Genomic DNA, 72,089 nt, shown 5'->3' with positions numbered 1-72,089 from the left:
GGCAACACTGGTGCGCACGTTCGTCCCAAGTTGTCCCGGGGTCTGGCAAACCCTGTGTGATGTCTCGTCCTTCACGGTTCGATTACATCGGCTCTTCAGCGTCATCATCCTCAATGACTGCCACGATCGTGTCACCTTCATCTTCTTCAGCGCGTCCTCACTCACGACTACTCTACAGCGCCCCAAGCACGCCTTGCGGCTCGGCTACCTCGACATCAGCTTCCCCACTTCGGCTACATCGACCACGGCTACTCTACGCACGGCTTCATCGACCACGGCTCCCTCGCATCCTTCGCTTCAGCTACATCGGCAACAGAAAAAAGGGCTATCCAAGTGTCCGCATTGCTCACGCTTGGGCTAGGGGGGGGGAGGGGTTGTTAGAGTACATAGATAAGATCGTATTATATCCGATTTGATATGGTAGGATAGGATTAGTTTCCATCTCTATCTCTCTAAGTTTACTTAAGATCCAATTCATGTACTCCTATATATATCGGCCCTTGGGGCTCAATGCAATGTGTCAATATTTGCCGCATTCCTCTCTCCCTATACTATCCAACACTGCCTCCAACATGGATGTTTCCTATTTATTTTAATTTGGAAACATTTATTGGATAGTATTTTTCTTTGTCTAGATTAAATATTTTCGAAGTCTATTTGTGTGACCGATTTCTGAGGTCTATTCTCTCTCTTTCATACAAATTTTGGTTCAGTCCATTCCCTCCTAAATGTATCTAAAGTCGACAAATATATCCTGTCATAGTGTTCTTTGGGTTTTATATCTATTTTCCTTTGTACTTTCCATTTATTTGTTTTTGTTTCATTGTATGTATGTTTGTGCTTCAGAGCTTCACGAAGCAGATTTTGTTCATGGATTTGAGGAGGCTAGTTGGGCTTACTTTTATGTAGCGCATACTTTTTGTTCAAATTATTTCGTACTTATAAAACTAGATATCCATATGATTTTAGATCACTTATTTATTGGTTATACCCTGAATCATGGTAACCATTGGTTCATCTATCATGATCACGTCTGATCAACATGGGCTAGGTGAGAGTAGCTCGTCCTGTTGAATCATATCTCATGAATGATGAAGTAGATTCTCATGTCAAGAAGTACTAGTATATGTTACCAGCATTATATTTCTGAAAGGTTTGATCACGATTTGCAGGAGAAACAGACTGGAACAAATGAACAGGAATGGGCCAAGGGAATTTTGTCACGCCCAGAAATTCACGAACGAGAATTTCAAGCAGAATGTGTAATAAAAACCCCTGTCTAGGACCAGCCAGGGTACACAATTGACAAAGTTGATACACATATCCACGTCTTACAAAAATATGAATAAATCTTACATATGCAATGGAATTTAAATAATCGAGCTAACTAGCCAATTGAGCTCTCAGGTAAGCGTAGCAACTCGAAATCCACAACATCCTCGATGACAGCAACATACCTACCCCTCCAAGTAATCACCATCCGTATAATACTCTGCTTCTGAGGATTAGGGGAAATAAAGCAAGACTGAGTACTACCTGTTTACACCCAAATTTGGCACTTAGGGATAAAATAGGGGAAATAAAGTTTGGAAGTCTGCCGATTTTCCTCTGTGGGGCCGGTCTGACCGCCGCGTGTGGGCCGGTCAGACTGGCTGTATGTGGCCGGTCTGACCGGCAGAGTCCGAATCCAGGTCTGTTTCGCCGGGTCTCGAAGTTTCCTTACTCGGGAAGGCATGTTTTGGGTTTCCTTTGGATTCTATCCCGAGTTGGACGTGAAGAGGGCCTGTAGAGGGCAAGACCAACCCCTATATAAGGGACATGGCCGGTTCAATTGTAACTAACCAATCTACAATCAATCAATCGAATCGTTTTTCATATTGCTTTTAGTTTTCTCTTAGTTTGTCCATCTTTGTCGATTTGCGCCGTAAATCATCCACTGTCGCTACGAGAGTGCGATACCTCTTTGTAGGTTGTCCTGAAAACCTTCCGTTTTACCCACGAGACGGGTAGTTATTTAGAATCGGCTCCGCTAGCCAGTTTATTTATCAAAAACCATCTTGGTTTAGCTTTTGCTAGATCGAGGTGGTTGGCGACTCTAGGATCATCGCAAGGCGTTAGGTGCTGCGATCGTGCTTGTCAACTTGTCACAAAAAGTTGCCAACACGATTTTTGGTGACTCTACTAGGGAAATCTGCTCAACGTCATCTCAATTTCGACTTCGCCATGACGAAGCCCCCGTCATCCAATGCAGAGGTGGAACCGTCCAATGTGATACCGTCCAATGTGATACCAATTACATTGGAGGAGCTCGATAGGGAAGCGCGCAAGTCCATGGAGGAGTACCTTAAGGAGGTCACACATGAGGCGTTGATGAGGGCGTGCACTAGGACTCGTCAAAGTGTGATCGTCAAGCCTCGCGCATTAAGCCTAATTTCAATGTGGTAAGTTCTCAAGAGGTATCACAATCTATCTAACAACAAATTGCATCTACAATAGATTCATCTATAGCTACATTGAATACTAAGTTAAATGCATCTATTGAGAATCATGTTGAAGGATTTTTGAGGACTAAATTCGGCCCTCTCATGGCCGATTTTATGTTCAAAGATAAAGCCTCTACCAGTGCTAGCCAAGCCCCTATAGATCAAATAAGTAGTAAAACCGATGGGGCGAAGACACAACAAACCGGTGAGGGGTGGACAGCGCATACAGCCGGTCTGATCGGGCCAGATGGCCGGTCAGACCGCGACTTCGCCGCCGGTCAGACTGGCCAGATGGCCGGTCAGACCGGGTATTACCCCAGCGGTCAGACCGGTCCTCATATTGGTCTGACCGTGCCTCTGGACGCCGGTCAGACCGGCGCAATCATCCCAATACAGGGGGTAGATCCAATGACAAACAATGCGTATTTGTATCATCTTAGAACATTTGATCCCCCTGTATCTAAAGGCACTACTAGTTCCCAAATCCCCTCCCCACATGTTCCCAATGCTTACAATGATGTTTCCAGGGGGTATCCTCCCGATACTAGGCAAGGCCAGTATAATTATATTGTGCCGCAACCGCAACCTATTAGGCCACCAAATCCACCACCAAACCAACATAGGCCTGATAATATGGAGGAATTGATTAGTGGGATCATTAGGGATAAATTTGGGATTGAAGCTAGGAATCGTGCTAAGGTTTACCAAAAGCCATATCCTGACCACCATATCCTCGTGGTTATAGAGTTCCCGGATTTACCAAATTTAGTGGTGAGGATAGTAGGACCACATGGGAGCATGTAGGTCAATTCTTAGTGCAATGTGGAGAGGCTAGTAGTTCCAATACTTTTAAATTGCGCTTGTTTTCTTTATCTTTGTCCGGTACTGCTTTTACATGGTTTACTTCTTTACCGGCAAATTCTATTCATACTTCGGCTCAATTAGAACAAAGATTTCATGATTAGTTCTATACTGGTGAAACTGAGCTTAGGTCATCTGATTTAACATCAGTTAAGCAAAAGTATAATGAATCTGTCATTGATTATGTTAAGAGATTTAGGGATGTTAGAAACCGATGTTATAGCTTGAATATAACTGATAGAGATTTGGCTGATCTTGCTTTTAATGGTTTAATTGCTCCTATTAAAGAAAGATTAGATGGCCAACAATTTCTTGATGTTAGTCAACTCATGCAAAAGGCTCTAGCTCAGGAAAGCCAGGTTAAGGATAGTAAAAAATTTGTTAGACCATATGAGAAGAAGCCTAATGTTAATTCAATTGATTACCATGAGGCTAGTGATAGTGATGGTGAGGGTGATCATGATATGTATGTTGCTGAGTGTTCATGGACAAACAAAAATAAGCCTTTTGTTTGTTCTAATTTAATGCCGACTCCTCGGAAATATCGGCAAAGTGAGGTTAAGTGTAGTTTTGATGTGGCCAAATGTAACAACATTTTTGACTATCTTTTGCAAGGAAAACAAATTACATTACCTAAAGGCCATGTCATACCATCTCAAGAAGAATTGAAGCGTCGAGCTTATTGTAAATGGCATGATTCTCATTCTCACTCTACTAATGATTGCAATGTGTTTCGACGACAGGTTCAATCGACCATAGATGAAGGACGATTGAAGTTTACCGATGGTTCCAAGATGAAGCTTAATCATGATCCTTTTCCGGTGAACACAATTAATTTTGATGATAAGAAGGTATTGATTCGGCCGGCTGGAGCAAGCCGAATCTGCTATGGGGAAAGGAGTGATCATTGGAGAGCCTAGGCCAAAGATGATGGTGCTAAAGAATCCGGAGGTTGGTGTCTGGAAGGAGAATAGGAGTGAAGCTTCTAGTTCTAAAGTTCCTAAAAAGACTAAGGTGACCTTCGATATGCTTTTGGATAAACATGAGAAGTAAGGTGGTGAGAAGGCTTGCAATAAAGGAAAAAGACCAAGATCATCTCCTAGGGAACGATTTGGTCATTCACCAAGATGGTTGGAATCATCTACATATCATCGTCCTCAAGACATGTCATGGGGGCCTTACCCAATGCCGCCGTCGGGTTATCATTATCCTTACTACATGCCATGGGGCAACATTGCCAATGTTCAATCACATGCCTCCAATGCAATACAGCCAAGGATGGAGAGGACCAAGGAGGCTAGTTCATGAGCGTTTGTCTTCACCAAACAATGGCCAGTTTTATGGTAAGAACCGGGCCAATGAAGAAAAGAGGAAAGGAAAGCGCGTCAAAGTGGAGACTAGGACTTCGGAGGTGATTACCATCAAAGTGGGGTCTCATGATGCGCCAATACCTTCTGGAGATGAAGTTGGAGAGTCTTCAAGCAACAAATCCGAAGCCGGGACCAGCTCATCACAGTCGGCCAGTCTGACCAGGCCCTTTGGCCGGTCTGACCGCAGCCCTACAGCCGGTCTGACCGGGCCATCAGGCCGGTCTGACCGTCGGCCTAACATCGGTCTGACCGGTCCATCTGGCCGGTCTGACCGACGACCCAATGTCGGTGTGACCGGCGCTTCTGGCCGGTTTGACCAATGGTCTAAGTCCGGTCTGACTGGGCTCCAACGCCGGTTCGACAGGAGATTTGCAAAGAGTTGTGCGGGGGCTTCATCGTCTTCGAGTAGACTCAACAGGGGGCATTATTTACCTCCTGGAACAGAGCCGAAACCGAGGTAGATGCCTAAGGATTTAACGGCTACTCAAAAGAGGAGGTTGCAACGTCTTCGGGCCCAAGAATTAAGAGAAAGAGAGGTCAAAGAGCAAAGGGATAGAAGGTTTAATGAGTTGCAACCACCGCCTACAAAGTTGTGGAGGCGTAAGTCCATAGACATTGAAGAATCGGTTGTTGTAGAGGAGAAGGAAAGAGGTCAAAGAGCAAAGGGATAGAAGGTTCAATGAGTTGCGACCACCGCCTACAAAGTTGTGGAGGCGTAAGTCCATAGACATTGAAGAATCGGTTGTTGTAGAGGAGAAGGAAGAACAATCAGTTGTTAAAGATGAGTCATCTCCAAAGGAAGACATGGATATCAACATGGTATGTATGTTACCTATGGAGTTTTGCGCTATGGATGAAGCCGAAGTTGCTCAATTTTCACTAGGTACTAAAGATGTGGTTTTTGAGAAGCCCGATAAGTCAAACCGTCATATGAAGCCTCTATATCTCAAAGGTCATATTGATGGGAAGCCGGTCTCTAGGATGCTAGTGGATGGAGGTGCCGCCATGAATTTGATGCCATACTCGTTGTTCGAGAAGTTGGGGCGTGGAGATGATGAGTTGAAGAAGATCAATATGATTCTCAATGGCTTCAATGGTGAACCAACGGAAGCGAAGGGTATCTTTTCGGTGGAGCTTACCGTGGGAAACAAGGCGCTACCAACCGCTTTCTTCATCGTCGATGTGCAAGGTAACTACAATGTTATTTTGGGTCATTATTGGATCCATGCCAATTGTTGTGTGCCTTATACCTTGCATCAATGTTTAATTCAATGGGATGGCGATGATGTTGAAATTGTTCAAGCGGATACATCGGCTGAAGTTGCAATGGCCGATGCTACTTTTGAGTGGCGTCATGGGAATATTCAATGCTTGTCGGGGATGGATCTTTCTAGCTATGATTTCATTAGTATCTCCAATGGCAACTTTGTACCTATTTCTGTAAAGCCGGCTAGTTTAGCACGGCTAGGCCATATAAATTTATGTAATGAGTAAAGAAGCTAATTTAGAGTGGAGGGTGCAAGAATATCGATCTACAGAGAACGATATTGGTGAAGCTATTGAAGATTTTGATGAAGTAGAGAAGCTTGGTCAAGGGTTTACATCGGCTGATCCGTTGGAAGAAGTTGGCATAGGTGATGGAACTAAGCCAAGGCCGACTTTTGTAAACAAAAATATGAGAGCCGTTTATAAGGTGAAAATAATCGAGCTACTTAAGGAGTATGTGGATTGCTTCGCATGGGAGTATCATGAGATGCCGGGTCTTAGCCGTGAGCTTGTTGAGCATCGGCTTCCAATTAAGCCGGGTTTTAGGCCTTATAAACAACCACCTCGTCGTTTAACTCCTTTGCTATATGACCGAGTCAAAGAGGAGATTGATCGGTTATTGAAGGCGGGGTTTATTATGCCATGTCGTTATGTGGAGTGGGTGTCTAGTATAGTCCCGGTGGAGAAGAAGGGGGGTGGGAAGATTAGAGTTTGCATAGACTTTAAAGATTTGAATAAAGCTACTCCCAAAGATGAATATCCTATGCCTATAGCCAACATGATGATCAATGATGCATTAGGTCATTATTTCTGATATTAGAAGAGCCGGTGCTTGATTTTAAATCTTTGTGCGAAATTGGCAAAATTGCAGACCAGGGGCGGTCTGACCGTGATTGTGCGGCCGGTCTGACCGGTGACCAGGGGCGGTCCGACCGGCCACATGCCGCCGGTCTGACCGGCCGTGCACGGCCGGTCTGACCGGTTCTGGACAGAGCGCTGGGGGGCACGCCGCAATTGATTCAAAGGCTAAATTAATTGTAAATTCGGACATTTGTGCCCAAGAAACAGAAGAAGATTGGAGGATTCCTTTGATTAGATATTTGAAAGACACTACACTTAAGGTTGATTGAAGAATTCGGCGGCAAGCGTTCAAATATACATTGCTTGATGGAGATTTATATCACTGAAATATAGATGGAGTTCTATTGAAGTGTTTAGATGATGATCAATCTAAAATGGCTATGGGAGTTCTATTGAAGTGTTTGGATGATGATCAATCTAAAGTGGCTATGGGAGAGGTGGATGAAGGAATTTGTGGAACTCATCAATCAGTCCATAAGATGAATTGGTTGCTTAGGAGAGCAGGGTTCTATTGGTCGAGGATGATTGAAGATTGTTTCAAATACTATATGGGATGCAAAGCTTGTCAATGGTTCGGCAATGTTCAATTGGCGCCCGCCACCGTGTTCAATCCTATTATCAAACCATGGCCGTTCCGAGGATGGGCTTTGGACTTCATTGGTCAAATTTATCCTTCGTCATCAAAGGGGCATAGGTTCGTGCTAGTTGCTACGGATTACTTCACCAAGTGGGCCGAAGCCGTGCCGCTCAAGAATATGACTCATACGGAGGTAATTGACTTTATTTTGAAGCATATTATCCATAGATTCGGTATTCCGCAAACATTAACTACGGATCAAGGGGCTTCTTTTATGTCTAAAGAAGTGAAGAGTTTTGCCGAATCTTATGGTGTTAAATTGTTGAGTTCTTCTCCTTACTACGCTTAGGCTAATGGACAAGCCGAGTCGAGTAATAAGACATTGTTGAAGCTAGTAAAGAAGAAGATCGAGGAACACCCTAAGAAGTGGCATGATGTGCTTTCTGAAGCATTGTGGGCGCATAGGATATCTAAACATGGTGCCACTAAAGTCACTCCTTTTGAGTTAGTATATGGTTTAGCTTTTGTTAGATCGAGGTGGTTGGCGACTCTAGGATCACCGCTAGGCGTTTAGGTACTGCAATCGTGCTTGTCAATTGGTGATCCTAGAGTCGCCAACCACCTCGATCTAGCAAAAGCTAAACCAAGATGGGTTTTGATAAATAAACCGGCTAGCGGAACCGATTCTAGATAACTACCCGTCTTGTGGGTAAAACAGAAGGTTTTCAGGACAAACCTACAAAGAGGTGTCGCACTCTCGCAGCGGCGGCGGACGATTTACGACGCAAATCAACAAATATGGACAAACTAAGAGAAAACTAAAAGCAATATGAAAAACAATTTGATTGATTGATTGTAGATTGGTTAGTTACAATTGAAAAGGCATGTCCCTTATATAGGGGTTGGCCTTGCCCTCTATAGGCCCTCTTCCACGTCCAACTCGGGATAGAATCCAAAGAAAACCCAAAACATGCCTTCCTGAGTAAGGAAACTTCGAGACCCGGCGAAACAGACCTGGACTCGGACTCTACCGGTCAAGCCGGCCACATACCGCCGGTCTGACCCGACCCTCAACCGGTGGTCTGACCAGCCCACACACGGCGGTCAGACCGGCCCCACAGAGGAAAACCGGCAGACTTCCAAACTTTGGCAATTTCTCCTATTTTAAATAATCGAGCTAACTAGCCAACAGAGCTCTTAGATAAGCATAGCATCTCGAAATCCACAACATCCTTGATGACAGCAACATACCTACCCCTCCATGTAATCACCATCTGTATAATACTCTGCTTCTGAGGATTAGGGGAAATAAAGCAAGACTGAGTACTACCCACTGTACTCAACAAGTCATACCAAAAGGAAGGCATGATGCAGTATAACTCCGAAGGAAGCTATGGGTTATTTGCATAAAACAACATTTAGAAATCACAATTTGAGTGTAGTAAAACAATAATTATAAACTAAACAAGGCAAATTTTGCAACAGTACACCATGACTTAGTGGCTTTAGCTGTAGGACACCGAACAAAGTGACTTTTGGAGGAAAACACTCCCAAAAGTTGGATATTTGCTGGTGGACACCGCACACATTAAAGTAATAATTTCCGGTTGAAGAGGAGAGAGAAACCGCGTGAAATATCAAAAATGCCCCTGGGCCCACATGTCAGCTCTCGTATCTCTCTTCTCTCTCTATCCCAAATGTCAGCGACGACAGTGGGCAGGCGAGGTCCGGCGGCAGCGGCGGGAGGGCGAGGGCAAAATAGACGTGACTAGTAGCGTGTAGAGGAGCGCTGGCGCTAGCCGGACAACAGGCGAGGTTCGGCGCTGGCAGCTGCGTATGGAGGAGCGGTGGCGCGACTCAACGGCGACAGCTCCAGCGCATGGAGTGAGGAGGGAGGGGCGTCGTCAGTGGCTGGCACTGCTGTCTAGGCACCCAGCTGGCTGGAGCCGTCGCCATCCTGTCGCTGTAGCCGCTTTGCCCTCGCCCTCCCGCTGCCGGACCTCGCCTGCCCATCACCGTCACTGACATGTGGCATAGAGAGAGAAGAGAATAGAGAGAAGTGGGGGGATCGAGAGAGATAGGAGAGTTGACATGTGGGCCCAAGGGTATTTCTGAAATTTCACGTAATTTTTTTCTCCTCTTCAACTGGAAATTATTACTTTAATGCGTATGGTGTCGACCAGCAAATATCCAACTTTTGGGAGTGTTTTCCTCCAAAAGTGACTTCGTGCGCTGTCCTAAAGCTAAAACCGTGAAGTCACGGTGTCATGTAACAAAATTTGCCTAAACAATGTTAAATATCACTACCCAACGCTAAACCACATTGAAACAGGCCCAACCAAACCACCTAAACTAAACAAGTTCATTAAGCCATATTAACATTGTGAGACTAATCACAGTTAATCTGGTTGATTGCCCATAACCGCAGGCATGGCTATTCGAATAGTTTTACTCTGATCAGAGGTGTACAATTGTACCCACAAGACACAATCTCACAATACGTTACCGTGCGCCAACATGCCACCACGACATACTGGAAAGAAACTGTGAGAGGGCCCTTCGCATAACCCTCCATAACCAATTGCAGCACACCTTAGGTTTCGCCCCCTCCTTAAACCAAGTCGGGCAGCCCCCTCTCGTGCCTAGGTGAATCAGGAAGTAGCATAGACCATTCCAGGGCCCATCCTAACACCATCACGCCCACCCTTGCCCGGGTACGTCAGCTAGGAAAAGCTACACTACAAGTCTAGCCGTTGCCCACGCTGGCTTGTGGTAAGTACGATAATTCTTCCAAGTTTTGCCGCGAACTGGTCCTTAATTGCCATGGGTGCATCTAGAAAAACCATACACCGATAGCCCACCATTCATATTTTAGTACCATGGTGGTATATAATCATTACTCTCAGAAATAAACAAGGTCTACAATTAATGTGAATTCCCATAGTGTGCTAATTGAACTAAGCATGGCTAAGCATCACCTAAACCAATCGGCTAGTCATATTATACCCCAAGCTATCAATGATATAGGATAACTAAAGGCTGAGTACAATAGGTTTCCATCCACCATGACATTATAAAACAATGCAGTTTAAATGGAAAGCGGAGAATTTGTAAAATAAGTACAATATGTTCAAGGAATATGTATGACTTTCCTTGCTCCGGCGCTGAAGGAATCTCTGCTACCACTTCGTAGTAAATGGGAACATCGGAATTGCTGGTTTCTATACAACAAACAAAGCACACAAGCAAAACCTACTATAAGTCTACTGAAACAGGAAACAAAACCATTTTTAATGGATTCTAGACATTTTTAGATATGAATTTAATTCTAGACATTTTCTAGAAATTAATTCTCAAATGAATTAGATATGAATTTTAGAAGTTTTACTAACATTTTTAGAAGTTAATCGATTTATTGCGCAACAAAGGAGAGCGTTGACGTCAGCAAGACCGGCGGGACTAACCCGTCAGTGACTCAAGAGGGTTCGGCACATGGTGGACCAAGTCCACGGGACCGGGGCGGGTGTACCATGTGGCACACACGTGGCACCGACAAGGCGGCCACGTGGCGTACACGCGGCGGCGCGCGAGCGGCCCCGATCTGTCAAGGGGCGGATCGGACGGCGGGTTGCGACGTCGGCTGCAGCCATCCCAACTGGGAGGCGGCGGCCATCTGGCGTGGCAGCGATACGGCAACACGGTGGCGACACAGTGGCACGGTGGCGGCGACGCAACGGCACGCAGGAAAGAGGAGGAGGGTATCACCGATGGCGACGACAACGGCGCGGAGGAGGCGACAACTGCGGCGAGGGGCCGACAGGTTCTAGCGATCCCAAAGGGAGAGGAAGAGGTAGATTAGAAAGATAGAGAGGAAGAGGGACAACCGGGAGAGGTGGCCGGAGTTGGCCATCAATGGCGGCTCACCGGCAAGCGGAGGGCGGTGACAAACCAGCGGACGGCACGACTCTCGACCTCACGAATCCGACGGTGGCGACGGCGTGGCGAGGCGCGGTGGACGGAAGGGTGGAAGCGGCGGCGGTGTCTAGGGCGATGGCGTGGTGGCGACCTAGGGCTTGGGAGTGTTGACGGTCGTTAGCGATCAGTTTCGATCGTCAATATTATCAAAATAGAGGAGAACTTGTTATGCTTGCAATGCATATACATGTTAGAATAATAATATTCCACTAGTATTAGGTTCACTAACCTTTTGCAGAGAATAACCATAAAGTGGAGGAGAATCGACATCAACTTAGACGATAAATCAATCGGACGATGTCGAGAATCAGACTTATGCATGAATGGGCCAAGAACTCAGTATTGACACGATGAATTGGGCCAAAATTCACAAGTCTACGAAGTGAAGCAACGGAGGAGGCCACTAGCCGAAATGTGGGCTGGTTGGGTCGGCCCTGGTTCGGCCGAACCTCCCGTAGCGCCAATGGATGCTGGGTTTGGATGGATAGCTGGGATTGATCCCCAATGATGGTTGGAGGGTATTACCGACCATTCCAGCCGTCACAACCGTCATTACCTGCCTATAAAAAGGAGCTCCTCTTCTCACTTTACTCGGACACCTCAAGCAAGAGCTCTCTCATATTCCCTTAAGTTAGTTTAGTGTTATCTAGCTGGTGGAATAGAAATAGAGTAGAAATTAGGAGTCTGGAAGTCTCCAGAAGAGTTCGGGTATGGCTCTAGCAGCTTTCCTTTCCTCTTTTGTAAGCTTTGTACTTTATTTAGAATACTCTTCTTTATACATTTATGGTATTGAAATACTTTCCGAGTATATGAATGCCTACTTTACATTATGTTCATGTTATACTGAATATGCTGCTAGCTTATCTAGGAGATGCTTTCGTGCGGGTATAGTGTTTGCTTATGCAAATACTCTATGTCATGACGATGATATTAGAGTAGTATCTGGTAGTTTAGACGTGGGCGGCGAGTGAGCAAAATGGAAGAGGGGACCCATGGGCAGAAACTAGTCCTGATGAGACACTAAACAAACTTCTTAAAGATAAAAGGAAAAACATAAAGTCATCATCGGACATGACTCAAACTTTCCTAAATACAATACTTGCCTGATTAATAGATAAATTAAGCTGCTATGCCGTCGTCTCCATGATTCCTTCTTAAACTCGGACTCTTCTGGATAAGCATGCCATCGATTGATTGTGCTCTTTCTTTAATCGAATTCACTAAAGAATCTTACCAAATTTTGGCGTTAATAGCATCAGATGGACAGGCCCACTTACACATATCACTTCACTTAAATTTTCATCTTCACTTCATGTAAAAGGGTTAACCCGGAAATAATATGGTTAGAGGGACATACCCTTATAAATTGGTTCCACTCTTGCTAAACTAGCTAGCAAGGTGATACTAAACATACACACATAGCTGTCATGTGCTACACAATCCAACTTCTGATTAGGCCAGGATGTTGCAAGGTGCAAATTTGGCCCATCAATAGAACCTACTTTATTTTCTCTTTTTTTTTTTAGAAGAAATCTACTTAGGGCATGTTTGGCATATCTCTAGCCCAACTCCACCTTTCGTTGAGTTGGAGCCCAACTAAACGGTTTCAACTCCACTAAAAATGGGAGTGGAACTAAATGGAGTGATCTCATAAAATGAATTAGAAAGGTGGAGCTGGGTAAGGTTTAGTTAGCTCCACAACTCCGCTCTAGACCTAACTCATAGAGTTAAATTTAGGAGTTGAAACTTCACCAAATATGCCCTTAATTAGATAGATACATAGTGGAGCTATTTCGCGCAGTTGTGCTGATACCACACATGCACGTCTTTTTTTAGTGCTGTTTAAATTTGATTAAAAAATTGAAATAGATACTTTTTCAACAGAGATTTATTTCAAAATTTAAAAAGTATAGTAAACTTTCACTAAACTCAATTTTTAAAACTTTCAATTCAATTTTTAATCTTTTAGCTCAAACCTGAAACTTTCAACTCATTTTAAAACCTTCAACTCAAAGTTTTTAACACTCTCATATTTATTATTTTAATGTAAAGAACTTAACACCAATCGCTATTAGCGTGTTTATGACCTTTGCAAGTAACAGACTGACAGATTAATACACGATTAATTAAGTATTAATTTAAAAACTTGAAAAATGGCTTAATATGATTTTTACAATAATTTTTCTATAGAAAAATTTGCAAAATAAACTCAGTTTAATAGTTCGGAAAAACGTGTGCATGAAAAATAAGAGCAAAGGAATGGAAAATTCAGGTCCTGTTTAGTTTCCATGCAAAAAAAAACTTTTCACTTTGTCACATCGAATATTTGGACACATGCATATAGTATTAAATACAGACAAAAAAACTAATTACACAGATTGCGTGTAAATTGCGAGACGAATCTTTTAAGTCTAATTGCTCCATGATTTGACAATATGGTGCTACAGTAAACTTTTGCTAATGACATATTAATTAAGTTAATAAATTTGTCTCGCAGTTTACAGGTGAAATCTGTAATTTGTTTTATTATTAATCTACATTTAATATTTTAAATATGTGTCCATATATCTAATGTAACGCGACAAAATTTTTCACCCCTAACGTAAACACAGCCCTCAATCCTCAATAGTAGCGTTGCTGCCTGCATTTGGAGCCCCCTAGATACACACAGGAACAAACAGCTAGCATAGACCACTCATCAGCTGGAGACGAGTCAATTCGTCGGGAACACCGCAGCTTACCGTAGCTTGAAGCTGCAACCACCAAGGTTATACCACAACCCAACGAAAACGACAGCAGCCATGCAGTACAAGCCAAGGCAGGGCCTGTATGCCCGCCAATGTTGCCCTGTTTGGTGCCACCCTATTGCCGTGCGGTCTTAACTCTTAACTAGGGCTATATTTTTATCTCCTTTGAGTGGCACTGCACGGTGAAAGTACGGTCATCGACTTGTATCCGTTTCATAGCGGCCTATGCATGTTATGGTTATTTTATAGTGATATGTGCTGTTTTCTCTATATAAGAGTAGTAACTCTTAGTTATAAATCTAGACATACACGTACTTGTGCAGATTCGTAGCTAATTTATAACTAACTTAGGAGTCCTATATTTTGGGACTAGGGAGTATATGATTCGTGTCTGTCAAATGCACTGATCAAAAATATACTAAATTCAATAAATGATTAATGCAAATAACCCTATTAATTAATTAGTATATGAATGCTGGCGATCGATTGGAAGTCGACCTATTAGTTGATCGTAGTACTAGATTCGTGGCTAGTAAAGTGAGAGAAATAATTTATCAAACGGCCAAGAGAGAGGTTAATTCAAGCCCACGATAAGGATCATGTATTGACCAGCATATGTGATGTGTTTACAGGAGTGATAAGAATGAGGATGGAGCCTTTTTTGGGCAATGTAACTACCAAGAAAAATGTTCACTTTAACTTCTCAAACTGTTTTGTTAGACCAATTTTGTTTAGACCACTTAATTTTCCTACTTTATTTTGGGTGACTTGTAAAATTAACAGTATTCAGTTTACTCTCTTAATGACATTTGATATTTCTTTGTTGGAATTTTGTGGTAGAGACACATAACATTGCGCCTTGCATCCTGACTTATCTTCGAATTTGCAATCACTGTTTCCTAGGTTGGTTATATAACTACTTGAGTCTAATTTAAACATTGAGATTCAAAACTACATGCAAACTACTTCGAAATTTTTTAAAATAGTTTATGTTGTCGAATGGACAACTATGCCACGTCGAAAGGCATGGTTCTCCCAACACTAGTTGAAATGTAAAAGTAATTGTATTGATTCGTAAAATTTTTTGGGATCCCCTATTACATGGCCCTAGAGTTCTATTTATAGCCTTAGCACAAGCTTGCACCTTCTAGGGTTTAGGGTTACAGGGGATTTTACATGGTTGCCCTTATGAAAGGGACATTTACATGGCTAGTTTAGGGTTACAGGGGATTTTACATGGTTGCCCTTATGAAAGGGATATTTACATGGGTACGCAGTGTCATTTGCACATATGGGCCTTTAATGGGCTGATAGGCTGGGCCTGGTCTATAGCGAACGGGCCTAAAAGACCGGGGGTGTCCTGTTGGGCCTCCTTGATGCCGAACTTGTCATGGCGAAGTCTTTGTAGTTCGCCCAAGATGCCTTTACTTTCGGAGTACCGACGCGGCTTTCCAGCCTTCGCCATCTTCGCTTATGGCTTTCGCCATAGGGCTTCGCCTGAATGGTCTTGACGTCTTTAGCTTGAATCCTTGCTGGTACTACGGTTTCGGCAGGTCCGGCCGAAGGGCTTCATGGCATGCCTCCAACAGTTTACAACATAGGTGTATGTTATCTGTCCATATACAAAAATAAAACTTCAAATGTGACTTGTATTGAGAAAAAAAATGAAAATAATATTAGGAGTACAGTGAGTGGTTTTAGGGTGGTGGTGGTGGGGTTGGGGTGGTGGGGGAGTTGTTAAAATGAGCGAAAAGATTCTTTTAAGGAATTAAATGCTACTCCCTTCGTTTCAACAATATAAGTATTTCTGCATTGATTCCCATATTCTAATGATTGCAACGATTCTGAAGCCAATAAGATTGTTGAGAAGAGAATATATAAGCAATTCAAAATTTAAAAATTAACAACTGAACTGACTAAAATAGAATCTTTTGACCGAATCTTAGTATTTTCTACTCTTTCCATCGCAAATATATAAATCCTTATATTTTAAAATAGATGGAGCATATAGCAAATAGTTCAAGAACGTAAAATGGATTCTTTTCCTACTCTAATTAATATGTTTTCCATGTTGAAATATTGTGTCACCAAAATTTTCCAAGATATTTAACTATTTGCCACTTTTACAGGTGATAATTAAGGATTTACCACTAAACCCAAATATCATAAAGTGCGAGTGGCAAATCCTTATTCTCACGTCTTAAAAGTGGCAAATAGTTAAATGCCAATTTTCCACTCCAAATACACCGCCATATATATATGCACACACATATACAAACGCATGTCTGTATATATGCCAAGGAAATTATGGCAATGCATGTACACCGCCTTAGACTATAAAAAGGAGGGGTCTTAGCACTAGGAGGGAGACTAGTTAAATGCCAATTTTCCACTCCAAATACACCGCCATATATATATATGCACACACATATACAAACGCATGTCTGTATATATGCCAAGGAAATTATGGCAATGCATGTACACCGCCTTAGACTATAAAAAGGAGGGGTCTTAGCACTAGGAGGGAGACTTTTCGAAATCCGGAAAACCCTAGTTCAGCTCTCAATTCACCTTTGTAACCCTCTTACGAGCGATGTGAATCTGTATACTTTGTTGTTGTTTTCGTGCTGTAGGAATTGTAATTTTGCACAATAATTGTGCGAGCTATTGTATGTGCTACGTCCAAAATGGCACAATTGGCCATTATCTAAACATCATGTGACCAGACGCACACTCTCCAAGCTAATGGTGTTTTGTTTGAGGTGTCATTACATGCTTGGCTTTGCATTGCATGGAAAGAAGTTCCATAGGTGATTAGGGAAAAGAAAGGTGATTAGTGCCCTAATAATATAATCTAGGTGATTGTGTCATGGGGAACTGTGCCCTGGTCGCTTTCATCCTCGGTTACCACACCATTGGTGGCAGATAGCTAATAGCAGATATAATACCAGGCTATAAACCAACTATAAACATATTTTAAAGGGATAAAAGGAAGAAAGAGAAAAGCAACGAGCTATGGATCTATAACCAGCTGCAGCACGGACTCCAAAACATAATGTGTATATGACAGGTGGGACCAGATATTAATAATATAGTAAGCAATTATTGTATGAATTGGTTATTACATTGGCTATAGATGATTTATAGCTAGTAGTTGGCTATACTATTAAACTTGCTCTAAAAGGATGCCGAGCGTGGGGCTACCTTCAGCTGCCGATTAATTTGTGCTATTTGCTTAGAGCAAGTTTAATAGTATAGCCAACTGCTAGCTTCAATTGTCCATAGCTAATCTAATAGCTTATTTATACAATAATTAATATATAGTCCCATTTATCATACACACATAACGCATTATAGTTAATATATGGTCCCACTTCTCATACACACAACAAATTAGAGTTTGTGCTGTAGCTAGCTATAAATCTGTAGTCCGCTTTCCTTCTCTCTTCTCTTCTCCATATATGCTTACAGCTGACTTGTAGCATACTACTTCTCTTCTCCATATGTGCTTACAGCTGACTTATAGCATGCTATTGTACTCGCTCTTATAAAAGATTAGCTGCACCCAACCAAAGCTTACAAGCACGGCCGGTCACATGAACTAAAAAAGTTTTACTCCCTCCATCCTAATATTAGTGTATCTAGGATTAAATGTGACACTTAATACAACGAGTCTAAACACATATAAAATGTCATATCCAATTCTAAAGTACACGGATGGAGTATCTAACAATAAATTCTGAAGTGCACTTATATTGGAACGGACGGAGTATCTAACAATAATTCAGTATAAGCCTCGGTTTGTCGATACTTGTATACAAAAGATTGCATTTATGAGCAAATAAATATAAGCCCAATATCTTTTAGTGTATGTTTTGCCATTGAACTTGTAGCAGTATAACGACGGCAATCTAGTCTCACACTCTCATGTCATTATATTATCAAAATGCCATGAAAAGCTACGTACTGAAGCAGGCATTTATCACCGCTAAGGTGTATTCTGTTAATAACAGTACATCAACAAATATAATTTTAAGAGCTCACATGGAAATCATATTTGGTGTGGTGGTGGCGCGTCTGTTTTTATGTAATTGAAAAAGAAATACAAGGGCTTACATATTTAAAAAATGAAACAATTCTAAAACATTTCAGCTCAGGCAAAAAACTCAAGTACACGGTTCCACATTATAATTGATAAGATGTTTGTCTCTCCGTCCCTCACTAACATCTATTAAATTTAAACACATATATATAAAGGGACATACATAGATCATGTATGAATCTATTCAAAACAAAACATCTTATAATAAGATAGATGAAGTACGTGGAGTATAGGACAAAGCACATATTCGGCCATTCGGGTGTACACGTATTACTGTCAATGCCAAAAGCAAAACAGGGTCAGATTTACCAGACCACCGCATGTGAGCTCCTACACTTCTTTGCGGTTCCTTTTTGGGCAACAAGGCCTCTGGTATACTGGGCTACTGGCATCTCTCCCGTGGAAAGGCATTTGCAGAACCTTGGAATTTGGGAGCTTCATTCTCTTGCCTTGACGCCTTGACCCAACATGAACCATCAGCAGTCCAACACTTCTCTGGTCCCAACTCCCAAGCGGTTACTAGGGCCAAACTATTGTTTCATTTCACCGGAGGGCATCTTCTCATCTTCTAGCTGCTGTGTAAATAATTACATCCCATAATTCTCCTTTTACCTGATCCGATTCTTGAAAAGAAATTTCACATCGCCAGTAGCTGATTGCCTCTTTGCAGTAATTTGCATTACAGCACCATCAGCTAGCATACGCTGAACAACCCTTGCTATATTTTTTGCATCATCTATACCGAGATGATGGCTTCCGACGATTGGCATTTGTAGCTCCCTCATCATTGTCATCATTCCGGTAGCCTAGCAAAACACAATAAATATTAAATATTCATGGATGCACATTGACTCTCATCATGAACAAAATGAACAACAAATCTGAATTCCAACAGAACAATATGTAATGGGCTAATGGGTTGAGTTTAGCTACCCTTCTGTTATAGAAGTTGAGATAGATATCCTTCAAATTGATCCACTCCATAAAGTAAGAAGGTAACTTAATTTTTGAAACCCTGCACTGTTCAGGTACCTTTGTCTTCAGATCCCAATTCCCACTGCAATATTTATGAACACACGAGGATTACACTGATAGTAATATATAGAATCTAAAGCATCACTGTTAACTCGAATTCCAGCCATGAATTAAGGAGATATGTACTAGATGCAACACAAAACCCACCAAGAAAATTTGTGAAACAAAGTTTGACATACTTTTCAATCAACTCTAACCTCCAAAATTTTCCAAAGTTCCTGTTCCACCAGGATCCTAAACCTAAAAGAATGCAGACACTATCAAACTACAAGTACAAATAACTACATCTTTTTTGCACAAGTGCAATGGCATAACTGAGAATATATCAGTACTTCCCTAAAATTTATAACATTAGCAGCAATAAATTACCAAGTGATGAATGCTGCACTGTTGAGTGCTCCTCCTTGCTCCTTTTTCCAAAATTTGTGATGTTCGATCCAGTCTTCAAACTCTTGAAGTACTTCCATGAAAGGTATAGCAGTATCATGCCATACACTACATATTACACAACAAATTAGTACATATTACTTCCACATATCTAGAGTTAACAAATGCACGTCAAGAATTCTAGATCATAGAAATATTTTAGGATGACAATGGAATAACAGACTGCAAACACAAAGTGATAATATGCATAAAATACAGGTGACTAATGAAGATGGGTTGATGACAAAACACAGTTTTACCAAAAGGATAGTGGTATACAAAACTCAATCCATAAGAAGGAATGCAATCAAGAAATAAAATATATAGAACATTTTATACAAGAAATAAAGCAAACCAAACTAGATTAAACCTAGACCAGTGGATACAGTTTAGAACATCACAAACTGAAGTTACAAACTCATAAAGAAAATGATAAATAAGACAACTGAAGAATCTAGAAATTTTACAAGCTAAAGGGTTTGATTCGCCTCTAGATGTATCCATATAACCAGCCAATTCATGGGTTACATTCATGATAAGACTAACTGAACCTATGTTAAGGAAAAAAAAAAGACTCCCGCTTTAACAGCAAAATAGTTAATGATGTATAGCTACTGAAAATTACGATCAAATCATCAAACAAGTTATTCTGCAGTGAGAAACAGAGTTAAATAGTGCTACAAATACCGGTCAACTCCAAATTTCCCATATTTCCCTTCAATATATTCTCTTATTCTTTGCTCACTCATCGCAGTAGGGTGTACAAACCTACAAGCAACACACGAGGGGATAGAGATAGTAACTGATATTACTGAAAAGGCAAGAAAATACAGAAAGGATTAACATCTACAATTGTTACAAACGAATAAAACAATATGAAATATTGCATATACTAAGTTATACAATGTTACAGTGTCACATTTTTCTCACTTATTTAAAATATTTAGATGTCTATTCAAACTTACAGCATCACACAAGAAAGAAACAGCTGATATAATTTGTCTGACTGTAACAAATGCTACACTATCATGCGAGTATTATTCACACACCATGTATTGGGCTGTCCAGTGGGTCGCCTCTAAGCCCAATGCCCATGACACCAGCTAAAATGGCATGTCTTTAGAGGATATTTTCTGCATGTGTGGTATATATGGGCTGTTTGGATGGTTCCATAACAATATATTTGGCGTGTGGCATGCCGCACATTGTGTGGCCAAGAATTTGTTGGCCACAATTGTGACAAGTTGTGGCAAAAAATTCACTCTATGACAAGTGGACCAGCTAACAGAAAGTGCGGCATAACTCACTTGTGGCATGAACCAAATGCTAGCCTTAGTTGGTCAAACTTGGTTGCCACAAGTTTAGCAAAGGTTGGCACTCAACCAAACATGCATTGCCCATATTCATGATATTGATATCCTATGGTTTTTAGATTTTGCAAAGAACAAACAGCATGTAAATTCAGGACCTTGATTCTTTCTTTTAGAAAGTAGAAATTCAAAAGGATATTTTTGGGAGGAAATTAAGAACTTGAGTCATGCAGAACCATTGGATAAGAACAGAAAAGTAAAACCAGGAAAAATATTTTTGGTTCTGTTGTTTGTCCATGAATCCCTAGACACACTCTAGCTGCAGTATAGCTGTTGCAAAATTTCCAATTGTAGCGGTTTATGTGCATCCATCTAGTCATAAAATGTACTTCCTCCGTTTCATATTATAAGACTTTATAGCATTGCCCACATTCATATATATGTTAATGAATCTAGACATATATATGTGTTTAGATTCATTAACATCTATATGAATATGGGCAATGCTAGAAAGTCTTATAATATGAAACGGAGGGAATACCTTCCTAAAAATTTAATTTGTATTCAGTTATATACTTATATGTTTTAATTCACTCAATTATTACACATCTCAACCAGCATGGGCTCTCCTGTATGAAACAGAACAATATACTGAAATTTTAATTTTGCCATTCATTGCGAGTTTTAAGACTATATTATGTTTTCTACCATCCCTGTTCAGTCAACAGTAAACCTCTCCTTGCCCCTCTTCCGTTACTAAACCACTAAATCTCTCCTTTTTGGCATCCATGCTCAGTCAACACTGGTTACAACCAAATTTACTTTTAAGAATAATGCCGTTATGAAGTTAACTTAATAAAAAATCGAAAAAGAATACAAAAATCCTGAAAAAGATCATGGATTACCCTGAAACAAATCTTTATAATTTCACAAATAAAAATACCCTAGAGAACTTTTTTAGGTTCACCGCATGAAAATTGAAATGATTGAGGCGCTTTCGAATAGTATAGTTACATCAAATTTTCCTCAAATATATATGTTGAAATAATGAAAAATTTTCAATATTCCTCAATTGTGTTGTAAAAAGTTCTTACAGGAATTTATGATTTCTCTTAAGTGCCCCTTTTTTGTTGAAAGCTTTGAAAACTATAAATTTGCATAAGTTTTCAAGAATTTTCTCCGTAAGAGATGGTCTTGTGGGAAGTTTGATGATCAACTAGCCTTGAGTAGAGTGACAGGAAAAGAGAAAAACACTCTAACAAACGAGTTGCAAAAGAGAGGCAGGATCCTTAGATGGTTGAGGGAAGTATAATATCGGTAAGTCAGAATGAGTGAACATATTTTCAAAAAAAAAAAAAATCGAAGTAAAAAAGACAACATATTCCACAAAAGGGATTCAAATATTGCATCTTAAATCTTAATCTCATAGTTCTTCGATTAAATTTCTCACTAATCTTGATAATAGTTCTTGGTGCTCAACTGAGTGAAATGAGAACCATACAAAGCTAAACCTTCTGTATTTAAACTAATAAAGAACTATATTACCACCAAAGAATATTCACAAGAAATTAGAGAAATAAAAGTTGCAAAACTCATCTATGTTTGGGGGCGAGTTTGGTAATCATTCAAATAGTCTTATGTATTGAGAAGAATATTTCAATAACTATTAATGTACAGATGGGCTATACCTGTGAAATGAATCGACGAACTCCATGCTTTGGGCATCAATCATTACAACTGGGAATTCAAGAATTTCAACCTTACCTTCCAAATCAAGGACCAAAAAGTAATCCAATTTCTGAGATTTCACTTTATCTGCAGCTGAATAATTCACTGGAAGGTCCGTTGACAGATTGTGATTGAATTTCTCAAGATGCAAAGTATCATTCAACTGAAGAAGTATAAATCTCAATTACAACAGTGCTTCCAATAAATAGACAATTCTCAATTGCAAGCTAGTATGTAAAAGAGTTCCAAATATGTCTGGAAAACATTCAAACAGAATGATCTATAACAAATATAGAAAAAAAACCTCAGCCCATAGAGAAGTCATGCTACTGGCAGCCTAATCTGTATTAATCTTAATTCAAGTTATACAGCAAATCTAGTTTATGATGAAATAAACGTAACACTATTTGGGCCTCTAGGAAAGAATTCATAGAAGTTTAAAGTAGCTATGCATTTTCCTTACTTCTTTTGGATGATATTCTTAGCAGAACTGCAGAAGATTCATTGATCCCCTTTAACCATTAGAGTTTACAAACACAAAGTTATTTTTAACTTTTTAGGAAATTAGTGTCGAGGGTTCTAAAGAGCCCAGACTTAAATTTGTATATCTATTCTTTTGTATAGGATATCTCAACAATTCTGTCCAACACTTTCAACTAATATATTAAATCCTATTTTCTTTAGGGGGTATAAATCCTAATATTAAGAATGTTTTCAAGAAATCTATCTGGTAATCTATATCTATATTACTTCAAAACAACGTAGTGGTGGCGGTGAATCCAACCCTGACAGACACGCGTAATATTAACCGTACAATCGCGAGATCCAGCACTCTTGATCGATCCATCTAGCTGCGCTCCCAGATTGATCCCTCCACGCTCCTTTCCCTCCACCCGTGCCCCATCTCTCCCGCGACGGTTCCCACCACCAACGCCCCATCCCTTCGGCATCCCTCCTCCCCTGCCGATGGCTCCTCCACCGCGCCACCACTGTCGCCGTCACCGTCGCCGGATCGAAGGGACCTCATGTCCCTCGCACTGTCTCCTCTCCCTCCTTAGCCTCCACGCCGGGTCACTAGGGCCTCCCTTCCCTCGCGCTGCCTCCACCCTGTCGCCCCAACCGCTGATGGCAAAAAGAAAAACCCACCGTCAACGTCCTCCCTGTGCTGTTGTTGCTGTTGCTGCCATCACCTTGCTCTTGCCGATTTGTTGTGGATTTGCTTCCGCTCTGCGCTGACCTCCTGCCAATGTATGTGCTGCCGTGTGCTGCTGCTATGGCCAGAGAATAGAAGGATGCAGAGAGAACAAGGAAGAGGAGGAAAACATTAGACGTTTTTGGTGCTCATGAACTGCTCGATGAAATGTCTTGAGGTACTACTAAAGTCTGAGTACGTTTCTGTGAATTATCCTTGTAGGTTTACATGCAGAACCTCCTTCCTTGGATTTGTTATTATGTTTCCAGTGGAAAGTAATTTAGATTTAACAAATATTTCAGTGAATCATCAATGTCAATCAACTATCAACAAGAACATGCTTAGTTTATTCCCAGTAGGGGGTTGTATAAAAAGTAAGAAAACAGAACAGAAATTTGGTGCTTGTAATTACATGATTTGTCTTTTATTGTGCTCCTAAGCAAGTCTCTGAGCTTGTTTTGCCTGTGGACATATTGCAGGGGCTCATCACAAATATCTGTATGATCTCTTCTATTGATTCACATGTGGTGATTTAGTACCTTTCTCGGGATTGCACACACATGATCTCTATGCCAGGTTAGTCAAGGTTGTTAGTTTTGTTAAGACTATCCTGAATGCATAGTCATCCTTATTCTAACCTCTCTCTGCATGAGGAATGAGCTGCAATAATCACTGATTGGTGCTACTCGCATTTTTATAAACAACATTTTAGTTTGCTGGGATGGGAATTTAGAGACACTGTTTCCAAATGTTTTTTATGGGGTCAACAAGAAGCCTGCGATAATAACAGCCTTATGCCAATGTTTCATCTAGGATGATTTTAGCAGGATGTTTACTAGGCAGACATGATTCAGGTAGTGCACTATGAAGGCACTTGTGTTGATATTCATGTAGTGCATTATGGATGTTTTCTAGGCATACATGACTCAGGTAGTGAGGGATCATTTGTAGAAGCACGTTATCTGAAACAATACAAGCAATTGACAGAGTGATTTGTGGGTTAGGGCACTACGCAACGCTTTGATGAGTGAGCCGTAGCCACTATGCTGATCATGGAGCAGCAGAGCAGAAGCCGCAGGTTAAGGTGATGTCCTCTCTTCCTAAATCCTCAAATAATAAAGGTTTGAATTGCAACGTGTGATTATGGGCTCCATGCATACTGAGCCAGCACAACCGTTTGCTTTGCTGCTTCTCCCTGTGATCCTATGGTTGGGTTTCCACATCAAGAACTGGTAAGAAAACATAAGATGCAATTTTGGTTCAATTTAATTATATTGTGCTCCCATAGCAGTGCATTTCAATGATGATCCGGAAGATGCCCCATCTACCCGCACAACAAGTTTCTTGATGGTATGCTTACTTGATACCCATGCCAAGTTCAGAATAGATTATGAAATGGCATTTCTCATATGTTGTTTGGATAGTCTATGCCTGTTACCTTTAGAGATTATTTGTTAATGGTGTTTTTCAGATGCTCCATCGTGTTTTTTTGCTGCTTTTTGAAAACTATTTTAAAATTCCATTTTTTGTAATGTTTACAACTTTACACTGGTTTTATTGTCTCTTCCTCCTAGATAGAAACATAATATTACTTATCAAATGATTGATACGATGGTAACAATAATTAGCATCGTCAGTAGTAGATTCTCACGTTTAAGAACTATATATGTTCAATCTTATAAAATATGCAGTGTCCTCTCAAGTTGCATGTGGGGGTTCATTACCAAAAAAGGGGTTCTAATACATGTCAACAACATTTTAGTCATTGTATGTGGTTGAAAACTACGGTTACTGCAATAATTATTTCCTATTGGGTTTAGGTTACTTAATATCCTGATTCTGTACATATTCACGAATTTAAGAAACCTATGTGCTGTAACTAAAATTCAATTAAGTTGTCATAAGGCAATCAAAAGTTGCCAAATACCCATTATTACCTCTTACTCCCTCCATTTCAAAATATAAAGCGCATTTTGTTTTCTTCAGACAACTTTGACCAACAATTACTCTATTATAATATAATTTTTGTGAGGCAAAATTGATGTTATTAGAATCGTCTTCAAAAGTACTTTCTTATGGTTATACTTTTGTGTCACATAAAGAATATATTAGGAAAGAAGTTAGTCAAAGCCTTGTCCTAATAAGACAAAATACGCCCTATATTTTGAAATGGAGGGAGTACATTTTAGAGAGCATGGGAGGTGACAAATAAAATATTTGACTCTAGGAAAAGGGTAGGGAAAATTTCCCCTCACCTTAAAAAAGACCATTAAATACCATGCTAATGGTTTTACAGAACTGGAAGGCTAAAGTTGTTCTAGTTAGGTGGAATCTGATGAAGACATAAGCATCAAACCACCCTTTCTAACAAATGCGCACATTTTCATTTGCAGCTTTGCTTTTGGCGTATCCATGTCATGTTAGGGCATGATTAATGATGTCGTGCTGCACAAAGATGAAGCTAATTGTTTGGCTGCTTGTACATGAAGAAGATAGAACACAAAAAAGTCTTAAAACATAATCTCTGACCGTTTGAGCTACGGCTCATAAGACATGGAGAAATAAAAGAAGCAACTGGAAATAATTGCTGTGTAAAACTTTGATATCTGTGTTATTAGTGGTTTAAAAGCCAATGCTGGAAAATAGACCAGGTTCTAAAAACCCCAAAATCAACTCCAAAATTAAGTTTCAAAATTCAAATTTTGGCTGTGGCTAATAAGCTAACAAGAAGATGATGAGAGGCTTGATGCAACATATAGTGTCTTTCTGAAAAATAACATAAAAACGGATTAAATCAGCATGAGAGCAACAGTTGCATCCTAAAATGTGTATTGCTTCCCAGAATTAAAAAAAAATACTAATTAAAACTTACTTTGTAGACAGCATTTGAGAGATTGTAGCCATGGCCTGTGAGCTAGGTTCAGTGTGCAAGAGTCAAGGCAATATAGCACAGATAGAAAATGTTTAGCCTCAGATTTTTTTTATTCAGCAAAATTAAGAGCCAACAAACTACAGACAAGGCTACAAAGAATAAAAGGTAGTATTAATCATTGGAGCAATACGACAACCAACAGTTTACAATTGTAGGAAGCAATGAAGATTGAAGGAAGGACAGTAGAGTCATAAATACTGTTCAGCCAAGCAGCTTGTATTGCACTAAGGTTGTGGTTTGAAAGTCAGATTCAAATGGGTTACATATCCTTGCTAAGCAATAAAATATGGTGCTTATGTATATACAAATTATGCCAATTAAGTACTCCACTTTTATAAAAGTTTACAAATTAAGGGAAGTTTGACAATAGTAAGTGAGACGAATTTGCACTAATCTGAGAAGATCAAATCTTTAACGCAATCCAAACTTATACCCCCCAACTGTGCAGCTATATGTAATCTACAATTTGATTTATTTTATATGCTGAGACAGATTGATCATTCGTCTCACCTGATATTACCACAGTGCTTCAAGATTAGTAAACTATTGAACTTTTCTGAATGAGCATCAAAGGAAGCACTTCTAGCAGACAACAGACAACATAGCAACCGTGGATATTATTTGATGATACTAAGGTAACATTCCATGCAGAATTGCAGATTCTCCTTCCTTCTATGCTTTGTTCATATCAGAAACTGACCATGGGATGGGAGGTATCCATTGTCAGCCAACTGCTCTACCATGTAGGAGATTAGCAAAGCTAGAATCCTAAATTTGTTCCTCTTTCACAAACATTGCAAGTGTCCCACTTAATTGTTTTGGCCCATGATTGGGTACACTAACTAGACTGCCTTTTATTTTTTCCAGACAAATATATGCTTTGCCATTCTATGGCTACTTAACTAGTCGTGTCTACTCTGACAAATGTTTTTCTCAGTTACAAAAACCTCAAGTTAGGCCCATTTTTATGTAAGAAACAAGGCTCAAACAAAATGTTTTGCCCATCTACAGCCTCAAACAAAATTGCTAGCCACAAATTCAAAGCAATATGCAGTGCAGATTAAGAAACTACAGCTTTCATTGCAGCGTCCGCAAACATGGTTTCTAAAAAAAGAAATGGGGAAAAAAACCAGCCCATAGAGCAACTTTAGCGACAAATACAATTTTAAGAATGGTCATACGACAAATTCAGTACAGCAGGCAGTAGCATGTCTCACTCAAAGCTAGCACACTGGATGATTAATTGGCACACCCAAATTCATGAGGTAGAATAGCTGGTTCACTGCAGGAAATCCAGTAGTGCATGGCTTAAAAAGGTAATTAAGCAAGCGGAGGATACAGGCATTGTTATAATTTGACGCTCCTACAAGGCTAAGGTTTTACTAATCAATACTATTATACTTCTCCACAAAATAACAACAACTCCACAAGAGATTATCTTCTCCCAGCATCAAGTTCAAACTCACATCCTCATATTTAATTATTAACTCATGCACTGAATCTAACCTAATTGATACGGTACCCACCCACCTGAACCTGAATCTAACCTATTGATACGGTATCCAACCCACCTGAACCGCAGGTCACAAGGGGCAACAGAAAATTACATTAACCAAACGACAGTGAATCGCGAGAAAGGGAAGGAAAATCCCACCATGGTGCATTTCCCCTGGGTGTAGTACAGGCACGTGGGCTTCCATGGGCGCCTGGAGCTCGGCCGCGGCGGCGCCTCCATCACCGCCCCATCCCCGTCCGCAGAGGGAAGCGGAGAGGCCTGAGATAAGGCGGCGGCGATGGCGAAGCCTCGGTGGTGGGGGACGCGAGTCACGCGAGGGCGCAAGACGGAGGAGGGCGAAGAGAAGGGGCGCAGTAAGGAATGGATCAGGAAGGGGGAGGAGAACGCGGGGGGAGAAACCCTAGCGAGCGCCATCTAAGGCGAAGCTACCCTACAGTTCGCTATGGCCGCAGCAGACTGATGGGGTTTTGCGGGTAGAGAAAGGGAAAGGGGTTTCGAAAGGTTTGTTTGGAGAGGGCTACGCAGTCGGACGTCCGATGCCGCGATGCCGGAGGGAAAAATCGTCCGCTGTGCAAAACTACTTTTAAACTGATTTTTTTAAATTACTTATCTAAATCATGATCTGATTACACCATTAAATTTATTGTAATTAAATCTTCAAAACAAGACCATACATGGATATTTTCCGATGAAAAAAAATTAGCTTATTATTGAATTATTTTTAAATATTGCACGATGTTCCACCAGATATATCGGAACTGTTCACTAAGTAGGTCGAAAATGTTTCACTCATTTAAATCTGGTATTGTTTCACCTTATATAAAAACAATGTTTCAGCAAATAGCGAAAGAATGTTTCAGTTCACTGCAACATTAGATCTATACATAGTGAAACATTATACTGAAACATTATAAGTACGCTAGGTGGAACATTTTTCGGTGAAACAAAAAATAAAACGAATTCCCTTACTAGGAGGTTTCCAAAATATGTGGGTTTTTGTTGCAATGAAATATTTCAGTTCACTACAACATTAGATCTATACATAGTGGAACATTGTGAGTGCACTAGGTGAAACATTTTTTGTGGAAAAAAAAACCAAATTCCCTTAATAGAGGGTTTCCAAAATATGTGGGTGATTTATTGCAACGGCGCGTTCCACTACAACATTTGATCCATACACAGTGAAACATCATGAGTACACTAGCTGAAACACTGTAAAACTACTGGTTGAAACTTCAAAAGAGACCACATGCAACACTAAAAAAATCAATAAAAAAAATTAAAATATTTTTTTGTCGAAATATAATCATGTGTGGTCTTGTTGTAAAGATTTAATTGTAACGAATTTAGTGGTGCAATCAGATCGTAGATTAGATAAATAGTTTACGATAAAAAATCTTTTGAAGAAATAAGAAAAGAAAAGATTCTTTGCATGTTGCAGTGGCAGACAGCGTCCGATTTTTCTCCACCCCACTGGTCATCCGGGTGTGAGCATTTTCGGGTTTGTTTGGTTGATGCCCCCGAGAAAGATGCGGTAAATGCTGCGCGCCGGGCGTCTGACGTCAGAAGGAAAAATCGGACGCCCGCGCCTCCTGCCGCTACTAGTTTTCAAACGATTTTTCTCTTAAACTAATTATTCAATCTATGATCCAATCACATCGTTGTATTCGTTGCAATTAAATCTTTACAATAAGATCACACATGATTATATTTCTATCAGGGTTATGGATACCATATACCTAATAGTAGTCGACTAAATCTCGGCAGGACCCACCACATACCATATCTTATACGGAAACTGACCTCGAGGGAGTTCCAGATAAGGAAAGACAACCAGAGTTTTACATGGAAACGACAAGGACTGCTCGGATTGTATCCATATTGGTTTCTCTAGTTCTACTTGGACAAGAGGACACCTATGGGTATAAATACAAGGCCCCCTAGAAGGAGAAGGGACACGACCACCTCAATCAACACCCACCATAGAAGACAGAAGATCAACATACAAGCCAACGTACGCCAAGACAAGACGCTGGATATCGACTTTAGGGATAAGCACGGCTAGTCCCCTATAGTGTCTCCGGATACTGTCAGGAGAGACGAAAGCGTTATCTCTGATCTCGCTGGGCACGGATTCGAGGAGGAAGACTACATTGTTGTCGACTACGAGTCAGAACTACAGACCGCCATGTTGACAACAGTTAGATATGCTACCCCAAATATTGTACTGGTGTGATTATGGTGAATAAGAGTAATACCGGCTTCGGCCAACAGGATGTAGGGCTATTACCTGACAATTCAGGGGCCCGAACCTGTATAAAAATCCTCGTCTCCGTCTCTTTTACCTCAGTCTCGCGTATATCCTAGTACCAACGATCCCCATACTATGCAAATACCGGAATCGCGACATCAAACGTCGACAGTGGCGCGCCAGGTAGGGGACCTTTTGGTGCTTCAAGGTTTCGACGAGATGGGTTTAAGAGATGGATTCTCCGATAACGAGCTACTCAACGACTTCAGATGAGGGGGAGATCCAACCTAACCAGATCGGAACCATCATCGTCGTCAACAATTCAATCTCTCGAGATCGACCAACCTTCAAGACGTCATCACCATGGAGGGTATCGGTTCAAAGTTGTCAACCGTGAGGCCTTGCCCGGATCGACTACCTCTAAATCGACATCCACCGCCAAAAAGTTCAACGAATTACCATCATCAGGTATTGACAACATCCGAGATCAGTCTGACGGTTAGCCTATTCTGAGAATCCACGAGGTGCCCTCATCGGATTCAGACATATCGGCTTACATCGGATCGGAGTCAATTACCCGTCGTCCGACCTGCCAACCAAGCAGCCGGCCGACTGCATTGCCATCTACACGTATATTATACATGCATACCATGGGACCCATGCACACACAGTAACACTTACAATGTACCAAAGGCTATTTTGCCTTAGGTACGTATATACGTATGTCGGTGGGCCACCCGTACGTGCCTGTATTAAGCGTCCATAAAACGATCCAGACCAACTACCAAAGCTAATCAAGGTAATTAGTAGATTAATTAATTCAATTGATCTACTAATTTCGTAGATACATCCGGCATGTATCTACAAAGGTACGCAATATTTTACATGCATTTTATCATACCTATTTTTACAATTTATACGATATTGTCAGATTTATTATGTTTACCTAGAGCATGTTTTTATACAATATCTGTTGCGCGAGTGTCCCCGATGTTAAATCGACTACGGTGTAACGCTGGGGGCTCGCTCTATTCTCTTTTGTATGAATCATGCTTGTTTACGGTTTACATAATACCTGATATTTAATATGCCTAATAATACTAGAAGATCCATACAGTTTTTTAGTACATACTCGATATTCTCTACTATATGTCTTGCCTTCTAGAAAATATTTTTAGGAACAATTGAGCACTCGAGTAGGTTGTGGTCGAGTACACCGCATTATCGAGAACATTCTCGAAAAATGCTGAGTCGTCACACCCAACCTACCAACGAAGACCGACGACCTATCTCATAGCACCGGCCATGGCTGGACTACTCGAGAAAAGGTTGTTAACGGATAATTCCTCGTGAACGCCATCGGCTTGATCACCCGACATGATTGTGAATGGACATCCGGATATGCTACAAGTTGGGTGTGTGAGTCATGCTGGCCACATGAGATACACATGTAATAAACCAACTCTAGCACTTTCATTGGTGTTCGAGAGATAATTTTACTCGCTCGCTGGTTCTCAAACCAGTAAAAGGTAGTAATCACTCGCACCAGATGATCGAGGTACGACTACAGCAGCAGCTTAGTGGTCCTCGCACCACGACTTCAGATGACTCCACATGGTTGAGGGACAACTGCGACTGGTCCTCGACCGGCAGCATAGCGGCCCTCGTACCAACTTCAAATGATCGAGAGACACCTACTCACTGGTTCTCAACCAGTCAATCAAAGCGATCTCTCGTACATTTACTTCTAGTGGTCGAGTTACGACTAATACCTGGTTCTCGACCAGAGGTGTAGCGATTCTCCCACTATTTCCACCTCTAGTGGTCGGGTTATGACTACTACCTGGTTCTCGACCAGAGGTGTAGCGATTCTTCCACTACTTCCACTTCAAGTGGTCGAGTTACGACTACTACCTGGTCCTCGGCCAGCGGCGTAGCGATCCTCCCATTACCTCTACTTCAACAAAGCTGATATCAGGTGCACAGTATCGCCAAGTGTTTTTGTCGTAGGCTTTCCGGACCCTCCATTATATTTGAGGGATGAAGTGAATAATTCAAGTCATCAAACAAACATAATGAAACATCCGATGCCTCGAGAGAAGCATATTGGAGACATTGCTAGGCCTTTAGCCTGCCAGTCAACTTCAGCCTAAGATGTGCCTGTCAAACCACTCGAAGGCGGCAACCAGATATGTTACACATTCAGGAGACTTGACAAAAATGGCTAAAGATCTTCAACATCTCAAATATTCTTAACTCATACTCATATGAATCTAGTTCCCAGGATGTGCACTAGATTCACACTTTCATCTCAAGCATGATTATACATAGCAAACACAAATAAGATGAAAGTGATTATAAACTACATCTACTTTAGTTACATTGGCCAACCGGCCAAATAAATATATAGAACAGCGGAAGCTTGTCTACCCAATCCACAAGCACACCGACTAGGGGTTTACCCCATTAAGTTCAAGTCCTAAAAGAAGCAGTCGATCACCCGCATCACTCAAAGGCTAAGTCTAAATCCTGCAAGCAAAAGGTTAATTCCACAGCAAGAGTCAGTACATTATTAGAAATAATATACTGGCAAGCACCAAGACAAGCCTAACACCCTACTTGCAAGGCATATAATCAAGGAAGGCATAATATGGTTCTTTTTAGCATAAAGCAAGTTTTATTTGCATAAAACATTTCCAAATCAGGTTTACTTTCAAATAAATTTCAGCAAGCTAGTACTTGACATATTGGGCATCAAAATAGGCATTAATCATGTATAAATATGCACCTCATTGCCTTTCATGGCAGCAAGGAGATCATTCTCAAATCTCATCACAATTTGAAGGTAAATTTCAGCATTTAGAAGAATAAACACAAGTCTATACTCAATATATATCCACACGCCGCTCATGTCCGCGAGCACGGCTAATCAATTAGTTTTTACTCTGCAGAGTTTGTACACTTTACCCACATGATGCGAAATAATAATCAGGCAAGAGCATGGCACGCGATACATAAGTACCCGATTTATTACCCGCAACAAAGCTTTTCCAAAATTCATGATTTAGCCTTACACCAGCACGATACGTGTTACTCCATCCTAAGCCATACACGTTATATGACCTAGAACCGTTAAGTGGCGGGCCCACGCCTTAAACTTAACGCCGTGGTGGCGGACACAACGGGAACCCACCCACGTGGCACAATACCGTTGTATTGGACAGACTTAGTCACCTAAACTACCACGTCGGGGTAAATAGGAAGTTCCTCTGAGTTATCCGAACTCATACACACCGGCCTACCAGAATGTAAGGCTAAACCATAAATAATTTACTAAGCTTGGGCTATCCCATACTAGCACATGTGGTTGTACTGTATACGAAATGAACTGACATCGAGTGAAGTCCTTAGGTCGGTTTGGGCGCACTCTCCCCCTATCGGTACACAACTAATCACCATATGTGCACCACTTGAGGCCCAAACCTAAAATCCATGTTTTCCATCATTTTATTTATGAAGATCACAAGTATTAAAGTTCTGTCCAGATTAATTAAAAATCAATTTTCATGTTTGTAATGAGCCCATAATGACAAGGAAGACCATTCTAAGCATGGCTAAGCATTATAGTAACCTAGTGACTCTAAAACTCATATATAAAGTGGTATAGTCATATTGTTCCTAAGGTTAGGAATGAGGGATATGGATATACGTGGGGTCAAGGTGAATGCAAACAATAGGAGTTTGTCTAACAAGTTTAACAAAATTTTAATTTATTAGTGTACAATCGACATGCAAGATTTGCAAACATTTTCAATAACCTCCAAAACATAGGTTCAAAGTGATCAAAGAGAGGGAGGTGGGACTTGCCTTGCAACTGGAAAGTGTCAGCACCTAAATCACTTCTTCACCGATTAAGCAATCATCTATACAACGTACACGTTATGCAATTAAACACCGAATTATGCGAAAAATCCAAAATGCTCTAAAATGCATGATTTGTGCACAGTGAATAGGTACTGGTCTAAAATGAATTTAGGTGAAAGAATTTCTATTTTATCTCATTTCATTTGAGAATTATGAATTTTAGAAGTTTCGTCGGTATAGTGTAGGATTTACTTAAGTACTATTGTGAAATGCTGTTGTAAGGTGATTCTTATTAAGTTTATGTTTGCTGGGGTGAAGATATGTGTTTTCTAAGACTAACACATTTGGTTTCATAATTGTTAGAGTTAATATGAATTCTTTATGTATTTTACAAGTTATAACGTGTTATAGGTGTATAGTGTTCTATAGGTTCATGGCTTTAGAGGTTTAGGTCCAGAACTTGCCTCATCTAGCTAGTGATGTATAAAATGAGTATTTTAGCTAACTAATCTAACCTTAGTTCATAGGCTTATGGTCTTTATTATCATGGTTCATATTTTATAAACTAGGGGAGCTCTAGTCCATTCTAGCAATTTATCATATCAACCTAGAAATTATTATATGAGCTAAGTGCCTTAAGTTTTGGTGGATGGGGATGGAACTATGCATTCACTGGTCTAACAAGTTTTATTTGGGTTTCATTATAGCTAGAGTGTATTTCTATATACATTTATATATATACATATTGCTCAATCGATACTATGTGATTAGCACCTATCCTATAAATTTAAAGTTTAGAGCTATAACCTGTACAGAAGGTTCCATATTTTATTTTACTATGTTGAAGCCCACTGTTTGCTGGTTCTATAGATATTTGGTTCACTTCATTTAGACTAAAGATGAATTTTCTACAAATTTTACAATTTAAGGTTGCTCTATGATGGTTATTACTTACATAAGTATTTAGAGGCTTTTATCATACAGTAAGTATATAATTTTGTTTTATAACTTGGAAGTATATGTTTTGGTGATTCTACAGAACTTGGGTTTACTCAAAAAGGATCTAAGATGAATTTTATATGAACTTCTAAAATTCAGCTTATCTAAAACTAGTCATTTTAAAGGTAATAGTTTTAGAGGCATTTGATGTATAGTATGTATACTATTTCATTTTGCTTTATAGGAGAACATAAGTTGGTGGATCTGTAGAAACTGAGTTTGCTCCAAAATGAGTTGAGATGTACTTTATATGCATTTTATAAGTTTGTGTATGCTTTATGTATGATTTATCTTAGACCCATTTTAGAGACAAGGTTTGTGCTGAGGGTGCCAAGCTTAATGTTACCACATTAAAGTTCATAGTTTTGTGAACCTACAGAAATTTGAATCATCTCAAAATAAGTTATATTTGATTTTATATGGATTTTACAAGTTTAGGTGTTTTGCTGTTAAAAAGTAAAGGCTTTTAGTATTATCTTTTACATTTTCAGATTTTAAACTCATGGGGTCCACCTGTCGGTCTCAGGCCAATATGCAAAAGGGCCTCTAGGGTTTCAGGAAATCAAACGCAGTCCTATGACTGTTCTGTGTGTCTTGAGCTTTTGCAGAAAGGACCCTACATTAATCTAAATTCTTGTGACGAGGTCCCTGGTTCGAGCTGAAGCAGATCAAGCCATGGCTGAGCTCGATCTCAAGCTTGCCAGCGGCAAACGGTGGCTCGTTTGAGGGTGCGACCAAAAGACAAAATGAAGATCATGCTATTGCGATTCCATTCCTCTACTTTTCTCGGTCAGTGGACATCGGAGTAACGCCAGCGGCGAGTCCGAGCGGCGGCTGTGCTTAGGCTGCTACTGCATGTTGAGTTGGTGCTCGATTCTAAGTGAATGAAATGCATGTATGCAATCCTATGGGCTCAAGGGTGCTCACCGAACCTTGAACGAGGCGCGGGAAAGTCTGGACAGTGGCAGCGGTGAAGAAGATGGTCTGGCGACGGTGTAGAGCTCCGGGAAGACAGCAACGGCTCGATCCACTCATCGAATTGACATGCATGTGTTTTCATGGGGTTAGTGAGGTCCCAGGGATGGTGTATACGCGAAGAATCGGACAATGGCTCACCGGAGGAGGTGGAATCGACAATGGCGATGGCGACCGGAGGTGAAGAAGACGGTGGACGATCTCCACACTCGTAGCACCATCCTTCGAGATTCTTGAGGGGAAATAGAGAGGAGGTCGAGGCGAAGACGCTGGCGCGACAGCTTGGCCCGGCTTGGTCCAGATAAGCGGGAACGGCGATGATGTCCCTGCGGCGGTGCACAGAGCGTGCTCTAGAGCGACCATGACATGGCGGCGTTCCCGCTGCTGTAGAAGATGAAATGGAATGGGATCAAAACCAAAGTTGTTCGGCATGGTGAGATGAGAATGGAACGAGTATGAGCTAGAGATGTAGAGGGCTCGACGACGGTTGGCGATGTCCCTCTTCTTGGCGGCCGGCAACGAAAGAGAGGTGGAGAGGGAGAGCTGGAGCTTCCTCCCTCGGTTGGATCGGCACCGCGATGGTGGGTGAAGAGTGGCGACGCAGCTGGGTGGAGGTGAAGCCTCGGTTCAGCGCTGCCACGTCGAGGCCACGCGTCGAACGCGCACGAGGGCTGTCGGCTCGGTCTCTCTCTCCGTTCTGGTCGGCTAGAGATGTTGCACAGAGGAAGGGCAAGCCAAAGAGACTGCCAGGTGGGTCCAGGTCGTGGCAAACTAAGCTAGGGTGAGAGGGTTGGGCAGAAACGTGGGTGAACAAAAGATTTGAATGATTTTCAGGATTATTTCTCTCTCCCACTTTAGTAATTCAATTATTTAATTTGTGGGTAGAATAATTTAGTGTGGATTTTTTTAAGGTAGATGAAGATACCTAGGTTCCATTTTCTTTGGTTGCACTCAAAAATTTATGGATAGATTACTCATAGAAATTAGAGGAATATGGGTTCTTTGGAAACTAGTTCGAATTTTTAGGAGACCTAAACAGAGAAGATAAATTCTGGAAAAAATATTTTTATTCATGATAAATGACCTAGTATTTGAATAAATTATTTTTCTTATACACTTTTATGCAGTTAAATGCACTTTTAGACAAAGTATGGTTTTAGCCGATTAAGAACTACAGTTAATCTAGTTTTTATTAGTTTGACTGATTTATTTGAGGGACCAAATTTAGTTATTAAATTATACCAAAATTACAGTGAGTTGTATGTGTTGAGTAGAGCCTACATGAATTTTCCCATGATTTTATCTTGCACGAATTATTTTAGATAATTCACAAGACTTATGTCTTATATATGTGTTTCCCTTTCCTAAATGCATGTAAATGTTTATAAAAGTTATATTTGGACTCTCATTAACCTGAGGTGATATTGATATGTTAGAATTACAGTTTACCTTACACATGTCATAAGCTCCTTACCTATTTATGCATAAGTTTACTTTAGTATTAAATTAAGAGAATGCTTATAGAGATGATTAAGATAGAATATACCCTATATGATATAATTTATTTGTTCACTTTCATGTTCATGACATGTCTTCAGATGGATGTCCAAATTAGTTTTGTGAGGCTTGACATTAGCCATGTTGATATATTTTAAGGTGTATGGTTTCTATTTTAACTTCCTCTAGCTAGCACTAGGCCCTAATGGTTTAGTTGTTTATCTAGATCTTAGTTAATATTCATGAGACCTATTATGAAATGCAAATCAAAAATTCAAATGCACATGAAGGACTCAAGTCAAAATATGATTTATGCGAGTATGCATGCTTTCACTTGGGTTGCATCCAAGTCCTAGGTTAAAGATGAAAAAGTTTTAATTTGTTCTCAAATTTTATTCATGCAAGAGTTGGATCAACTTCACCTAGGTTTAAAATGGAAATTTTTGGTTTACAAAATTGAAGAACTTTCCTTTCAACTAGTTTTCATGGAAATTCCTTAATCCTAGAATTCGGGTATGTTACAGTTTTACCCAGAGATCCCTTACCATGATGACACCTAGCGTTGAAACCTATCCTACTGTCCCTTTACGCCGTCCTGGCAAGGCCTCTGAGGAACCTAAGGGAACTTCGGCTAGGGACGCCCAGAGCGGATAAGGCCTTGTCGGATCCTGTAGAGACGAAAGACCATGTAAGACCTGGTCGTGTAAGAGTTCTCGCTGTACGTATTAACCAAGCTGTGTAATCAGAAATGGACTTTCCAACTTCACGGCTGGGGGCTAGGATCAGTGCTTGTTCAACCGAAACAGGTCAAAGGTCCAAGAGCCTTATCATCCGTGAACGATTCTCCGATGACAAGGCTGGGGCTAGGGAGAGTGTATAACTCAACAAACTGACTGATCGAAGTCGGTAAAAGAGAAGACGCTCATACACAAAACATTGGAAAATCTTATTCGACATTGTTGAAGACTCCATGTCTCGATGGTTCTACACCAAGATCGACTAAGGCGAGTACGACAAATGTTGACAAGGCTTCGTCGCAGATTCTACGCCTTCTCGATCGCTCGAGAACGGTTGGTGGATCTTGACAAGGAATACGGAATGAAGAGATGGTGTACCCGCCGAGATAAAATTTCTTGACTTCAATCCAAATTCTCGATTACGGCAAGATGGGAGACTTAGTCGTATGCTCTGTACTTTCTTGGTTGACGTCGGAGATTGACTCAGAAAAACCCTTTAGGTGCCCGCATGAGGCTGATAAAGGAAGTCTAACGTTATCTCTGAACTCATCGAGAACGGTCACGTGAGCTCGATAATAGTTACTCCAAGGTCTACGGTTGAGAATATGAATTCGTTCATTTGCATTGAAGTCGGGGGCTACTGTCAGGGTTATGGATACCATATACCTAATAGTAGTCGACTAAATCTCGGCAGGACCTACCACATACCATGTCTTATACGGAAATTGACCTCGAGGGAGTTCCGGATAAGGAAAGACAACCGGAGTTTTACATGGAAACGACAAGGACTGCTCGGATTGTATCCATATTGGTTTCTCTAGTTCTACTTGGACAAGGGGACACCTATGGGTATAAATACAAGGCCCCCTAGGAGGAGAAGGGACACGACCACCTCAATCAACACCCACCATAGAAGACAGAAGATCAACATACAAGCCAACGTACGCCAAGACAAGACGCCGGATATCGACTTCAGGGATAAGCACGGCTAGTCCCCTATAGTGTCTCCGGATACTGTCAGGAGAGACGAAAGCGTTATCTCTGATCTCGCCGGGCACGGATTCGAGGAGGAAGACTACCCTGTTGTCGACTACGAGTCATAACTACAGACCGCCATGTCGACAACAGTTAGATATGCTACCCCAAATATTGTACTAGTGTGATTATGGTGAATAAGAGCAATACCGGCTTCGGCCAACAGGATGTAGGGCTATTACCTGACAATTCAGGGGCCCGAACCTGTATAAAAATCCTCGTCTCCGTCTCTTTTACCTCAGTCTCGCGTATATCCTAGTACCAACGATCCCCATACTATGCAAATACCGGAATCGCGACATCAAACGTCGACAATTTCGACAAAAAAATATTTTAGCTTCTCTATTGATATTTTTTTGAATATTGAATATGATCTCTTTCGATGTTTCAACCAATAGTTTTACGATGTTTCAGTTTATGTACTTGCGATGTTTCACTATGTACGAATCAAATATTGCAGTGGATTTTGATATTATGGAACGCGCCGTTGCAACAAATCACCCACATATTTTGGAAACCCCCTATTAAGGGAATTTGGTTTATTTTTTGTTCCACCAAAAATGTTTCATCTAGTGTACTCACAATATTTCACTATGTATAGATCTAATATTGCAGTGAACTAAAATATTCCATTGCAACAAAAAACCCACATATTTTGGAAACCCCTATTAAGGGAATTCATTTCATTTCTTGTTCCACATAAAAATATTTCACCTAGTGTACTTATAATGTTTCACTATGTATGGATCAAATATTGCAGTGAACTGAAATATTCTTTCGCTATTTGCTGAAACATTATTTTTATATAAGGTGAAACAACACCCGATTTAAACAAGTGAAACATTTTCGATCTATTCAGTGAAACAATTCCGATATACCTGGTGGAACATCGTGCAACATTTAAAAATAATTCAATAATAAGTTAAAAAATTCATCGGAATAAATCCATGTTGATCTTGTTTTGAAGATTTAATTGCAATGAATTTAATGGTGCAATCGAATCATGATTTGGATAAGTAATTTAGGAGAAAAATCAGTTTAAAGTAGTTTTTCACGTAAATCGGGCACTAACGTCATGCTGATGTTAGCATCCGATTTTTTTTCCAAACATCGGACATCCGAGCCGGAGTTGCCTCCGAAAGATGCCTAAGAAAAATATACGTCCGTACGGTAGAAAATATGTGATGATAGTTGCCTGATCAATTATGAACCATATTTAGTTGGAGTCCTCAGCCTGAAATAAAACATGACCATGGCCCTGTTTAGTTCACACCAAACTTCCCCCAACTCCCAACTTTCCATCACATCACATCACATCCAAAACTTTTCTACACACATAAACTCCTAACTTTTTTTCCAAACTACTAACTTTCCCCAAACTTCTCACCAATTTCAGGAACTAAACACAGCCCATCTTTAGATTGTGACAAGTGTTAGCAAAGAGATATTGAATGGATCAGAACCAGACACAATTTAGGTGGCCTAAGCCTGACGTCATGTTGCCTGATTCAGGCGAGCAATTTAGGTGGCCTGAGCCTGATGGCATGTTGCGTGAGCATGGGAGGTCTTCAAGGCGGTAACCAAACAAGCAGCCAGAATAATCAGGTAGGCTATTCAGGCAGCTCCTCTCGAGGGCAGTAACCAAACACACCTATGGTGTGTTTTGATTCTCTGCATCAGGTTTGGCGTGCATCCGTAGGTGCAACTTCCTCTTGTTTGGTTGCCTATGCGGTCTTCTTAGCCTGAATCCGCTAATGCAAAAAGGGCTCCCCAACCAGGTTGAGGAGAAACGCACGATTCGAGCTTCATAGCTCGGGCAGATTTGGTGGATGCATCGGGTTGCACCATAATAGTCTTTAGGACTTTGGCTAAAAACACGGAGAAGACTAGGGATCGGACGTTCTATCCCTACCAAAATACCGGGCGGTGTTTCGCCATATAAAAAAAATGTTCCAAATATTTCACTACTTGGTAAAATTTGTTTCAACGAAAAATATTTCACATGTTCCATTACTGAGAAAAATATTCGATTGCTTAATGAAAAATGTTTCAATCAAAGGAACATTGCAACATCAGGTCATGTATGTGTAACATCGAAAGAGACACGGAGTCATCATGTGAAACATCCCAACAAAAAAAAGAGTGAAACACTCAAGACAACCAAATGCAACAACATCAGGTCATGTATGTGTAACATCGAAGGAAACATGGAGCCATGATGTGAAACATCCCAACAAAAAAAGAGTGAAACACTCAAGACAACCAAATGCAACAAAAACGAACAATGTATTGAAACAAAGCCTACCCGTCTCCACCGATGTAGGCCAGTGGCATTTCACCACCCCCATGACAACATTGTTGCTGCCGGCAAGTTTAGAGCTCTCTCCGGCAACGGCGCCATCCGCTCAACCTCGCACGAAAGCCTCCTCATGGCGTCGTAGCTGCTACTGACGCGCATATGTTCTATATTAGATTTACTTGTTATATATTTGAACAAACGTTGCTACACAATAAGTTTTGTGTGTTTTCGTTTGCAGAGGTACCTGCTTGGGCGAAAGAAAAGAGACCGAGCGTAAGGAATGCATGGATGATTAAAGAAGTTGATTGGGGACCAAACCAAGACCTTCTCTAAGTCCACTTCCATCTCACCATGTCACTTTTGGTCCATAGAAGACAAGAAATCAAGTTTTACACGTTTTGGATTCGGATTCGGGTCTCTTGACAGCATCAAATTCAAACGGACTTAGCCGTTGATCTAGAAGGAATTTCAGGGACCATGAGTACTTGTTGGAAAGCTTATGGAGTCTACTTTCATATGGTTTTGGTCCCATGTCAAAATTCTTACCAAGCTGTCGGGAATCTGCAAAACAAGCCACGTATCTCATCTAGTCCGAATCTGATTTGGGTTTTGGGCCTTGTAATTGTGTCGTGGGCTTAGCCCAAGGGAGTGTGCGCCCTAGGGAAACTCTAGGACGTCCCTAATCATATTTATTCAGTAACCGTCATCGTTTAGAGTTGGGTTTTTGCTTAGATTAATCTATCAAGAATAGTTTCACTGCTAGATCGGTTTGTTGAACCCCAAATTCGAGTGCTTAATCATTCATATGCAATTGTGTTGCAATCTATCTTGTTCTTGCTTGTGTTCTTCAATTCGCATGCAGGGATTAGCCTTCTCGGCGAGGTCAACTTTGTTTCGGCACGGTTGATAACCAGAGGAGACGTGGTGCTGCAATTGCGGGGCTCAGTAGCGTGTTCATTCAGAAGCCGGATTGAGTTGTGTCGTGACTCCGCCCAAATCGATTGTTTATCAATACCTATCGGAAGATCGGGACCTAACATCCTTATGAAGAGGCCTTCTCCGGCACCTGCGTCTTCAGCTCCCATCCACAAGCCTCGTCATGGCTCTGCCACCACCTACGAGCTTAGAGCCCTCTCCAGTGACGGTGCTTCCTCTCCACCCCCGCGCAGTGCCTCCTTGCGGCGCCGCAACCGCTACCAGCGAGCTTAAGGCCCTCTCCGGTGCCACAGCCACCTTCGGTTCCCACCTGCAAGCCTCCTCTTGGTGCCTTTGTCGCCGGCGAGTTAGGGTTCCGGCAAGCTCAGGACCTCAGTGGAGACAAGGCCTTCCACTCCCCTATACGCCTCCTCGCCAATGAGTTGAGCTCCCGCGAGAAGGAGACGAGTGAGAGGAAGAAGAAATGGGGAGGAAGGCGTACAATGGATAAGATCAGCTTGGATGGTCGATACAAAGCATTTTCGCGAAAACACAGGTCGGCCCATAGTATAGGAAAGTTCTTAAATCTCGCCGCATCCCGTTCTTAAGGGTTCTAGACCCAGTCTCTATCGTCAGCTTTGTTACATGGAGAAAAATTCACCGTGGGCCTCCCGATCTTCTCGTCCCGTGAGAGAGTGCATTGATCTGTCCGCATTACAACAGCGTCTTCTCTACCATCTGTCACCGTCCTGACCGAATCACTCTGCGAGCACATGCTTGTTGATATTTCTTAACAACATTACTAGAAATATAATTCCCAGCAATGACGTGGAAATATTCATGGTATGTTTATGGTTACAGATATTATCCGCAAGCGCACAGATATACCATTATAGCATTTCACCCGGAAGTATTCCAAGGTATCGTATTTATTTAATCCCAAGGGAAGATATGATAAGAGAATACTATGGTAATAGTGCTAATAGATTATATATTACTTGTATGCATCAAGGTCTATGTAGGGGTTAAGTAATTCAAAGGGTAAGCGACACACAGAAAAAAGAACTATGATACTCTCACTAAATATAATCTAAGCTAAGTGGAGAAAGAATAAGAAAAGAATTCATTCTTATACTTCTAATATACATACATCTTTAGTCTACACTTGCTAGTATACAGCCATGCAACCAATACCCCCTAACAGTGCCCTCCCGGTGTTTCGAGAGACCACCCCGGGTTGCCGAGTTCCTTACAACAATCTGTGATGGCCGTCCAACCAGGGCTAAATACGGAGGAGTACCCTCCCTAGGAATTTTTCTTAGGAATATATACTAACGTGGAGGAATACCCGTACTAAGCTGTCACCATCAACGGCCCACCTCTACTGTCCCGCAACATATATGCCCAGATAGTGACACTTAATAATGTAGACACCACGTCTACATTATTAAATACTACTCTATATCACCCGTGATGACATAGAGCAACCGAGTAATAGGACACTAAACCCACACCATTGCACCTCTCTGGTAGGCTAGCTATACAACTATATTGATACAAGTATAAATTAAAGTCAGTACTCAGATAATATAAATGGAATAAAATACCGAAGATGTATAAAGAAGAATATTCTATTAATTCAATAAGTCTTACAAAAGAAGAGAGAAAAACTACTACAGCCATACCCGAATTCTTCTGAAGATCCGAGGACTCAGAATACTATTCTAATTCCTACTCCACTAGCACTAAGATACTACTAAACTTGAGAAAGAGAGAGAGCTCTTCTTCTTGAATGTGTGAAGGAATGAATGAGAGGAGGGATATTTATAGGCTATGAGGTGCCTTGGGAGAGTGGAGATGCTCAAGGTATCCAAGGAGCATATTCCCTCTTGCTTCACCTCCTTGTGACATGTGTCCAGTGACGGTTTCTTCAGTTTAATCGGGCCATAACCACCTTGGGATGCTGATTACTACTAGCCGGTGCAAAATTGGGCTGATTGGGCCTGGCTAGGGTTCTGATTGGGCCAGCTGCTAGTTCGGCCGAACCCTAGCCAGGCCCAATCAGCCCACCACCTAGCAGGTGTACTCCTCATTAATTCCCCAGCCCAATAAAAGTGGTGGAATGAGCCCATTCATCCATAAGTTTGGATCTTTACAATGTCTGATTGATTGATCGTTTATTTTCTGTCGATTCTCCTCCATTTATATGTGCTTCTCCTGTATACATGTTAGTAGCATAGTATATAGTGGAAGTAGATATTTTATTTGGAAATTATGCATTGCAAGCATAGGCAGTCTTCATTAATTTGGTAATATTGACAGTCAAAATTGGTCGATAACGATCGTCAACAATGCTCCACCCTTCTATGAACCCTCTCTGCCCAAGATCGTTACTGTTGCCATCCACGGACCACCGTTTCCCCACACTTCTGACGACCAAGTGGTTGGAGCCTGGGATTCGCGCGAGCTCGAGGGCCTCTTTGGTTCTCGTGTGTGCATGCACCTTCTTGCAACACTATATAATATGTTTGATGACTTCTTGTCTCACATTGATGGCCTGTCCATTTTAGAGGTTTTGTCCCGACTACAACTGGTCACTACCCTTTGGTCACAGCCGCACCGAAGGGCGGCGGATCCCCTCCCTCCCCCCCCCAAGGGCGGCGCCGAAGGATCTGTCGCCCTCACCACCCACCGTCACCGCCTGCCATCGCCGAGGTCGCTGTTGACGGCTGTTAAGTACCAAATTAACGCTGTCAATACCTGCATAAGAACATAAATATAAAACATCCAACATAGTGGTAGGGTTTATTTCTAACAATTTCCACGAGTATTGGTGTATATTCATATGCAGGTGACAAACTACCTAAGTTGAGATGAAATATACATGAAGGAGGAGGATAATCAAACTCATATCCAAACTTATGGAGTTTTGGACCCCAAAAACCCAATTAAACACCTCCAAATGGGCCAAACATCCATACCAATAGAATGAGGGGCCCAAAATAAGTGTCCAGGCCGAAACTAGGGCTAACAGAGCCAGCTAGGGGTTCGGCCGAACCCTGACAAAGGCCGATGGCCCAGGCCCAGGCCCAGGTTTCGTTCGGTAGCAAACAGCTCCCAATGACGGTTATGGCCGTTTTCACCGGTGGAAACCATCATAAAATGGACACTTGGCACATGGAGGATGAAAATGCCCATTGGATGCCATAGAGGATCTCCACACTCCCAAGCAAGCTCACACTATAAATACCCCTCTCTTCCCTCATTCTCTCTCACACACACACCAAGATGTAGAGCTGAATTACAAAAGGCTCTAAGTATACTTTAGGTTCTTTATATGTTCTACATTATACTTAGAATTATAGAGAGACTAAAGTAGAAGAAGTCGGAGGAATTCCGGAATTGTCGGTAATCCTCTTGTACTTTGTTAATTACTCTGGTTCAATAGAAATATTATTCTGAGTAATTAAGATTTGCTCAGTGGGAATTATATCTTGGTTAGTTCCTAATTAGCATGCGGGATCATTGTTCACTATAGTACATTAATTTATAGTGATCGGTTTAGTGTTTGTATAGCACTAGAGTAGTTATTAATTGCATAGACGCGGTGTCTAGGTAGTTAATTTCCGGTGGTTGCTTCGTATCCCACAGTAGGTTTGAGGTGGGTGTAGAGGTGGTGACAGCCCTCAATTACACTGAAGTCCTCCCTGTCTGGGTACGCAGTAGAGCCATATCTGGGAGCAGCGGGCTGGCCAGTGCCTGATGTATCGTGTTAGGATTAAATTGAGCTTTCCGCCGGATCCACCCACCGTCGCGAAGCCACAACCACACCCGAGGGCGGCAGATCCGGCCCTCCCGAGGGCGGCGCCGCTGGATCCGCCGCCCACTGTCGCCGCCCGGCGTTGCGAAGCCGCAGCCATTGCCACGGCTGCACCCTCGCTGAGCCACCGCCCGCCCATCGCCGCCCGTCGTCGCGAAGCCATATTCATTGCCTCCCGTTACATGAATGCATCATTGGTGTGGCTTTATGAGTACGGTGGTTGAACTCAGTCTTGCTATTTCCTTCTTTTAGAAGTGGAGCGCTTTTGAGCTGAAGACGAAGTTAGAGGACCGAGGCTCAAACCCCAGTTGAGTTTTGTATGTGGAGTGGAGCTGAAGCCCCGCTGGGATCGCCTTTTTCCGTTGCTGCTGCTTTCTTTTCGGTGTGAGGACTAAGCGCCTCTTCTGTAAGTATGCACGCTTTATTTATGTTTGAATCTGTATATTAATTTGTCGCCGGTGGCGAGGGTGGGTGTGATGGACTTGGGTCACCTGGGGTGTCCGGTTGTCCAGCTTCCGGATTCACTGCGGCGGACGAGGGGACTGCCTACTCCGGGTTAGGGGTCGGGGTGAAACCTTAGCATGGTGTGGATGGTTAGAGGAGGGTTATTCGAAGGGTCTTATCACAATCACTCGACATGGTGATGTGCCCGCGCAGGCATGGTGACATGCCGGTAGATTGTGTCTTGTGGGTACAGTTGTGCACCTTTGGCTAGAGTAAAACTATTCGAATAGCCGTGCCCGTGGTTATGGGCGATCGACCAGATTCACTGTGATTAGTCCCATCCTTAATAATTGGTTAATGAACTGGTGTAGTTCAGGTGGTTTGGTTGGGCCTGTTCAACGTGGTGTAGCATTGATCAGTAGAGATTTATTATTATCTTAATTAATCAACTGTTTTACCATTTTCAACTATAAATGCTTTACAACTGCCTTTATGCAAATAGCCACAAACATCCCTTTGCCTCCCGTTGCACGAATGCATCATTGGTGTGGCTTGCTGAGTACGGTGGTTGTACTCAGTCTTGCTATTTCGCCCTTTCAGAAGTGTAGCGCTTCTGAGCTAAAGACGAAGTTAGAGGATCGAGGCTCAGACCCCACTTGAGTTTTGCCTGTGGAGTGGAGCTGAAGCCCCACTAGGATCGCCTTTTCCGTTACTGCTGCTCTCTTTTCAGTGTGAGGACTAAGTGCCTCTTCTGTTAGTGTTTACGCTTTTATTTATGTTTGGATCTGTATATTAATTTGTCGTTTTGTGTACCCTGGCTGATTCCTGGACAGAGATTTAATACACAAAATAGTCTGGAAATTTGGGCTAAATTTTTCGATGTGACATTGCTGGTCGTCGATCCAACGTGGTTGCTTGTTGGTATTTCTTAACGATATTACTAGAAATATTCATTCCTAGAAATGGCGACAAAAATAGTCCTGGTATATTTATGGCTACTGTTGGTATTTCTTACGATGACAGATAGAATCCGCAAGCACACGGATATATCGATGCAGCACTTCCCCTATGGAGTATTCCAAGTGTATCGAATCCAAGGGAATGTGTGTGATTATCTCTTACTCCGGTTCATCCAAGGACACAAGATAAATATGGGCAAAGGGTAGAGAGGATTTCCCACTGAGAAACAGTGTCTAAGGAAAGCTTAAGTTTAATCCTAACGCGATACTTCAGTCACTGGCAACCCGCTGTTCCCAGATGTCGCTCTACTACGTACCCGAACAAGGAGGACTTAAGTGCTCTTGAAGGCTGACACCACGTCTACACCTACCTCTAACTACGTAGCAACCACTGGAAATTAATTACCCAAACACCGCGTCTACACAATTAATTACTACTCTAGCACTGGCCAAGCACTAAAGCAAACACTGTATAATTAATGGACTATAGTGAACAATGATCCCGTATGCTAATTAGGAACTAACCAAGAATAATTCTCACTAAGCAAAATCTTAATTACTCAGAATGATATTTCTATTGAAGCAGAGTAATTACCAAAGTACAAGAATAAGGAGAGGATTATCGACAACTCCGGGATTCCTCTGACTTCTTCTACTTCACTCTCTCCCTATTCTAAGTATACTATAGAACATGTAAAGAAGCTAAAGCATACTTATAGCCTCTTGTAATTCAGCTCTACATCGTGGTGTGTGTGAATGAGGGAGAGGAGAGGGGTATTTATAGTGTGGAGCTTGCATGGGAGAGTGGAGATGCTAGGAATATTCTCCATAGAATCCAAAGAGCATCTTCCTTCTCCTCTTGCCATGTGTCCTCTTGATGACGGTTTCTACCGGTATTAACACTCATAACCGTCATAGGATGAGGAGCACAACCGTCATACCGAAGTTGGGCTGGATTGGGCCAGCTGGGGGTTCGGTCGAACCCTGGTTGGCTCCCCTGGCCCACAACCTTCTCTAGGATGCTGACATGTGGGCCCCACTTCATGATACTCCATATTTTGGCTCCAAATGATTGCACATTTTATATGTTGTAGCTCAAACCCATGTGAGTCCATCAGCGCAAAATATATTTTCATTCTTTATGATCATTCTCTCCCAACTTTGGTGGCTGATCACCTGCATACAAATATACACTAACACTCGTGGAAATTGTTAGAAATAAATTCTACCACTATGTTGGATGTTTCACATTTATGGTTTTATGCAGGTATTGACGGCGTTATTTTGGCACTTAACAGCCGTCAACAAAACCCCCCACACTTAGCTCTTTTATATGTCACGCCCGGAATTTCTATCCAAAATTCCAAACGCTTACATGTGTGTGAACCCTCGTCCAGGAATCAGCCGAGGCACACAATAACAAATTGATAATAGAGTACAATTATTACTCTAATTAATAAGCGAATAAAATGTCATTACAGAGGTAGATAGTCCCTCTCAATCAATAAAGATCTAAGCAGCGGAAAAAAAAATAAGATAAACGGCGCAGACGACTCCACTCCACAGGCAGCTTGACCAAGGCTACACCTAATCCTCCACACCATCGGCATCACTGTAGAATTCCTCCTCTGATGAATGATTGCAAGGTGAGTATATAACATACTCAGCAAGCCACGCAGCAAATATGCAAATGCACAGGATAACAAAGGATGGCATAGTAGGGTTTCATTTGCATAAACAGCATTTAATAAACATTTCAGAATTTAGTAAAACAGTTAAGTAATAATTAAACAATATTAATCCAACGCTATACAACATACCCTGTTGCATAGGCCCAACCATTCTGAACAACCAACCCGGCTGCGCAGTTCTATCTCCAAACCAGGAATATACCATTCCAAACCAGGAGCTAATCAGATTATTACCAGTTACAGCATCTTTTATTATGGTGAGAAGTGTGAAACTAATCACGAAAGACATTGTTAGACCCGCCCATAACCGCGGGCACGGCTATTCGAATAGTTTTACTCTGGCCAGAGGTGTACCACTGTACCCACAAGACACAGCCCCACAACATGTCACCATGCGCCTCAATACCACCACGGTACCTTAGAAAGGAGCTGTGACAGTACCCCTCGCACAACACAACTCAAAGCAGTGCACCGTTCCTGGATCATAATCACCCCCTTATAAACAAGGCATGGACTCCCCAGCGACCCCCGTGGGCTTATCTCCGCCACTTCTCAGTCTGGTGCTCCGCAATGGACCATGCTATACAAAAGGTAAAGCCGTTGTCCACGCTGGCTTGTGGTTGGCACGGTTAATGTTTCACAACCGAAACTCGTGAACCGGTCCTTAATTGTCATGAGCACGACCATCAAAACCATGTGCTCACAACCCACCATTATCAAGTTTTAGTTGGCACATTAATTAATTAACCAATCACGATTGACCATCGTGAGCTATAATTAAATATCCATCATTAAGTAATAGTGAAACATTAATTATCCCAATAGTGTGCTAATGTTTCTAAGCATTGCTAAGCAATTTTGTCTGGCATCTAGCTGAACCAATATATAAAGCTCAACTAGTCAAATTATAATAACCCAAGGTAATCAAGAAATAGGGTAATCAAGAACAAAAGGGCTATAACAAACAATAGGTTAATTCCACCCAATGACATTCGAAAATAAATGCAATAGTTGAATAGAAACAATAGCTTTAAACGGGATCAACATGTTCAAGGATTGTTTGGGATCTGTGTGACTTGCCTTGCTGGCCTCGGAACTCTTCAAATTCTTCTCCTGCTAAAACGGACTCTCCAGAAACGTCGGAATCTAAAGAGAAAAGAGCAAAATCACCCAAACAGCACATAAACAAGCATGAACAGTACATGTGGATATTTTTAACATGTAGATCTCAATTTTAGAAAAATTTAGAGACTTGAACCAACTAAATCCGAGCTAAGATGAATTAGTTATGAATTTTTAAAGATTAAATCGGATTAAAACCCTTATATGGATTTTAATTGAATTATGACGCAATAATGAATTAATTTTGAAAAGGAAAAAGGATTTATTGCGTCAGCGGCTAGGGTTCACGGTGGACCGGGCGCACGGCGATGGTTCACGAGAACGGACGGCTGAGATTGATCCAACCGAAACGAAGGGCCGAGATCGATCGAGTCTACCGCGGCTCACGGGAGACGACGACGACGACGTCAGCGGTGACGTCACCACCGGCGGCGGCTCGGCCTCGCATGCTCGCCGGCGAACGACGGCACGACGGCACGAACAGAGAGCACCAGCGAGTAGCGGACGGCACGGCGAACTCACCGGTGACCAAAACGGCGGCGGAAGATGACCGGACGACGTCGGCGACGAGGAAGAAGCGGCGGCGACCTCGACGGCGACGGTGTTCCGGTGGTCGACAGCGACGGCGGAGGGGCGGACGAGGACGGCGACACGACGGCGACCACGATGGTGACCTCCCCGAGCGACGGCGATGACTGGAGCGACGGCGGCGCACGGCTGGAGCGACGGCGACGACGGCGGCGTGAAGCTACACGGTGCTAGGGCTCTACCGGCGACGAGAGGCGAAGGCGAGGGTGGCGACGGGTAGCGTAGACACCGGGGATCCTTTTAAAGGGGCAAGGAGGCGGCGGCGAAGGCCCACGGCGGATGGCGACGCGAAGGAAAGGTTAGGGTTCGGGAGAGAGAGACGAATCCGATTCGAGATCGAATCCACGAATTTCCAAAGCGAGATAGACGAGGATTCCAAAAGGAAAAGGGTAGAGGAGATCCCGGAGATCATTTCCCCTCTATTGATTCCACCGGAGAAGGAAAAACGCGGCCGGATTTGGAAGGAGACAGCGGCGACGCGACGCTAGGGTTCGGGCGGCGGCGGCGGCGCGAGGAAGACGAAGACTGACAGGTGGGCCCCACCTGTCAGTGGGCGAACGCGCGCGCGAGCGGCGGCTGCGGACTGGGCCGACTTGGGCCGAGAAGAGAGAGAGGGTTTTGGGCCGACTTTCGGCCCAAAGCCAAAAGAGACTTTTAAAAACCTTTTTTAATTTAAATTATTCATGAAATGCAATTCCATTTATTAAAAATACTTCCTTAGCTCAAATAAATCCCAGAAAAATCTAGGAATTATAGAATTAAGCAAAGTATTTAATGAAATTTTATCTAGCCTCATTTTATATTGGAATTTATTATTTAAAATTAGATCTTCTTTTCAAGACTTTTAGAATCAATTCTAATAATTCCAATTAAACAACATTTTATATATTTGAGATTTTTAGGGTGTGACATTATATTACCTCTATATATTCCAAGATACAATACAAGTACACAAATTTAGTGGTATATCGTCCCGAGTAAAGGTTAAGGATTAATGTGGAATAAAATTTTCCAAGATACAATACAAGTACATATTATTCTAAGCCATATTTGTACCTTTGAACTTTTGCAGTGTCTAACTTACCATCTTGGGTAATTGATGAATGGAATGGTTGTCACGCCCGGAATTTCTATCGAAAATTCCAAACACTTACATGTGCGTTAAACCCTCGTCCAGGAATCAGCCGAGGCACACAATAACAAATTGATAATAGAGTACTATCAAACAGCTAATTAATATTCGCAAAAATAAATAATTATTACAGAGGTGGATAGTTCCTCTCAAAATAATAAAATTCTACGCAGCGGAAATAAACAAAAGACTAAGCAGCTATGATGACTCCACTCCATAAGCAACTTGACCCGAACAAAGCCTAATCCTCCTGGTCATCACCTTCACTGAAGCACTCCTCCTCTGTTGAATGAATATTGCAAGAATGAGCATATGACATACTCAACAAGCCACACAACAAATATGCAAGTGCACAGGATAACAAATGATGGCTAAATAAAGCTCATTTGCATAAACAACATTTAATAAACATTTGAGAGAACAGTAAAATTGTTAAGTAATTAAGAAATATTAAATAAACACTATATAACACACTCGTGTTGCATAGGCCCAACCTCATCTGAACAACCAACCCCGATTGTACAAATCAAACCTCCATACCAGGAATATAACATTCCAAACCAGGAGTCAGATTAATTATCACAGTATTATCATTAATAATGAGTAGTGTGAGACTAATCACCAAAACCATAGTTAAACCCACCCATAACCGCAGGCACGACTATTCGAATAGTTTTACTCTGGCCTAAGATGTACCACTGTACCCACAAGACACAACTCCACAACATGTCGCCATGCGCCTCAATACCACCACGGTACCTCGGAAAGGAACTGTGACAGTACCCCTCGCACAACACAACTCACCACAGTGCACCATACCTGGATCATAATCACCCCCTCTACAACCAAAGGCATGGACTCCCCAGCGACCCCCACGGATGTCACGTCCCAAAACGACCTTAAAATATATCCTTTAAATTATGCCTAGAATAATTAAAATCTGAGTGAAAGCCTCCAAAAAATTAAAATGTGCAAAGATAAAAGTCAAATAAGGCTTGGAGGATTTTTGTATATTTCCTAAAAGCCTAAAATGTGTAAATAAATTTTAGTGGAATTTTCAGAGCACAAATAATAATTATTAAGAAATAAATAAAGTTGAAAAGGTTTTATAAAAAGAAAAACTCTAAAAACCTCCTCCCCTCTCATGGGCTGAATCCGGCCCATCTCCCTCCCCCTCTCTCTCCTCTCCCCACGGCCCATTCAGCCTCTCCCCCCACGCGCGCCGCTGACGGGCGGGCCCGCCCGCTACCCTCGCTGACGGGTGGGGCCCACCCGTCATCCCCTTCCTCCCGCTGCTCCCGCCGCCCCTCCCGCGCCAAGCGCCGCCGCCGCCGCCGCATCCCGCCGTCCCCGTTCAAAATTAAGTGGGGGGAAATATTCCCCGTGATCCCCTCTCCCTTTCCCCCCAATTTTCCCTCTCTCTCCCGCGTTCAATTGGCCGGATTTGCTCCTGCAAATCTCGCCGGCGCCATTGATGGCGGCCGGATCCCCCGCGCCGGTTTCCTTCCCCGCCGACCGCCCTCTCTCCCTCCCGACCCTATTTAAACCCTCCCCGCTCCTCCCTCGTGTCGCGCCCTAAAAATCGCCTAAATTAATAATGCATATTTTAAATCATTTTTAGAAATTATTTTAAAAGCCTACAAGCTAAACTCTAATAATCTAGGAAAATTTTCAACATAAAATTGAGCTAGATAAAATTTTATTAAATACTTTGCTTGTTCCTCTATTTTCTAGATTTTTCTGGAAATTATTTGAGCAAGGGAAGTATTTTTAATAAATGAAACAACATTTCACAAATTAATTTAATTGAAAAAGTATAAAAAATCCCCCCCTAAGTCGTTGGGCCGATTTTGGCCCAACATCTTCTCTCTCCGCGCGGGAGAGCCGGCCCAAGCCGGTCCAGCCGACGCCGCCCGCCCCCTCCTTCTCCAGCCGCCGACAGGTGGGGCCCACCTGTCGGGCCTTCTTCAACCTCCGGCCGAGCCGCCGCCTTCCTCCATCGATTGCGCCCCAATCCGGTCTCCCCGTGTCCGATTGATTGAGGGGTTTTGATCCCCTCATTCTCCTCTATCTTTACCCCCAAGATTCAGAGTAAATCGTTGAGTATTTTAACCGAATCGGACTCATATTCGAGTTTATCCCCAAAACAAACCCGAAGATTTTCCCGGCTCGATTACTCGAGGTGGGAGTCCGATCTCTCCAATCAAGGCTATAAATAGGACCCCCTAGTCGTCCTCTTTCGTTTGCCCCCTTTCCCGAGCTCTCTAGTGCTCCGTAGAGTCGCCGCCGGGTCGCCCTGGCCACTTGCCGTCGTCGGCCGACCTCCGGTCGTGTCGCGCCGCCGCTTGCGTCGTCGCAGCCGCATGCCGTCGCCGCCGTTAGGTGCGCGTGAGGGAGTAGAAGCCCGGCCGCCCCCTCTCCGTCGTCTCCGGTCGCCGTAGCGCCGCCGCCGCCATCGACCGAGCCGCCGCCGCCGCACCACCTCGTCGCTGGCCGCCGTCCGTCGTCTTTTGTCGCTTTGGTGAGCACCTTTGAGATCGTATCGTTGCCCTCTATGCGTAGGTACCCTCCAAAGGCCCGACCGAGCCTCCTAGCGCCGGCGAGGTCGTCGCCTTTGCCATTCCGGCATAGATGACGGCAGCATGACGTCATAACCTTTTCTTTTTAGTTTTTTTTTAATAGATAAAATAGAATAAAACTTCGGAAAATCATAACTAATTCATCGTAGCTCCGATTCGAGTGGTTCAAGTTGCTAAATTTTTCTAAAATTGAGATCTACATGTTAAAAATATCCACATGTACTGTTTATGCTTGTTTTTTACTGTTTTGTTGATTTTGTTTATTTGCTTTAGTTTCCGACGTTCCCGAGGAGAGCGTTTCAGTTGAGGAATGTTCAGAGGTTTTTGTGGAAGCTCAAGGCAAGTCACACAGATCCTAAACAACCCTTTGAGCATGTTGAACCCGTTTAAAGCTAATGTTTTATTTCAACTTATGCATTATTTTCAAATGTCATCGGGTGGTGAACCTTTCCCAGTTAATCAATGGCCGAAGATGACTTTATTTTCCCAATGGGTTATAAATTGATTAGCTTGGACCTTATATATTGGATTGGTTCAGCTAAATGCCATATGTATGTTTGCTTAGTCATGCTTAGAAACATTAGTTACTTAAAGGGGATTAAATATAAATTATATTATATTATTATTAATTATGGTTATATTTAATGGTAGCTCACGATGGTTAATCGTGTTGTGTTATGTTAATTAATTGATAATTAAAACCTGGTTAAGGTGGGTTGTGAGCATGTGGTTTTGATGGTTGTGCTCATGACAATTAAGGACCGGTTCGCGAGCTACTGTTGTGAAACATTTACCGTGCCAACCATAAGCCAGCGTGGGCAACGGCTTTATCTTTTGTATAGCATGATTCATAATAGTGTGCCGGACTGTGAAGCGGCGAGAAGTCCGTGGGGGTCGCTGGGGAGTCCATTGCCTCTGGTTTTGAGGGGGAGATTATGATCTAGGAACGGTGCACTGTGGTGAGTTGTGTTGTGCGAGGGGTATTGTCACAGTTCCTTTCCAAGGTATCGTGGTGGTACTGAGGCGCATGGTGACATGTTGTGGGATTGTGTCTTGTGGGTACATTGGTACACCTCTGATCAGAGTAAAACTATTCGAATAGCCGTGCCCGCGGTTATGGGTGAGTTGAGCAATGCTTTTCGTAATTAGTCTCACATTATTCATTAATGGTAATTGTGCTAATTAATTTGACTCCTGGTTTGGAATGGTATATTCCTGGTATGGAGGTTTGATTTGTACAACCGGGGTTGGTTGTTCAGATGAGGTTGGGCCTATGCAACACGGGTGTGTTGTATGGTGTTTATTTAATACTGATTAATTAATCAACTGTTTTACTATTCTCTTAAATATTTATTAAATGCTGTTTATGCAAATGAGCTATATTATGCCATCCTTTGTTATCCTGTGCACTTGCATATTTGCTGTGTGGCTTGTTGAGTATGTCATATGCTCATTCTTGCAATATTCATTTATCAGAGGAGGAGTACTTCAGTGAAGGTGATAATCTGGAGGACTAGGCTTGGTCCGGGTTAAGTTGCTTGTGGAGTGGAGTCGCCATAGCTGTTCCGTAGTTGGTTTTTTTTTTCCGCTGCGTAGAATGTTATTCTTTGAGAGGAACTATCCACCTCTGTAATAAATTATTATTTGCGAATATTAAATAGCTGTTTATTTGTACTCTATTATCAATTTTTTATTGTGTGCCTCGGCTGATTCCTGGACGAGGGTTTAACACACATGTAAGCGTTTAGAATTTTAGATAGAAATTCCGGGCGTGACACCTCGCCCGTTTCTGCCACTTGCCGCACCGTCTCCCCGCCAGAATCAAGCTCGCGCCGTCGCCCTTTCTCTCCTCCGTCACTGACGACCTCCGGCCGGCCCTCTCCGTTCGCCGGGACCGTCTCCCGCCTCAGCGTCGTCTCCTCCAGCTTCGCCGTGCCGTCGCCGACCCCGTCCACCACCTCGCCGAGCTCGCCGACCGCCGAAGCGCCGTCGTCCCCGTCCACCCGAGCCGCGCCACCGCCTTCCTCCGCTCCGGCCGCCTCCTTTGCCGTCGCCGTCGACCCGGGGTGAGACGTGGACCGCCGCCTCTTTCCCCTTTCCCTTCCCCTCTCTTGGCCGCCGCTCCGCCGTGCCTATGGCCGCCGCCGGCGGCCATAGGGGCGCGGGCGCCGCCTCCCGCCGGCCGCGCCGACGTGGCCGCCTCCGGGCGCGCCGTGTGGCCGCCGCGTGGGGCCCGGCCATCAGCCGCCCGTGCCCTTGGGTGCGGCTGACGCGTGGGGCCTACGGCGGCGGCCGGTGTGAGCCCGGGTGCGCCCGGTCCACCGTGGACCGTGAGGCTGCCGCATGGGCCCCCGTGGACCCGGTCCGCGCCCCCCCTCCCCTCGGCTGACGCAATAAATCCTTTTTAAATTAAAATTTAAATAAAGAAATTCGCAATTATTCACTTAAAGAGCATATAAACTTCAAATGGCCATAACTTGGCCATTTGAACTCAGAATTGGACCGTTCAAGTCTCTAATTTTTCCTTAAGAAGTCAAGAACCCATTTTTGTACTTTGTTCCTGCTTGTTATATGGAGTTTATTAGAGTAAAAGCATTTTTCCTTTCCGTTGGTCGTGTAGACGCTGCAGCTTCGGAAGATCCGCTCTACGTGGAGGTTGAAGCCGACGTTTGGGAAAGCGAGCAAGGCAAGTCACATCATCTTTGAACATATTGAATCCCAGTTTATGAAATTATTTTGATTTAAATTAATGCATTATCGCTTTATTTAAATTCCTGCGTTATCACTGTTTTATTTAGCCGTGCCTATTTACCCTTGTTATGACCTTATTATCATTGTTATTGTTATTATTACCTTGTTCACCCTAGAATAAACAAAACCCCGACTAGTGAGTACTCTATTCATGGTTCCACTAGTATGAATTTAGGTAGATGCTTCGCTGATCAATTAGGCAACATTAGGTGGTTTTGTAACTCTAGACTTTGGGAATATTCATATCACTTGGACATTATGGAATGGTTGGATTATTGTGGAATTGGACACACACACCTCCCCCTCTATTCAAAACCCTCAAAATGGTTTTAGGCTGGGTTCGGGGTGCATGGTTTTGATAGTAGCACCTCGGCCACATAAGGACCGGTCTTCGGGCCTCTGTTGCAAAGCACTACCGTACATCCACATGTCTAGTGGGTAAGTGTCACGCCCAGAATTTCTATCCAAAATTCCAAACGCTTACATGTGCGTTAAACCCTCGTCCAGGAATCAGCCGAGGCACACAATAACAAATTGATAATAGAGTACAAATAAATGACTATTTAATATTCGCAAATAATAAATTATTACAGAGGTGGATAGTCAAAGAATAACATTCTACGCAGCGGAAAGAAATAAACTAAAGCATACTACGGAACAGCAATGGCGACTCCACTCCACAAGCATCTTAACCCGAACCAAGCCTAATCCTCCAGATCATCACCTTCACTGTAGTACTCCTCCTCTGATGAATGAATATTGCAAGAATGAGCATATGACATACTCAACAAGCCACACAGCAAATATGCAAGTGCACAGGATAACAAAGGACGGCATAATAAAGCTCATTGCATAAACAACATTTAATAAATATTTAAGAGAATAGTAAAACAATTGAATAATTAATCAGTATTAAATAAACACCATACAACACTCCCGTGTTGCATAGGCCCAACCTCATTTGAACAACCAACCCCGGTTGTACAAATCAAACCTCCATACCAGGAATATACCATTCCAAACCAGGAGTCAAATTAATTATCACAATTACCATTAATGAATAGTGTGGGACTAATCACGAAAAACATTGTTCAACTCACCCATAACCGCGGGCACGGCTATTCGAATAGTTTTACTCTGATCAGAGGTGTACCACTGTACCCACAAGACACAATCCCACAACATGTCACCATGCGCCTTAGTACCACCACGGTACATTGGAAAGGAACTGTGACAATACCCCTCGCACAACACAACTCAGCACAGTGCACCGTTCCTAGATCATAATCTCCCCATCAAAACCAGAGACAATGGACTCCCCAGCGACCCCCACGGACTTCTCGCCGCTTCACAGTCTGGCACACTATAATGAATCACGCTATACAAAAGATAAAGCAGTTGCCCACGCTGGCTTGTGGTTGGTACGGTAAATGTTTCACAACAGTAGCTCGTGAACCGGTCCTTAATTGTCATGAGCACAACCATCAAAACCACATGCTCACAACCCACCTTTACCAGGTTTTAATTATCAATTAATTAACATAACACAACACGATTAACCATCGTGAGCTACCAATAATTATAACCATAATTAATAATAATAATATAATATAATATATATTTAGTCCCCTTTAATTAGCTAATGTTTCTAAGCATGACTAAGCAAACATACATATAGCATTTAGCTGAACCAATCCATTATATAAGGTTCATGCTAATCAAATTATAGCCCATAGGAAAATAAAGTCATCTTCGGCCATTACTTAATTGGGAAAGGTTCACCACCCGATGACATTCAAAAATAATGCATAAGTTGAAATAAAACCATAGCTTTAAACGGGTTCAACATGCTCAAAGGGTTGTTTGGGATCTATGTGACTTGCCTTGGGCTTCCACAAAAACCTCTGAATCTTCCTCAACTGAAACGCTCTCCTCCGGAACGTCGGAAACTAAAGAAAAAGACAAAATCAACAAAACAGTACAAAAACAGGCATAAACAGTACATTTGGATATTTTTAACATGTATATCTCAACTTTAGAAAAATTTAGCAACTTGAACCACTTGAATCGGAGCTACGGTTAATTAGTTATGATTTTCCGAAGTTTTAATCTATTTCATCTATTAAAAAAAACTGAAAAAGAGGGGATGATGACGTCAGCATGACGTCATCAATGGCGGCTTGGCTCGGATGGCGACCTCGCCGGCGCTAGGAGGGTCGGCCGGGGTTTTGGAGGACACCTACACGTAGAGGGCAACGACACGAACCCAATGGTGCTCACCAAAATGACGAACGGCGACCGACGACGACCGGCGACGAGAGGCGCGGCAGCGGCGGCGGTGCTACGGCGGTCGGTAACAACGGCGAAGGGGCGGCCGGGCTTTCCCTCAATCACGCGCACCCGACGGCGGCGAGAGGAGGCAGCGGCGAAGGCTAGGGCGACGGCGCGGCACGGTTGGTGGTTGGCCGGCGGCGGCGGCTCTACGGCGCACTAGAGAGCTCGGGAAAGGGGGCAAACGAAAGAGGACAACTAGGGGGTCCTATTTATAGCCTTAGATTGAAGAGATCGGACTCCCACCGCAAGAAATCGATCCAAGAAAATCGAAATTCGGTTTTGGGGATAAATTCGAAAACGAATTCGATTCGGTTAGAAAACTCAATGGTTTGCTCCGATTTTTGGCGGTAAAGATAGAGGAGGATGAGGGGATCAAAACCCCTCAATCAATCGGACTCGAGGGGGCCGGATTTGAGGCGGATTTGAAGGGAGAAGGCGGCGGCTCGGGCTAGGGTGGCCGGCCGGCCGGAGGTAGGAGAAGGGCCCAACATGTGGGCCCCACATGTCGGTGACCCGCGTGAGAGGAGGGGCTGCGGCGGCTTGGGCCGACTTGGGCCGGCTTGGCCGCGCGGGGAAAAAGGGGAGTTGGGCCGAAATCGGCCCAACGACTTAGGGGAGTATTTTTAATACCTTTTCAATTAAAATAATTCATGAAATGTTGTTTCATTTATTAAAAATACTTCCCTTGCTCAAATAATTCCCAGAAAAATCTAGAAAATAGAGGAAAAAGCAAAGTATTTAATAAAATTTTATCTAGCTCAATTTTATGTTGAAAATTTTCCTAGATTATTAGAGTTTAACTTGTAGGCTTTTAAAATAATTTCTAACAATGATTTAAAATATGCATTTTTAATTTAGGTGATTTTTAGGGCTTAGTAAGGCTTAGTTTGTGACAGTAAGGCTTAGTTTGTGACTCAGTCTGGTTATAAACAAAAGTACATGGATGGAGATGGACGAAGTCGGGAGTCGATGGACATCTCCAGGACAAATGAAGGCTACACGAGCTGCGGCCCGGTAGTCGAGATGGCATGGCATAAGGCTGGTGTCCTGCTGCTAGGGGCTCAGTCTTGCCTACCTGTCCCGGATGTTCCGGCCGTAGGTGGGGTTGGGTCGGTACTCTTGTCTATGGCTAGGATGGGTTGGACACTATGTCATGTCTTCTGTCCGTATGCCGTGGTGGTATGTGGCACATGGTTACACGTGAGGAAGACGTGTCTTGTGGGTAAAGATGTACACCTCTGATAAGAGTATAACCTATTCGAATAGCCGCGCCCTCGGTTATGGGCAAGCCTAGCAATGTACCCAAGTTAGTGTTTTAAATTCTTAAAACCTGCTTAACAACTAAAATGTGGAATGGTTGGCCTGGGTTGGCTTGGGACGAGCTGGGACCCAGGGTCGGGTTGTCAGTTCGGTCTGAATCATCTTAGGCCTTGGGTTAAGGCAGGTTCATCTGGGTTCATGGCCTTGAGTAATAATATTGTATAGCTCTAGGATCGTGTTTTTAAAGTAGCTTTGAGCAACTAAGTGTCTTCTAATGCTGTTTTGTGCAAACCCTAACCCCCTATATTATAACTCCATTGTACTCCTTTGCATTTATTCTGCACTCGTGGGTGTGTCTTGTTGAGTATGGTGGTTGTACTCAGTCTTGCTCAATTTTTCCCAAACCCAGAAGAGGAGTTCCTGGATGATGAAGGCTTTGGTGTCTAGCTCGTGCCTGCCATCAAGCGCCTGTGGTCGTCGCCCTAATCTTCCGCTGTTTTTCTTTTGTCTTCATGTGTGCTGGGCCTTCGCCGTCCATGTAATAAATTAACTATTTACGCTTCCGCTTGTTAAACTCTGTATTGTATCAACTTTTGGTGTACCTTGCCTCCTGGGACAAGGAATAATACACGCACGTAAGGAACGCCCGTTGGGTTATTTCCGGTCATGACAAGTTGGTATCAGAGCCTCCTTGACCTTAGGACGAGCCTTAGATCCCAAGCCTTAGCAATATTTTTGAAATAAAAATCCTTTCTTAGTTGTGAAAATCCTCTAGTCTCTCCCTGTCCTGCTGCTTCATTTATCGTCAAAAGCTGATCTTTAAAATGTTTCTTTTTCTCTTTTGCCTTTGTTTGTAGATGGCCGGCAACATCAACCGTCGTGGCCTGGATCTGACTGGCTTTGTTTTGGAGCTGCGGGGCATGTGCGTTGTCCTGAGATATCCGCATGGAGTGGACTACCAGGGCAAGAAGCTTCCGAAGCAGGATGGTGACGATGCAGAGCCCCGCGCCGCTTGGAAGGTCACTGCGGTGATCCTCACCGGCTCTCCCGAGAGGACTTCGTTGGCAGTCACCGCGAGTGGAGATTCTTTCCCTGCCGCTTGCCAGAACGCGGCGCTCCTCGCCATCGGCACTCTTCACCAGCGCTATCCGGACGAGTTGCAGCACTCGCCCTACCGCCACCACCCTCGTTGAGGAGGAGCCTGCGACTACGCCACCTTCAGGGATGCTAGCTCGGAGGATGACGCTACTATCATGCACCTGGCGCGCATGGTGGAGGCGTACGACGCGGCTCGTATCAACTTCCATCATATGGTGCGCCGTGGGTTGGTCGAGAACAACATGAAGATCCTGGAGCTGCGTCAGGAGAATTTGCAGCTGAAGAAGGACTTGGACGCAGTGGAGGCGCAGCTGTGTCAGCTCAAGACTGCTCAGGGAGAGGTCTGCCGCCCCAAGCGCCGCCGTGTTTGCCGCAGCCTAAAGATCACCGCCTGCAAGAGTTCCTCCAGGCCTGAGCTTGTTCGTCAGTCCCTAGCGTGGACTTGCTTCGTGGAGACCCCTTACGTCGAGCCCGCGCCCTTGGTTCCTCAGGAAGAGGGAGCCTCTGGCGTTGGTAGCACAGAGGATGTGCTGTTGCTCACCTTCCGCCCTGGCCCGTCGCAGAAGTAGACGAGAAGCTAGTAGGCTCGCGCGTGTGTTCTTCTCGTTTGTTTTCTTGCTTGAGTCATGTGGGGCATGGTTATACCGGTGTGTGGTATAACTATGTCGGAGCCTGTCTTTATTTTATTTGCATAAGCAACTTGAACCTTAATGAACCAATTTAATAGCAGAAATAAATTCAAGAATTATGGTAGTCGTGGGTGGTTAGTTTTAATAGTCAGCTCTCTCTGTTTGCTGGTTCTGTGTGGGATTTTCAGATGGTGACAATCAGGAGAAGCGTTGTTACTGGCGAAGGCAGTTATCCCGAAGGCAGCAACCCCAACAACCATGGCAACCCACCTCCACCTCCTCCCCGCCACCACCACCGCCACCTAACACCAACCCCATCCTTACCCAAATCCTCGCCCAGCAGGCCAACATGATGGCTGCTTTCCTCCACCACATCCAGAATCCGCCGCAACACAATGCTCCGCCCCCACCACCACCCCCGCAGCATTCTAAGCTTGCCGAGTTCCTCCGCATCCGCCCGCCTACCTTCTCTAGCTCCAACAACCCCGTTGATGCCTTCGATTGGTTGCATGCCGTGGGGAAAAAGTTAGACACCGTCCAGTGCAATGATGAGGAGAAAGTCATCTTCGCCACCTACCAACTGCAGGGGCCCGCATCTCTATGGTGGGACCACTTCCAGGCTACGCAGCCGGAAGGATAGCCTATCACCTAGGCCCGCTTCACCGCCGCTTTCCGGAGGACCCATGTGCCCGCCGGAGTCATGGCCCTTAAGAAGAGGGAATTTCGGGAGTTGAAGCAAGGCAACTGCTCTGTGATGGAGTATTTGCATGAGTTCAATAACTTGGCCCGGTACGCTCCAGAGGATGTTCGTGAAGATGAGAAAAAGCAGGAGAAATTCCTGGCAGGAATGGACCCTGAACTGTCTGTGCATCTAGTCTCCGGGGACTATCCTGATTTCCAGCGCCTGGTGGACAAGAGCATCCGCCTGGAAGCCAAGCACAAGGAACAGGAGTCGCACAAGCGTCGCTTGGTAAATTTTCGCAATCAACAGGGGGCTAATCAAAGGGTCCGCTACACAAATCCCTATCCTAGAGGATCCTCCTCACAGCAGCAGCAGCAGCAACCTCGCCCCGCGCCCCGACCTCCATACGTGGTGCGCGTCCCACAGCCGCAGCAGCAGCAGAATCAGCAAGGGACCCGTGCACCCCGCCCTCCTGCACCGGCCGTGCAGCCTGGTCAAGGCCGCAGGGACGCTCAAGGTCAACAGCGTCTGTGCTTCAACTGCTTCGAGCCTGGACACTTTGTGGATAAATGCCCGAAGCCAAGGCGCCAGCAAGGCCAAGCGCCTCCCCGCCCCAACAACGGTGGTAAAGATGTCACTCGGGGTCGTGTGAACCACGTGACTGCCGAGGATGTGCTGACAACTCCAGACGTCATCGTTGGTACGTTCCTCATTCATTCCATCCCTGCTACCATTTTGTTCGACTCTGGAGCTTCCCACTCGTTTATATCTGTGCCATTCGTGGGGAGAAATCAGCTGGGGGTAGAAAGGCTTAGGAACCCTCTGCTCATCACCACCCCTGGAGAGGTTATGACAACGAAGTATTATAGCCCGACCATTCCTATAGAAATCCAGGGAATTCCTTTTCCCTCGGATCTGATTCTTCTGGACACCAAGAACTTGGATGTGATCCTCGGGATGAATTGGTTGGCTCAATTCCAAGGAGTAGTGGATTGCGCAAGGCGCACTGTCACTCTGTACCGGGGGCCGGATCAACCAGTTGTTTTCTTTGCACCCCAACTTCCGCCGGCAGTTCAGTACTTCATCAACTAAGACTATCCGAAATCCCCATCGTTAGTGAGTTCGGTGATGTGTTTCCGGAAGAGCTACCCGGTATGCCGCCCAAGCGGGAGATTGAGTTCCGGATAGATCTTGCTCCAGGAACCACTCCTTTATACAAGCGACCCTACCGTATGGCAGCAAATGAATTGGCCGAAGTCAAGAAACAGTTGGAAGAGTTGAAAGAAAATGGGTATATACGGCCGAGCACTTCCCCCTGGAGTGCTCCCGTGATTTTTGTGGAGAAGAAAGACAAGACAAAGAGGATGTGCGTTGACTACAGAGCTCTCAACGAGGTCACTATCAAAAACAAGTACCCCCTTCCCCAGATCGATGATCTGTTCGATCAGCTTAAAGGTGCCACTGTCTTTTCCAAGATTGATCTTTGTTCCGGATATCACCAGTTGCGTATCCGTGAAGAAGATATCCCGAAGACCGCATTCACCACGCGGTACGGACTGTATGAATTCACGGTGATGTTGTTCGGTCTGACTAATGCTCCTGCCTTCTTCATGAATTTAATGAACAAAGTGTTCATGGAATACCTGGATAAGTTCGTTGTGGTCTTTATTGACGACATACTGGTGTACTCGCAGTCAGAGGAAGACCATCAGCAGCATCTCCGTTTAGTGTTGGGGAAGCTGCGGGAACACCAACTGTATGCCAAGCTCAGCAAGTGTGAGTTTTGGTTGTCCGAAGTTAAGTTCTTAGGGCATGTGATTTCTGCTAAAGGAGTTGCTGTGGATCCCGAAACGGTGACCGCCGTCACTGATTGGAAGCAACCCAAGACAGTCACTCAGGTCCGCAGCTTTTTGGGTTTGGCAGGATACTACCAAAGATTCATCGAGAATTTCTCCAAAATTGCCAGGCCCATGACGCAATTGCTGAAGAAGGAAGACAAATTTTTGTGGAGTCCGCAGTGTGAGAAAGCATTTCAATCTCTCAAAGAAAAGCTGGTTTCCTCGCCCGTGTTAATCTTACTGGATACTCGCAAGGACTTCTTGGTGTACTGTGACGCTTCGCGCCAACGATTGGGGTGTGTATTAATGCAGGAAGGTCATGTGGTAGCCTATGCCTCACGCCAGCTACGGCCCCATGAAGGCAACTATCCTACTCATGATTTGGAGTTGGCCGCTGTGGTTCATGCTTTGAAAATCTGGCGGCATTATCTCATTGGAAATCGCTACGAAATATATACCGATCATAAGAGTTTGAAATACATCTTCACTCAGTTGGATCTGAATCTTCGGCAGAGAAGATAGTTAGAGCTCATCAAAGATTATGATGTGGGAATCCACTATCACCCTAGTAAGGCCAACGTGGTCGCCGACGCGCTAAGTTGAAAAAGCCATTGCAGCACTCTTGGTGTCCGTGGCATTCCACCAGAACTTAATCAACAGTTGGAAGCCCTGAACCTAAGCATCGTTAGCCATGGATTCTTGGCTACACTGGAAGCCAAGCCTACCTTGCTCGATAAAATCCGCGAGGCTCAGAAGAATGATCCAGATATGCATGGGATCCTCCAGAATATGAAACAGGGTAAAGCCGCTGGTTTCACAGAAGATGAACACGGAACCCTATGGAACGGAAATCGTGTATGCGTTCCGGACGACAAGGAACTTAAACAGTTGATACTTCAGGAAGCTCACGAAAGTTCTTATTCCATCCACCCTGGCAGTACGAAGATGTACTTGGACTTGAAAGAGAAATACTGGTGGGTGAGTATGAAGCGGTAAATTGCAGAGTTCGTGGCCCTTTGTGATGTGTGCCAGCGTGTCAAGGCAGAGCACCAATGACTGGCCAGACTTCTCCAACCTCTCCAAGTGCCAGAATGGAAATGGGATGAAATTGGGATGGATTTCATCACCGGAGTTCCAAAAACCCAAGGCGGATATGATTCTATATGGGTAGTCGTGGATCGACTAACCAAGGCAGCTCGGTTCATTCCTGTGAAGACCATCTATGGAGGGAACAAATTAGCTGAACTCTACTTCGCTAGGATCGTGAGTCTCCATGGCGTTCCTAAGAAAATTGTATCTGATAGGGGAAGCCAATTCACCTCTCACTTCTGGAAGAAGCTCCAAGAAGAGTTGGGTACCCGATTAAATTTCAACACCGCGTATCACCCGTAGACAGACGGGCAGACCAAGCGTCCGAATCAGGTCCTAGAAGACATGCTCCGCGCCTGTGTTCTAGATTTTGGGAAGACCTGGGATAAGAGTCTCCTCTATGCCAAGTTCTCCTACAATAATAGCTACCAAGCCAGCATACAAATGGCACCCTATGAAGCGTTGTATGGCCGCAAATGCCGGACACCACTATTGTGGGACCAAGTTGGGGAAAGCCAAGTGTTCGGGACTGATATCCTGAGAGAAGCTGAAGCTAAAGTTAGAACCATTCGGGATAATCTAAAGGTGGCACAGTCTCGGCAGAAGAGTTATGCAGATAACCGACGCCGTAACCTGGAATTCGCAGTGGACGATTTTGTGTATCTTCGGGTCACGCCATTGCGGGGCGTACACAGGTTTCAGACAAAAGGGAAGCTCCCACCTAGGTTTGTGGGACCTTTCCGCATCATTGCTCGACGCGGAGAAGTTGCTTACCAGTTGGAGCTGCTCGCATCCTTGGGCAACGTGCACGGTGTGTTCCATGTGTCGCAACTCAAGAAATGCCTTCGAGTGCCGTCCGAGCAGGCTGATTCAGAGCAAATTGAAGTTCGCGAAGACCTACATGGAGAAGCCAGTGAAGATTTTGGACACCATAGAGCGCAGGACCACGAATCGGGTAATCCGTTTTTGCAAGGTCCAATGGAGCAACTATGCCGAGGAAGAAGCTACTTGGGAACGTGAAGACGAGCTGAAGGCAGCCCATCCCGATCTCTTCGCCAGTTCTTCCAAATCTCGGGGTCGAGATTCCGTTTAAGGGGGTAGGTTTGTCACGTCCCAAAACGACCTTAAAATATATCCTTTAAATTATGCCTAGAATAATTAAAATCTGAGTGAAAGCCTCCAAAAAATTACAATGTGCAAAGATAAAAGTCAAATAAGGTTTGGAGGATTTTTGTATATTTTCTAAAAGCCTAAAATGTGTAAATAAATTTTAGTGGAATTTTCAGAGCACAAATAATAATTATTAAGAAATAAACAAAGTTGAAAAGGTTTTATAAAAAGAAAAACCCTAAAAACCTCCTCCCCTCTCATGGGCCGAATCCGGCCCATCTCCCTCCCCCTCTCTCTCCTCTCCCCGCGGCCTATTCGGCCTCTCCCCGCGCGCGAGCCGTTGACGGGCGGGCCCGCCCGCCACCCTTGCTGACGGGTGGGGCCCACCCGTCATCCCCTTCCTCCCGCCGCTCCCGCCGCCCCTCCCGCGCCAAGCGCCGCCGAATCCGCCGCATCCCGCCGTCCCCGTTCAAAATTAAGTGGGGGAAAATATTCCCCGTGATCCCCTCTCCCTTTCCCCCCATTTTTCCCTCTCTCTCCCGTGTTCAAATGGCCGGATTTGCTCCCGCAAATCTCGCCGGCGCCATTGATGGCGGCCGGATCCCCCGCGCCGGTTTCCTTCCCCGCCGGCCGCCCTCTCTCCCTCCTGACCCTATTTAAACCCTCCCCGCTCCTCCCTCGCCCGTTTCCGCCACTTGCCGCACCGTCTCCCCGCCGGAATCGAGTTCGCGCCGTCGCCCTCTCTCTCCTCCGTCGCCGACGACCTCCGGCCGGCCCTCTCCGCTCGCCGGGACCGTCTCCCGCCTCGGCGTCGTCTCCACCGGCTTCACCATGCCATCGCCGACCCCGTCCACCACCTCACCGAGCTCGCCGACCGCCGGAGCGCCGTTGTCCCCATCCACCCGAGCTGCTCCACCGCCTTTCTTCGCTCCGGCCGCCTCCTTTGCCGTCGCCGTCGACCCGGGGTGAGCCGTGGACTGCCGCCTCTTTCCCCCTTCCCTTCCCCTCTCTTGGCCGCCGCACCGCCGTGCCTATGGACGCTGCCGGCGACCATAGGGGCGCGGGCGCCACCTCCCGCCGGCCGCGCCGACGTGGCCGCCTCCGGGCGCGCCGTGGGGCTCGGCCGTCAGCCGCCCGTGCCCTCGGGTGCGGCTGACGCGTGGGGCCCATGGCGCCGACCGGTGTGAGCCCGGGTGCGCCCGGTCCACCGTGGACCGTGAGGCTACCGCGTGGGCCCCACTCCCGTGGACCCGGTCCGCGCGCCCCCTCCCCTCGGTTGACGCAATAAATCCTTTTTAAATTAAAATTTAAATGAAGAAATTCGCAATTATTCACTTAAAGAGCATATAAACTTCAAATGGCCATAACTTGGCCAGTTGAACTCGGAATTGGACCGTTCAAGTCTCTAATTTTTCCTTAAGAAGTCAAGAACCCATTTTTGTGCTTTGTTCCTGCTTGTTATATGGAGTTTATTAGAGTAAAAGCATTTTTCCTTTCCGTTGGTCGTGTAGACGCTGTAGCTTCGGAAGATCCGCTCTACGTGGAGGTTGAAGCCGACGTTTGGGAAAGCGAGCAAGGCAAGTCACATCATCTTTGAACATATTGAATCCCAGTTTATGAAATTATTTTGATTTAAATTAATGCATTATCGCTTTATTTAAATTCCCGCGTTATCACTGTTTTATTTAGCCATGCCTATTTACCCTTGTTATGACCTTATTATTATTGTTATTGTTATTATTACCTTGTTCACCCTAGAATAAACAAAACCCCGACTAGTGAGTACTCTATTCATGGTTCCACTAGTATGAATTTAGGTAGATTCTTCGCTGATCAATTAGGCAACATTAGGTGGTTTTGTAACTCTAGACTTTGGGAATATTCATATCACTTGGACATTATGGAATGGTTGGATTATTGTGGAATTGGACACACACACCTCCCCCTCTATTCAAAACCCTCAAAATGGTTTTAGGCTGGGCTCGGGGTGCATGGTTTTGATTGTAGCACCTCGGCCACATAAGGACCGGTCTTCGGGCCTCTGTTGCAAAGCACTACCGTACTTCCACATGTCTAGAGGGTAAGGCTTAGTTTGTGGCTCAGTCTGGTTATAAATAAAAGCACACGGATGGAGATGGACGAAGTCGGGGGTCGATGGACATCTCCAGGACAAATGAAGGCTACATGAGCTGCGGCCCGGTAGTCGAGATGTCATGGCACAGGGCTGGTGTCCTGCTGCTAGGGGTTCAGTCTTGCCTACCTGTCCCGGAGGTTTCGGCCGTAGGTGGGGTTGGGTCGGTACTCTTGTCTATGGCTAGGATGAGTTGGACACTATGTCATGTCTTCCGTCCGTATGCCGTGGTGGTATGTGGCACGTGGTTACACGTGAGGAAGATGTGTCTTGTGGGTAAAGATGTACACCTCTGATAAGAGTATAACCTATTCGAATAGCCGCGCCCTCGGTTATGGGCAAGCCTAGCAATGTACCCAAGTTAGTGTTTTAAATTCTTAAAACCTGTTTAACAATAAAATGTGGAATGGTTGGCCTGGGTTGGCTTGGGACGAGCTGGGACCCAGGGTCGGGTTGCCAGTTCGGTCTGAATCATCGTAGGCCTTGGGTTAAGGCAGGTTCGTGTGGGTTCACGGCCTTGAGTAATAATATTGTATAGCTCTAGGATCGTGTTTTTAAAGTAGCTTTGAGCAGCTAAGTGTCTTCTAATGCTGTTTTCTGCAAACCCTAACCCCCTATATTATAACTCCATTGTACTCCTTTGCATTTATTCTGCACTCGTGGGTGTGTCTTGTTGAGTACGGTGGTTGTACTCAGTCTTGCTCAATTTTTCCCAAACCCAGAAGAGGAGTTCCTGGATGATGAAGGCTTTGGTGTCTAGCTCGTGCCTGCCGTCAAGCGCCTGTGGTCGTCGCCCTAGTCTTCCGCTGTTTTTCGTATGTCTTCATGTGTGCTGGTGTCACACCCTAAAAGTCCCAAATATATAAATTGTTGTTTAATTGGAATTATTAGAATTGATTTTTAAAAGCCTAGAAGAGAAGATCTAATTTTAAATAATAAATTCCAATATAAAATTTGGCTAGATAAAATTGTATTAAATACTTTGCTTGATTCTATAGTTCCTAGATTTTTCTGGTATTTATTTGAGCCAAGGAAGTATTTTTAATAAATGGAATTGCATTTCATGAAAAATTTAAATTGAAAAAGGTTTTAAAAATTTCTCTTTTGGCTTTGGGCCGAAAATCCCTCGGCCCAAGCCGGCCCGCAGCCGAGCCACCGCCCGCGCGCGCGCTCGTTCGCCCGCTGACAGGTAGGGCCGCCTGTCAGGCCCGTCGTCTACCTCGCGCCGTCGCCGCGGCCAAACCCTAGCCGAGACGCGCCGCCGCCCTTTCCAAATTCGGCCGTGCCTTTCTGTTTCCGGTTGAATCAATTGAGGGGAAACGATCTTCTCGATCTCGTCTACCTTTTCCCTTTTGGAATCATCGCCTAATTCGGTTTGGAAATCCGTGGATTCGAGTTCGATTCGGATCGATCTCTCTCCTCCGAGCCCTAACTTTCCATCGCCGTCGCCGGCCGCCGTGGGCCTTCGTCGCCGCCCCCTAGCCCCTATAAAAGGACCCCCAAGCTCTCCGCTACCCGCCGCCACCCTCGCCTCCGCCTGCCGTCGTCTGTAGCGCCCTAGCGCCGTGTAGCCTAGCGCCGCCGTCGCCGTTGTTTGTCCAGCCGTGCGCCGCCGCCGCTCCGGTCGTCGTCGCCGCTCGGGAAGGTCGCCATCGTGATCGCCAAGCCGTCGCCGACCTCGTCCACCCCTCCGTCGTCGCTGTAGGTCGCCGGAGCACCGCCGTCGTCGTCAAGCCGAACGTCTCCGCCACTTCGACCTCGTCGCCGTCGCCATCACCGTCCGTTGATCTTCCGCCGCTGTTTTGGTCACCGGTGAGTTCGCCGTGTCGCCCGCAACGTGTTGGTGTCCTCCGTTCGCGCCGCCGCGTCGTCGTTCGCC

The 72,089-nt window shown here is 43.7% G+C and overlaps 1 protein-coding gene across 3 annotated transcripts; it reads right to left on the bottom strand.

Moving 5' to 3' along the window:
* Positions 1–18,406: 18,406 nt before the first annotated feature.
* Positions 18,407–28,855, bottom strand: LOC127775763 (uncharacterized exonuclease domain-containing protein At3g15140). Of its 3 annotated transcripts, XM_052302053.1 has the most exons (7): positions 28,520–28,855; positions 26,806–26,847; positions 22,702–22,904; positions 20,391–20,471; positions 19,647–19,772; positions 19,176–19,299; positions 18,407–19,048 (listed from the first exon to the last, which is right to left on the bottom strand). In XM_052302053.1, exons 1-7 carry the CDS (start codon positions 28,793–28,795, stop codon positions 18,851–18,853), a joined length of 1,050 nt encoding a protein of 349 aa, XP_052158013.1. In that variant the 5' UTR covers positions 28,796–28,855; the 3' UTR covers positions 18,407–18,850. The 3 variants fall into 3 exon arrangements, with proteins under 3 accessions (XP_052158013.1, XP_052158015.1, XP_052158014.1); XM_052302055.1 differs by lacking the exon at positions 20,391–20,471; XM_052302054.1 differs by lacking the exon at positions 26,806–26,847.
* Between the last annotated feature and the right edge of the window lie 43,234 nt (positions 28,856–72,089).

The sequence above is a fragment of the Oryza glaberrima genome, chromosome 6 (assembly GCF_000147395.1).
Source record: "Oryza glaberrima chromosome 6, OglaRS2, whole genome shotgun sequence".
NCBI lineage: Eukaryota > Viridiplantae > Streptophyta > Magnoliopsida > Poales > Poaceae > Oryza > Oryza glaberrima.
This window is presented reverse-complemented; position numbering and strand designations above follow the sequence as displayed.

Coding starts and splice junctions, on each gene's coding strand:
- LOC127775763 (XM_052302053.1), bottom strand. CDS start 28,795: ATGGCGCTCGCTAGGGTTTCTCCCCCCGCGTTCTCCTCCCCCTTCCTG. Junction 20,472..22,701: donor TTCGTCGATTCATTTCACAG/GTATAGCCCATC, acceptor TGTTGCTTGTAG/GTTTGTACACCCTACTGCGA. Junction 19,300..19,646: donor AGTGCAGCATTCATCACTTG/GTAATTTATTGC, acceptor TAAATATTGCAG/TGGGAATTGGGATCTGAAGA.